General features: G+C 38.2%; 2 protein-coding genes and 1 long non-coding RNA gene across 3 annotated transcripts; 1 reads left to right on the forward strand and 2 right to left on the reverse strand.

Moving 5' to 3' along the window:
* The first annotated feature begins 11,156 nt into the window (after nucleotides 1-11,156).
* LOC142177588 (uncharacterized) lies at nucleotides 11,157-12,831 on the forward strand. Its single transcript, XR_012706128.1, has 3 exons — nucleotides 11,157-11,284; nucleotides 11,789-11,915; nucleotides 12,620-12,831. It is a non-coding gene; the product is annotated as an uncharacterized LOC142177588 (long non-coding RNA).
* Nucleotides 12,832-28,102: 15,271 nt separating this feature from the next.
* LOC142177323 (putative mitochondrial protein AtMg00300) lies at nucleotides 28,103-28,681 on the reverse strand. Its single transcript, XM_075245797.1, has one exon. It carries the CDS (start codon nucleotides 28,679-28,681, stop codon nucleotides 28,103-28,105), a length of 579 nt encoding a protein of 192 aa, XP_075101898.1.
* Nucleotides 28,682-38,600: 9,919 nt separating this feature from the next.
* LOC107807399 (EG45-like domain containing protein) lies at nucleotides 38,601-40,169 on the reverse strand. Its single transcript, XM_016631755.2, has 3 exons — nucleotides 40,033-40,169; nucleotides 39,105-39,387; nucleotides 38,601-39,008 (listed from the first exon to the last, which is right to left on the reverse strand). The coding sequence occupies exons 1-3, from the start codon at nucleotides 40,145-40,147 to the stop codon at nucleotides 39,002-39,004; spliced, it is 405 nt and encodes a 134-aa protein (XP_016487241.1). The 5' UTR covers nucleotides 40,148-40,169; the 3' UTR covers nucleotides 38,601-39,001.
* Nucleotides 40,170-72,089: the final 31,920 nt, after the last annotated feature.

The raw sequence follows: 72,089 nt of genomic DNA on the forward strand, positions 1-72,089 counted from the left end.
CGACTCAATGTCACAATGCACTCATGGCTTGAACAACCAACATCATAGAGAAGTCTAATAACGTTACCTATCCCTCGTGAAACCATGTGCCCTCACAACAAAAGCAGAGAGAGTAAAATCAATCCACACATTCGAATCTCATGCTCACAAAGAAAATCGCTCACTCTCACAAAAGAAGTCACATGCATGTAGTTGGTACCATAGGCTTGCCCTTAATGTAAATCTCTACTAATGTAAGCTCGCTCGATCTAAAATCAATTAGGACTTTTTCATGGTTGTAATGTGGGCTAAGGGACGGGTAGGATATATTTAAGGAATAGTGACTCACCCTCCTAAGCACTTTAACACATCATCAAATAACTTAAGCGCGAATTCTTCAACACCCTTTCAATTTCACCAATAATATCACTCCAAACAATATTTCCTCTTTCTTTAAGCACTACTTTAATTCATACCCACTAGCAAGAACAAGACAACAATTTATTCATTTATATTTTTCTTTCTTTTTTTTCCAGATTTTTCTCTTTTTTTTTTCTTTCAATTTCCGCTAGTGGTGTATTATTTTACAAAATAAGTGCACCCTTCTTTCTTTCATTGGTTCCACTCAAAAGTCACCCCACACTTAGTCCCTTCTTACTTCTTTTAGCGCTCATCTAACAATTAAAGTGCTTTAAGAGGTAAAAGAATCAAAACAATGTCAATTAAGAATAAAAAGGGTATAGGCTTGTAATGTGGGTACCAAATAAAAGGTCTACAGGCTCAAAAGGGTTAACTAGGGATAGATTTTATTTGTGATAAGCAATAAGCTCAAAAAGATCAAAGAAAGCCTAAAATTATTTTTCAAACCGAGCATCACCTAAAATTTCGCTTCAACTCACATACTGGGCAAGTTCTAGACACAAGTACACTACATGGACTACACAAAAACCTTACCACACATGGCACATGACTCATTAAGGACGGTCACATTCCGACTCTCAAACAATGCAAGTATTCACGGAGCAACGAGATATTAAGCATTAAGCGCAAAGTGAACACAAGTCAAGAAAATGAGAAATAGGCGCCACAAAACATGCTATCCATTTTAACAAGGCATCATCAATAATTTCAGAGTGAGAAGGGAAGATATTACATATGTAAAAGCCTAAATATGCCATTATCAACCAAGTCAAGGTCACCTAGGTTCATCATTCTTCCTCCTTTTATTCCCTACATTCCTACTCTACTCTAAAAAGAAAACAAAATTACCCGGTTCAAACTACATCCCATGGAAAAGAACCGAGGCACAAAGAAAAACCACAGGGGATTATTACTATCTACAAAGATACTATATATATATATATATATATATATATATATATATATATATATATATTTTAATGATAAACTGATAGTTACTCCATATAGATGAATTTACTGCTATTTTATGCCATTAATCCAGTGAATATTTTAGTACATTCATCCATACATCAAAACATGAATCACCCCCACCCCACACTTAGGACTGTGCGTTGTCCCCAACGCACACAAACAAGGTAAAGTAGGGTGAGAAGAACTCCCTCAAGTCAAGGTGGAGGGCTCATCCGCAGTCTGTGGAGGAGCATCTGCATCCATAGCATTCCTATCATCAACAACTGGTGCTGATTCTGTATCAGGTGTTACAGCGACCTCAGTAGGCCTGTTGAGTGGAGCCTCAGTGACTATGGGAGGAACAAGAGTGGATGGTCCGGCAGTGGATGATGCAATCAGCTGGGAGATGTCTGTACCTGCACATTGAACCAGAGCTCTGAGGAGTAATGATATCTCCTTCATCATCGTGGCCTGCTCGGTCTGAACTCGGCTTAGATCCGCACGAGTCTGTCTCAACTCATCCCTGATGGCACTCAACTCGACACGAGTCGCTATCAGCTCAGCCCTGTTCTCTTGCATATCTGCTTGCATTTGCTCAAACAATTGTTGAATGGTGAGCTTAGAAGACCTTCCCTTGTTCGGCTCTAGAACATGAGTGACATCATATGGTCCTGGAGCTTTAGCCTCAATGTCGTCATTCTCCTTGTCCCATAGTACTCCCATCTCTGTTAAAAAAGCCGTTAGGGTATTAGCAAAGAACAGCCTCCACTTGTAATTCATCCTGGTTCGCTGCATTTGATCATGCATGATGGCTCCGAAGTTGAGTGGTATCCCCTCTAATAAAGCATATAATACGAGTGCGCGGTAACGAGGGACATCAGTTTTATGTTGGCATGGCAGCAGGCGGTTACAAATGAAATTTAGAGCCACACGTGCTAACGCACTCATGAATTCCTTGGCTATAGAGTGGTACTCCATACTCCCATGCTTCCATTCTGCATCCTTCCTGGTAGGGCATAGGACAGACTTAATGTGTGCATAATCTGGTGTTTTGCATATGGAGTCAAACCTGTCTGTAAGTGTGTGTGGCACCCTTAAGAAGTTATTCAGAGCTTCAGCTGACACATTAATATCTACCCCTCTTACTCGCACAATGTTTCCCCTTGCGTGACGCCAATTGGCGTAGAGCTCTCTAACAATGGTGAGGTTGGCTTTGCCGTGACCTTTCAAGATGGGTCCCCATTTTTGCACCTCTCGAATTGACTTTAGAAACTCTGAGTACTTTGTCTTAAGTGGTCCGATGTTTATCGGCTTTTCCGGAATATACTTCTTTGAAACCAGTATCTTCTTATAGGCTCGGAATGCCTTCTCATTAACAAAGTATTTCTCCCAATCAACTCGGTCTATGGGTTCACCCTCGTCTTCATCACTCATGTTGACATGTAGGTGGTCATTGTCCGAATCGGAATCGGATTCAGATTCTGTAGTAATCTTCTCCTTCCCTTTATCAGTCGGATCACTCATTTTCGAAGCTTTTCTTTGGTATGTCACAGGCTCTCTTATCTCTATTCCTTTGCTTGGTGTAATACCCTTCTTCACTGTCCTCCTGACTAATGTTTCCTCCTCCTCTTGCTCTGAATCATCACTTAACTGCCTAGGCAGCAGTTCCATTTCCTTCTCCGTCCGCTTCCTTTTTTCTGTGGATTTGGACCGCCCGCTGCCCTTCCGGTAGGCTTTTTGGGCGGTTGCTTGTTACCATCTTTGTCTTGTTGCTTGGATGGTTTACTCACTGCTGTCATTTTATGAATCTAAGTACCTGCAATGCAAAGAATTCAACAATTAGCAGATGAAACAGCGAAGTTCAGCTTGAAAGCAATTGCAACAGCTTGCAGACTTCAATTTATTCGTAAAGTCATGCCATTCACTACTTCATGGAATTGTAGCTCATGACTTTCAGCAAGTATGTGATAACTCTCTTCAAAAATTCAATTTCACATAGCCCCTCACTCGACCCCACACTTATTCTCAAGCATACACCAATGTTGCTCGGTTACTCAGACTTCACCGACGCCTAAATTTTCCTCAGGGACAATTCGTCGAATATGTGGTATGCAAAAAGTGTGCCTAGTTCATTCTATCAGTTGAGCAATGCAACTACCCTCCCAAAGTTTGACGAGATGAAGGGAATTATAGTTTATCATCTCGCAACCATTACAACGACCAAGAACGACAGCCTAAAAAATTTTGAAATTGCAAAACCTACTTGTTGCTACCATTGAGGGAGGGAAGAGAGAAGAATTAGGAGAGAAGCCAACGGAAGAACGAAGAGGATGATGCGTACCTGTCGCGTTTGTATGCGTTACAATTTCGATTAAAGAAATCTGTTCTGCGTTCGTAGGCGTCGCAAAAAGAGACGAGTGGATGCGTCGCAAGAAGAGTTTTTAACGAATTCGTTATCTTAAGATGTGTTAAAATATATAGTACTTACCTGTGCGTGCGAGCTTTGACGCGACGCATCCCCTTGTCTTCCTTCAAAAAATTTTCGGACGCGACACGGACGCGATAGGCAGACTTCACTGCCTTGAGCAATTGGCCCGTCAAAAATTTTTTTGCTGAGGGGGATGCGACGCATCCGCCTCGTTTTCTCATATCTGGGGAACTTTTTTTTTTTTTTTTTTTAAGATCTATGTCCTACAAAAAAAATAAAAATAAAAATAAAAATAAACTAACTAACTTGGGTGGCCTCCCAAGAAGCGCCTGATTTAACGTCGCGGCACGACGCAACATGTTCTTCATGCCTCCACTAAATCCATTGTGGTCTTGTGACGTGCAATGTCACCACCCCAATAGTGTTTTACTCTTTGGCCATTTACCAAGAATGTCGTATTGGACCCCTTATCACACAATTCTATCGCACCATGAGGTTTCACACTAACCACTTCAAACGGACCCGACCATCGAGATTTAAGCTTTCCTGGAAAAAGCTTTAGCCTTGAATTAAACAGTAGGATTTCTTGACCTGGTTCAAACTCACGATGTTGGATATGCTTATCATGCCATCTTTTGGTCTTCTCTTTATACAATTTGGCATTTTCATACGCATGCAATCGAAACTCATCAAGCTCGTTGAGTTGTAGCAATCTCTTCTCACCGACCAAGTCCATCTCCATATTTAGCTTTTTAATCGCCCAATATGCTTTGTGTTCAAGCTCGACGGGCAGATGGCAGGCCTTCCCATAAACCAACCTGTACGGAGAAGTGCCTATTGGGGTCTTGTACGCAGTGCGATATGCCCATAATGCGTCATCCAGCTTCCCGGCCCAGTCCTTTCTATTCATACTTACTGTCTTTTCCAAAATCTGCTTGACCTCTCTGTTGGAAACTTCTACTTGACCACTCGTTTGGGGATGATAGGCAGTGGAAACTTTGTGCTTGACTCCGTATTTTGCAAGAATATTATTCAGCAGTTTGTTACAAAAGTGAGTTCCCCCGTCACTTATCAACACTCTTGGGGTCCCAAAACGTGTGAAGATGTGCTTCTTTACAAAGCCTACCACAACCTTTGCGTCGTTAGTAGGAAGAGCAATGGCCTCTACCCACTTAGAAACATAGTCGACCGCCACCAAGATGTATCTGTGCCCGTTAGAATATGGGAATGGTCCCATAAAATCAATCCCCCAAACATCAAAAAGTTCTACCGCCAGAATATTTTGCAAGGGCATCTCGTGCTTCCTCGTGATAGTTCCAGTTCTTTGGCATCTATCACAATTTTTAACGAAGGCATGTGCATCCTTAAACAATTTTGGCCAATAAAAACCTGATTGTAGCACTTTTTGGGCGGTTCTATCCCCGCCGTGATGACCTCCATATGGTGACGCATGGCAGTCATGTAGTATAGCCTTCATCTCTTCCTCAGGAACACACCTTCTCACCAACTGATCTGCACACTGCCTATATAGGAATGGCTCATCCCACACGTAGAACCTTACATCATGTAGGAATCTTCTTCTATTGTCAGCTGTCCATTCTAGTGGCGTCACCCCACTTGCGATAAAATTCACATAATCTGCATACCATGGGGCTTCACCTGAGGTGATTGCTAATATTTGCTCATCCGGAAATGTTTCTTTAATTGACCCTCCTTCAGCTACATGGTCCCGACTTTCTAATCTGGACAAATGATCGGCCACTTGATTTTCTGTCCCTTTTCGATCTCGGATCTCTAAGTCAAATTCTTGCAAGAGGAGGACCCAACGAATCAGCCTCGGCTTGGCGTCTTTCTTTTCAAATAGGTATCTGATAGCTGAATGATCTGTGTAGACGATGACTTTGGTTCCCACTAGATAGGATCTGAACTTGTCAAACGCCCACACCACTGCAAGCAACTCCTTTTCAGTCACTGTATAATTCATCTGAGTTGGATTCATAGTTTTGCTTGCATAATAAATGGAGTGAAAGATTTTATCCCTCCTTTGCCCCAACACCGCTCCAATTGCTATGTCACTTGCATCGCACATCAACTCAAATGGTTGTGCCCAATCGGGGCTAATGATAATTGGTGCAGTCACCAATCTTCCCTTCAGCTCCTCAAATGCTTTCAGACATGCATTATCAAACTTGAAGGTAACATCTTTCTCTAGAAGCCTGCACAAAGGGGAAGAAATTTTCGAAAAATCTTTAATGAAACGACGATAAAAACCTGCATGACCCAAGAAACTGCGAATGCCTTTGATGGATGTCGGCGGGGGCAATTTTTCAATCGTCTCCACCTTTGCTTTATCCACCTGTAGACCATCTTTTGAAACCTTGTGCCCCAAAACTATACCTTCACGTACCATGAAATGGCACTTTTCCCAGTTTAGCACCAAGTTCGTCTCTTCACACCTAGCTAGCACTTTATCAAGGTTCATCAAACAACTATCAAAAGAACATCCAAACACAGAAAAATCGTCCATGAATACTTCTACAAATCTTTCAACCATGTCAGTGAAAATAGCCATCATACACCTTTGAAAAGTCGCAGGTGCATTACAAAGACCGAAGGGCATTCTCTTGAACGCATACGTGCCATAAGGACATGTAAATGTAGTTTTCTCTTGGTCTTCTGGGGCTATAGCAATCTGATTATACCCTGAATAACCGTCCAGGAAACAGTAGTATTCCTGGCCAGCTAATCTATCAAGCATTTGGTCAATAAAAGGAACATTATTCTAGACTTCGAGGCTGATGAACAAGTTCCAATCATATTGGGACGACCTCTCTTGGCTACTGGCGATGCAATAATTAAAGTGAGAGAAGGGAAAATGATTATGAGAGTGGATAACGAGGAAGCAGTCTTCAATGTCTACAAAGCAATCCAACTTCCCCGCCACTATGAGGAGCTCTCTATGATATCTGTGGTGGAGGTGGATGAGAAACTTCTTGACACGAGTGTATATCTAGACGACTGTTTAGAAAAAGCAATCATGATGTTTGATAGCTTGGAGATGGATGATGAGGTTGAGGAGATGATGCATATCCTAGATACATCATGGGGTTACATGCAAGGAATAATCCCGTTTGAGCCCCTGAATAGGCCAAGTGGCCCCCCACCAAAGCCGTCAATTGAAAAAGCGCCAAATTTGGAACTTAAACCCCTACCCCCTCACCTTCAATATGCTTATTTGGGAAGTTCTGACACTTTACCTGTTATTATTTCTGCTCACTTGTCTAAATTACAGGAAGAAAAGCTATTAAGGGTGCTACGTGAGCACAAGCGAGCAATTGGGTGGACAATGTCTGACATTAAAGGCATTAGTCCAGCTTTCTGCATGCACAAAATCCTCATGGAGGACGGACACAAGCCAAGTGTAGAACACCAACGCCGACTAAATCCAATCATGAAAGAAGTGGTAAGAAAAGAAGTGATTAAGTGGCTTGATGCAGGTATTGTATTTCCAATCTCTGATAGTAAATGGGTAAGCCCCGTTCAATGTGTGCCGAAGAAAGGGGGATAACCGTAGTAGTTAATGAAAATAATGACTTAATTCCTACAAGAACTGTCACTGGATGGAGAATTTGCATAGATACTTGTTCATCAGCCTCGAAGTCTAGAATAATGAAGTCAGCTAGGAAGATGAATTTTCCAATTTGCAGCAGCACATCTTCAATCACTCCTTCGGGGTAGGCTATGGACCTATCAGCTAATTGCAACATCACGGTGGTTGGTCTCGGAGCTCCCAGACCTAATTGCTTAAACAAGGATAAAGGCATCAGATTTATGCTTGCACCCAAATCACACAGAGCACGTCCCACGTCAATATTACCGATTTGTACTGGAATGGTGAAGTTGCCAGGATCCTTAAGCTTTTGGGGAAGCTTGTTTTGGACCCTTGATGTGCACTCCTCAGTAAGTGCAACCGTCTCGAACTCAGTCAATTTCCTCTTATGAGCCACTATGTCTTTTATGTACTTAGCGTACTTTGGAATTTCACAAAGTACATCCACTAATGGAATATTTAATTGAACCTGACTCAACATGGAGAGAAATTTGTTGAACATGCGATCATCATTCCTTTTCTGCAATCTTTGGGGGAAAGGTGGTGGTGGCCTTGTAACCTCCATTCACTCTGAACTTGCATCATCTTCCTTTGACTCTTGTGTTGCCTTAGGTGTCAACTCCCCCCAGGTATAGGTTTTTCTTTTATCTTCCTTGGCACTTCCTCTAGTTCCCTCCCGTTTCTAAGTGTAACTGCATTAACTTGAGGGTTCTTCTCTGTATCACTGGGAAGTGAGCCTGTAGGTCTAGTATTTTGGTTTGCTGCTAACTGCCCCATTTGCCTCTCAAGATTTCTGAAATCGGTCCTGAGCTGTTGATTGTCTAGCAACAACTTTTTCAGCAAGTCATTCGTACTTTCTTCCATTTGTTGGGGGTGGCTTCTGAGGTTGAGTAAAATTCCCTTGAGGCCTATACTGATTCTGTTGACTTCCGCCCCATGAGAAGTTAGGATGATTCCTCCAGTTTGGGTTGTAAGTGTTCCCATATTGCGCATGTTGATTCATAGGACCTCTGTTTTGTTGCCCCACATAGTATATAGATTCAGGATTCGTGGGGCACATGTCAATCATATGACTGTCTCCGCATAGTTCGCAACAAATAGACATCTGCTGTACATGTTGCATTTGTTGTGTTGTCATTCTATTCATCTGATTTGCCAATTTTGCTATATCGGCTCTCATGGCGGAAAAGTCATCAAGCTCAATCAAACCGGCGGCCTTCTGTTTAATTCCCCTTCGTGAATCCCCCTCTCCTTGCCAATTATGGTCATTAGCAGTGAAATTATTTAGCAAGAGTTGTATTTCACTATACGGTCTTGCCATGCAACTACCCCCACAAGCTGAGTCAAGATTCATCTTTGATGCTTCATCTAACCCATCAACAAAAGTGTGACCCAATACCTCATCAGTTTGACAATGATGCGGGCAGTCTCTGAGTAGCTTCTTGTATCTTTCCCAAGCTTGACGAAGTGTCTCGCCATCCCGTTGTTGGAACCCAAGAATTTGGCTCCTCAGCGACTTTGTCTTCTTAGTTGGGAAAAACTTGATCAGGAATTTCCTTGCTAGATCATCCCAAGTGTGGATAGAGTTCGCGGGCTCCTTTTGCAACCATTCTTTAGCTTCCCCCAACAGTGAAAAAGGGAATAGTGTCAGCCTGACATAGTCCTTGGAGACGTTCGGATAATTGTAAGTATCCGTGATTTCCAAGAAGTTCTGAATATGCCTCTGCGGGTCCTCATGAGATAGACCCACATATTGTCCTGTGGACTGAATCAGCTGTACCATGTACTGTTTGAGTTCAAAATGCCCAGTGATATCAGGCTTCACAATAGCCTGAGTCATATTCGCAAGATTGGGCCTTGCGGCTTCAATTACCGGACGCTCTTCATTGCCTGCCATATCTATTGGCTGTGGTTGGACTGCGATGTCCAACTCTCTTTCTATTCTCGTTCTAGCTTCGTGTTCCCTTCTCACTCTATGTAGTGTTCGTTCGATTTCTGGATCAAGAGGAATGAGGTTGTTTGCACTTCTACTCCTCTGCATTCGAGAGAAGACCCTGCGTTGACACAAACCAGGCAAACTGAAAATTAAAACTTGAAAACAAATATCTAATAAAAGCTTAACTTAGTCACGTAGCTAATCTCTAAGTCCCCGGCAACGGCGCCAAAAACTTGTTGCAGCCAAACGCACACGCAAGTATACGCGGTCGTCAAGTAATAAAGTGACTAAAAGTCGGATGTCGAACCCACGAGGACTTATGATTAACTATTAACTAAATTAGACTATCCTAATTATCTAAACAAGAATTAAACCTAAAAATATTTGATTCTAAACTAATTAAATAAAAAAATATAAATAATGAACTTTGAACAGAGAAAGATCGGATTTTTATGATATCAATGTAATGAAAACGATCTAGGGTTATGGGCTATCTAACAATCCTATTGTATTCTTCAATTGAATTGACAGACTAATTTATCTAGCTTATTGGTTGACAGGGTTAATATTGCTCATAAGAATCTGTCGAGTTCTTACTCGCCTATTCAAGCTAACCTAACGCCTATATGTCTATGGAGTTAGAATCAACAAGAACGCATTTATAAATCCTGTAAATCAACCAAGCAAGACAATTAGGTATATGTCTATCCTAACCACGAATCTGTTCCCCGATGCTCGAGTTCAAGAACTTGCCCTACTCAATCCTGTATGCAATATAGAATTCCCACTTTCGAGTTCAATTCTAGATGCGTAGATAATATTCAATTGGTGATCAAGCAATCAAATAAATAAGCGCAAGATTGAATAAATAAACTAATATGATAATTCAAGAAGTCAAAATCAATATCCGAATAACAATAGTCATGAAAGAACCACAACCCTAGAACGTGAAGTTTAGCTCCATATAGACATGGTAGCCAAACAACAAATCATACAAAGAAACATAAAGATTACTAAGTTTGGTGGGAGAAAGATGAAACTTGATGAATTCTGGCCTCCACAGCTTTGTCGTGGCTTTTTCCCCCTTCCCAATATGTTCGATCACCTCAAAGAGGCGTTTTTAGTTTATATATTGCGTACAAAAGTCGTGGGCCAAAGCTCTCATATTCCTAGTCCAAATCGGCTTCAGGGATTGATGCTAAGGTGGATGCGACGCATCCACCTTGTCCTCCATTTCTCAGCTTTGCATGCGATGGTGGACGCGACGCATCCAGCCTTCTCTTCTACTTCCCAGTTTCGCACGCGATGGCGAACGCTATGGCCCAACTTCACTGCTAAGGTTGCATGCAGGATGATGTTTTCCTAGGTTGGATGCGACGCATCCAACCCTTCTTCCTCTGGCTAAACCACCTTTTCTTCATATTTTGCACTCCGAACACCTTAAATCGTCACACATAACTTAATTAGTCATCAAACCAATAATTACACCATGTTGGGCGTTTTAAAGATTAAATAACATCAAGAAGTGGTTAAAACATGGGTAAAGTAACATCAACACATATCGAAATATGCCAAACATCACTTACTCTAGGTTATGTTAATACTGACAAAGAAGTTCCATGGTGTTGCTATGCGTAACACTTAATATTATTTTGATGAATTGTTGTTAAATACATTATAATTAAGTTTTTGGGTTGTCACTATTTTGTATTTATCTAAGAATATTTAGTAGTTGGGCAGCAATTTTTATTTCATATTTATCCAAAATTCTTAAAGACAACTTTGATTGACTTAGTCTTCCATAAACTTCCCATTTTCATTCTTTCAAGAAAAAGAAAAATATCCCTACCCTCTCTCCTTCTTATCACCTGAAAACTTTATGAAAATAACCATAAATTTCCACTAAACCAACCAGCAAAATTCGTTCTTGGTGAAGCTCAAGTTGCTCCTCTCTTTTGTGGTAAGATACTAAACCCGTTTTTACACTAGACAGCTATTAGTATTTTCTTCATATCTTTTTGTATAGAGCTCTGTTTTAAGTGATCTAAGACTTTCTGGAAAGATATTTTATAGATCTATAACTCTTATGAAGTAATAAAAACCTGGTTTGTCTTTTATTTATCCGAAAATAGGTGATTAAGTATAGGGCGGGTGCAGCCCAGATTTTCTATTTTACAAACTCTCCCTGTACTACTGTTAGTAAGTTTAGCATAACTTTTTGTACAAAATTGATATGAGGGTGATTCAAAATGTTCTGAAACTCTAAGACACATATATACAACTGTAAAGAAGACTACACGGTCTAGTTTGTCCTTTTGTATCTTCAAATCTGAGTCACAACACGAGGCAGTGATACTGTCCAGAATTTCTGTTTCAAACATTTTGGGTAATTTTCACCAATATCATATTTAGTTTGACATGTTAAATTACTGAACTTATATAGATATTTTATTATGTATTTAAGGTATATATATCCTTGTAAAAGCTAAGGGGGAGTGTTTGAGGAAGTGGACGAATTTGGTTTATTTAGGGCGTAGACGATTCGAACGTCCTCAAGTTGTGGTTGAACTATTTTGTGGTAAAACACCAAGGTTTGTGTATAAACTTTGTACTCTTTTTACTTGCTGGAATATTTTAAAATAACCTGATATTTTATTTTTCTTCTCTTCAATTAATAGCATTGTATTAGTGTTATATCAAGTATTGCAAGATATTTGCTAAATCGCCCACTCGTACGGATTGTTTGATCATTTTGCATTCTTGTTGGGACTTTGTCCTTCTTGTGGCAGTGACTTTGTCACTCATCTTGGCATGCCTTTTGATTTGGATCTTTTGCCATCTTGACTTTGAATTTGTAGTTCGTCTTAAATTATGGAACTTGTCCGTGTTAAGTACGAACTAGGAAGCCATTTTTAATATGGTTCTTGATTCTCTTGGCTGTTGGATTTTGACCCTACTTGATTTTGGGTTTCGGTCCATCTTGATATCTGATTTTGCTTAGTGTGATGGCATGACGTACATATTGGGCGAAAAAAATAGATATTTGACAAGCTTTCTTGGATTGATAATATACACTTTCTCAACTCTTGAATCTTGAACATAGTTATTGATAATTGGAAACACTTCAAGGGTTGATATTTGATACTTTTGATATATTTGTTTACTTGTTTTAAATTATATTTCATTTGAGCTACCTATGACTAAAAATAAGAATTGGAGAATTTAATGGCTCCAAGCCCCCAAAGTTTATACGCCACTAAGCTTTATGCTTAGCGATAGTTGTTTTCTATCGTAGGTAATGTACGGGATGAAATTTGAAGACGGCTTTATGAAGTAGTCTTTTTGGGAGCACTTATGGAGATCACATTTGCATATGCACCATGGTTTTGTATAGTTTTGGGACTTGTACATGATATATATATCACACTTATGTATGTTATTTGGAGGCTTGGATATTAAGACAAAGATCTTGTAACTTGAATTTGATAACTTATTTTGTTATTTTAAGGCGTGTTAATAACTCAAGTCTTGTAATATGTTAAATTTAGACTTTGTCTTATATATATGTACAAAGGAGAAAACTAGTTTTCCTTTTTATACCCGATAGTTTAAAATTTATGTACAATACAAACTTGCAGTGATGTCGAAAGAACGTATAATTTTGTTAGAAAGTTGCTTTAACATGTTGATTATTCAAAAAGGGTTATATCACCTTATGTTGAAATTTTGACATTGTATTTTATTTTAAAAAATAAAATAAAATTATGAAGAGTATTTTCGAAAATAAAAATATTGCACTTTGGACCTCATCGCATGGGCCTATTTTCGCTACTAAATTATTCTGAATATTTTTTAATTAATATCTTCTTAATGTTGTAAGTAGTAAATTAAATTTGTTTCGTAAGTAGCACCCTCCCAAAGGGGTTGCTACATTAGTGGTAGATCATGGCATTACTGGTTTCATGAGTTACACCAAAGTAATGACTACTTTCTTGCCAATTTATAACCATTATCTCACGAGAAATAATGCACTTTAACATTAAAATGCACCAACACCAACATTCCCCCCACTTATTTTAATATTAAAATAATAAAGTTTACCAGATGAAGGGAGACTATTATACATAATGAAGGTATGCTCTGCATTGAACCTCCACTTAGTAAAATAGCAATCTCTATTCCAGAGTCAGTAGTGGTCTCAGACTTGAACTATGACTGTTTTAGGGAAATAAAGCATCACTGCTTATACATAATAACCAAGATGTTGACATGAGCTTTATTAGTCAGCACATTACGGGCTTGTGCTATCCCGGTTTTCATGAGCATTTTTTTAGAATAAGCCCAATTCTCATAGGAAGCGGCCTAGTTCCACACTCACATAGGTGAAATCTGTCAAGGGTGCTCCTGTAAGTGCTCCTGTAACTCTAACACCTCACTCATACGAGCTACAAATTTTTATTAAGAGTTAATAAAACTCAACCTCGCAAATCATTATGGCATCATATGATTCGTTCTTCCCATTGAACCTGGTTATAGGATCTCTAGTCCCCAGGTAAGGTTTCCTCATATATAACTTATGAGTTTATGGGCTTCAATCCCATCCCCCTCGATGTACTCCAAACCATCTCTCTTGCCAAGGCCTTGGTTAATGGATCTGTAAAATTATCACATAATCAACATCAATATTATCACTTTTCAAATATCACACATAGGTTTGGATTTACCGTTGTAATAACGGATTTGTACTCTACCAATAGCAGTGGTGCTATCACAATGAATTAAAATAGGAGAAATTGATTTTTCAAAATAAGAAATTTGAAATAATAAATCTCTCAACCAATTCGCTTCCTCGCTAGCTGAAGTTAAAGCAAGTAGCTCAGCCTCCATGGAAGAGTTAGCAATTATTATTATTATTATTATTATTATTATTATTTATTTCCAAAAAATAGCACCACCTCTCAAAGATAAAATATTCCAATCTGCATCAGAAAAGCCTTCGAGTACAACATGATGTTTTTTATAAAACATGGCATAGATTTTGTACCAAGAAAATATCTCATACCTCTTGTTATGGCATGTCAATTTTCATTACCTTGCCTACTTGTAAACCTGCTAAATACTCCTACCGCGTACGCAATATCAGGTCGAGTACAATCAGTCACATATCTCAAGCTTTCAATTAAGCTAGCATATTTTTTACGATCCCAATTTCCCTCCGTAGGATATCATGATAGCACCTAGTCTTTAAAATTAGGTAAGCTCAACAAACATGCGAAAATAATTAAAATAATAATTAAAGCCTCAAAACTCAACAACTAATATAAGAAAAGTCTCCACAATTCAGTATATATACAATAGCCCAAAAACCGACGAAATACAAGTCGCAAGCTCTATGAAGTGATACTGAATATCTCCATACAATAGTGTCTAAATAAGGATAAGAAAATAAAATAATCCAGGTAGAGGAGGACTCCGAAGCCTGCGGACGCCGGCAGATATATCTTGAAGTCTCCGAAAAACTGAACTCCCGCTAGTGCCTGGACTGGTAAGAAGTACCTGGATCTACACAAAAAGATGTGCGAAAGCATATCATGAGTACACCACAACGGTACCGAGTAAGTACCAAGCCTAACCTCGATAGAGTAGTGACGAGGTCAGGTCAAGGCCCTACTAAAATTAAAAAAAAAGATTGAACAAGTGTAAGGCAGTGTAATAATGACAATACTGAAATCGAAACAACAAATAGCATATCAAGGTTAGCTACACGAAACTAAAGCAATTAGTGCAACACGGAGAAAATAATTAATAATATGCTAAGGAAAACAACAACCAAAGACAAGTGCAAAAATGGAGAAATGACAACAAGATCCACTACCGAGGTATTACCTAGTAGTCTCAAATCATAAGAATAAATCACAATCTTTTCTTATATCACCGCGGGAGCCTTTACATTTAGTTTTGAAAATTATTTTCCCGAAATAGCATCCCCGGTTTTAGCCCACCTTATCACACCACATGACTTCTAGTAGTTCCCCTACTAGCCACGCGTATCAAGCCACCTTATCTCACCGCATGCTTTTCAACCCCAAAACCTTATTTTATATGTGGCCATTATTTTAAATAAGCATAATTAGCCATTTTTATATTGGGTTTAACAACCATCATAATTGCCGCAAACAATTGTCGTTAGAGTTAATTATTTTTAGCGGCAATAAATAATATATTTTACCAGTTTTTGTCAGAAAGGCCGCTAAAAGCTTTGCCGACCCCAACATCAGCGGCTAAATGCCAATGTCCAGTAAAGGATATAGCGGCTATTGTTATTGCCGCTAAAGCCGTTTTGTATTGCCGCTAAAGACCCTTTTTGTTGTAGTGACAATATGAAATGACAGCAAAAAATACAACGAGGTACCGCCTCGTGTATAATGAAATCAAGCTGAGGTACCGCCTCGTATAATCAAGAATAACAACAGAGGTACCGCCTCGTATTCACATTTCTCAATTTCAATCACAATCCTTCCTTATACCGCCGCGTGAGCCTTGTATTTGAAAATAAGTTTTGAAAATAGTTTTTCCGAAATAGCTACACGCACTTTAGCCTACCTTATGACGTTGCGTGGCTTCACGTAGTTCCCTACGAGTAACACGCACATAAGTCTCACCTTATACCGCCGCATGCACATCAACCCAAGCCTTATATCGCTGTATGCGCATCAACATCATATCACAATAACAGCTCGCACCATAAGTGCCCACAAATCATAACTGGCCAACAACAACAATGTCAATATTTCCATAACAATAGTCCATGGCTCCAACACAACGTATACGAGAATACCAATAACAATAATGGATGAAAAATGCTCAAAAGGATAGATGTTTCAATAATAACCAACATCGTCTCAACGTATTAACAGCTTCCACAATCTCAACATCAAATAACTCAACAATGGGAAAAATATAACCATAATATTAAATAAGACTAACTCACAATAAAGGAAATAATCTTCAACAATGAGTATCAAGTAACGAAAGTCAACAAATAAAGGGGCAACATGAACAATTAATTCAACAATGATAATTAACAATGAAAAGATAACATGTGATAATAAATGGGATAACAAGTTCAACTAAAGCATAAGAGTATTTTAGCAAGTAGGATGTAGAACAATTACTAAACGAGTCAACTAAGGCATTTAAGGATAGTCTAATACAATTAAGGATGATTTAACTATGAGAATTCAAAACATAATATGGCATTTCAATGAAACCACGTACAACCCGTGTACCCACTTGTCACCTTGCGTACACGAATTTCACTTAGCACAATTGAATCAAATAATACTAATCCTAAGGGGTAGTTCCCCCACACGAAGTTAGGCAAGACATTTACCGATTTTGGTTAGATTTGAGCTGTGGGGGCGGATTTCAAGGAAAAGGCTATTTTCGAGTGTTAAATTGGCCTAACCGACTCAATAACATCAAACAATGCTAGAGAATTCAATTGCAACAGATAAAGTCTCAATCCGGGGCCCACCCAGTCAAAACCCGGGTCCAATGGTAGATTCCATCTATCCATGAACCCACGAGTTCATATATGAGATTAGTTTCAAGATTCGAGTCTAAATCGACTCTCAAAACTCAATTTCTTATTTTTCACAAACTTGACAAAGTTTCATAAATTTCTATTTTGATTCACATGATTTTGATGTTAAAATCTAAGATAAGTTGATGGAATATGATTAGAAATATATTAGGATCACTTACCCAAGGTTTGTAGGTTAAAATCCCCTCTCCAAATTGTCTCCTATCGAGTCTAGGGTTCAAAAATGAGAGAATGAACTCAAAAATTCCGTCCCTCAGCTATTTGTCCAGTCGTAGATGTCGCATTTGCGACCTGGGCCCCGCAAATGCGAACCCCGCAAATGCGAAGAATCTATCATAAATGCGAAGACCTTCCCATCTCTACTATCATCGCAATTGCGATGAATAGTTTGTAATTGCGAACAATGGACCTTCACAATTGCGACCAAAGCAATCGCAAAGCGAACTAGCTCATTCCCAGCATACTTCGCAAATGCGAACACTGGGTTCGCAAATGCGAACCCAACAGTCTTGGCTCAACTTCACAAATACGAACTTAGACCTCACAATTGCGAGATCTGAGGCCTGTACAGAAACCAACAACTCATTGGATTCCAACCACACTCCGCTAAGCGTCCGAAACTCACCCGAGCCTTCGGGGATCCAAACCAAACATCCACACAAGTATAAAAATATCATACAAACTTACTCGCGCGATCAAAACGCATAAATAACATCTAAAACTATGAATTGGACTCTAAAACGCATGATTTTCGAAGAGAATTTCAAGAACTTCTAAAATTACAACTATACGTCCGATTCCTATCAATTCAAATCCGAATGAAGCCAAATTTTATAAACAAGTTCTAAATTTCATAACGGACCTATTCCAATTCCCAAAATCAATTTCCGAGCTCAATAGCTAATAGTCAACCTACGGTCAAAGTTTTAAATTTAAAATTGCCAAATTTTGGCAAAACAACACAAATCAACCTACGGACTTCCCAAATCAATTCTGGGCATACACCCAAGTCCAAAATCACGATACGAAGCTATCAGAGTCATAAAAACATAGTTCCGGGGTCGTTTTCACAAAAGTCAAAGTTTGTTCAACATTTTAAAATATAAACTTCTAAGTCTAGAATTAAGGGTCCAAATCAACCCGAAAGCCTTCCGGAACGAAACTAATCAATCCTGAAAGTTATAAAGACATAAACACACAAGTGTGAAGCAATAAAAGAGATAACGGGGTGCAAATACACAAAATAACCGATCGAGCCGTTACAACTCCCTACTCAAGGGATTTAAAATCACGACCTACCCTAGTAGGATTTCAACTCCACTATACTAAACAAACTTCAGATTATAACCTATTGCAATTTAGAAATTAAACTATTAATCTCTCATCCCTTACAATAACTCTATTGTAAGCCATTTGCAATAACTCTATTACAAAGTAACGCTATTGACTAACTTTAGTCAAACAACCAAAATAATAATGGTTAAATAATGTCCTACAAAATACTTTTAGAAAGCCGTGTAGGTTTACAAGTAAAGAACAAAAGACAAAGACTCAACAAACATAAGGAATCAAGACATCTTCAGTGTTGAGACATGGTCCTTGGTTTGTAGCAACTTTGTTCTTGAGTGCACATGGAGGAAATAGTGGCGGCTGACACTTGAGATGATAGGTTTTTCAGATTATCAAGTGTTTGATCAACCCTTGTATAATGTTATTTATATATGAGAAAGCATGTGTGAAAGGGACATTACACCTTTTGGTTTGGCCTCTAGCATCAGCGGTTGTGCCGTTGTACTGCTATCAGTCGGTACAGTAAAGTAGCTTTTACAATTGTAAAGTTGACTGTACGACATCTGAGGAACTAATCATATTTGTTCCCTTATATGTTTCCCTATCTAGTTTCTCGAGGACATTTGGTCAGTCAACAAATCATATCACAACAGGTGCAAAAGAACTAAATGCATCAGATTCCTATCTGGTTCCTCAACAAAGTTTGACGAATCATCAAAACCATAATCGCGTAACTTATCAATTTCCCCCTTTTTGATGATGACAAACTCAGAATTGATATTCACTATGGGAACAAGATTCCCAGCATGTTCCCCTACGAATCAAGCACCCCCCTCCCCCCCCCCCATGAAAACCAGATTCATGTTACTTCCCTCAATTATCTTTCCCTTTTTGGCATCATTAGAAAGAAAGACACAATTAGCACAAGCAAAAAGAAGTCCAACAATATTAACTCATGCCATTTGTGTGCACACAACATGGACAGACACAGAACACAAGATATTAACATTGCACAAAATAGATAGTAATTGCTCATTAGAAATAAGGAGAAAAATAGAGTAACAATAGTACCAATCACACAAATATTACAAATTTAACCAGCCAATAGGCCATTGTCATTAATAAACAACACACAAAAAGGAACATGACTTTGGATAGGACTGGTAGGGGTTCAAAAGTAGGAGGCACTGGGCAGGAAGCAAGAGAGATTAGAGAGAAAAAGCCTTGAGGAGTTTGTCCAATCTTTCATTTGCAGCTCTTTGTTCAGTGATTAGTTGCTCATTTAGGTTCTCAACCTGTTTCCTCAACTCGGCATTTTTAGCCTTCAACCTAGAAAACTCTTCTCCCTGGAAACTACTGGAACTAGGTTCCTTCTTGTTCTGATTGAGCTTGGATTGCAAGATGGCATTTTGAGCCTGAAGTCACTTAATCTCTGCATTAGCTAATTCCTAAGCATTAATCAGTTGGGAGATGTTTGAGTTGCTCCCTACACCTCCTTCCTTCACCACTCACTTACATTCTTCCAGTGTTTCATGGTAAACATTTGCTTTCTGGTCCACATAAAACCTTTTCCCAATGGGATCTCGAAATGCTCCAAGACCTTTGTAAGGAGGAACCCATAAGAGAGACCATATTTTTTATCATTAAAGTGTAATGACCCGATCGGTCATTTTTAGAAATTATACTTTGCTTGGTAGTTTGGGGGCACGAGTAGCTCCGTATGATGTATTATGGCTTATGTGAATTATTGGTTTTGGTTTTCAAGTATTTCTGAACTTGTTTGGAAGAATGAATTTCATCATTGAAGCTTTAAGTTGGAAGAGTTGACCAAGCTTGACTTTTGTGAATTTGACCTTGGAACAGAGTTTTGATAGTTCCATTAGTTTCGAACGGTGATTTTGGACTCGGGCATATGCCCGGATTTTCATTTGGATACTTATTGAAGGATTCGACACTAATTGGCGAAAGTTGAAAATTTGAAGCTTTGGAAAGTTCATAAGTTTGACCGGAAGTTGACTTTGATGATATCAGATTCAGATTGTGGTTCTGGGAACTGGGATAGCTTTGTTACGTCATTTGGGACTTGTGTGCAAAATTTGAGTTCATTCTGAGTTGATTTGATATGTTTCGGCGCAAGTTTTGAAAGTTGAAAGTTCATTTAAGTTCGAATTGAGGTGCATTCATCGTTTCGATGTTGTTATGTATGATTTGAGGCATAGAGTAGGTCCGTGTTATGTTATAGGACTTGTTGGTATATTATGACATGGTCCCAAGTGGCCCGGGTGAGTTACGGACGTGTCTTAGACCATTTTCCATTCATATGTTATGGCTAGTAGCTGTTGGTACTGATGTTGCGCACCTGCGACTGATTTTGTGTAGGTGCGGTGGTCGCAGAAGCAGAGAGGTGATATTACCTGCGAAAGGAGCTGAGTTTGAGAGTCATCGCAGATGCGGAGCTTGAGGCGCATTTGCAGTCGCACAGAAACGATGTCCATGGGCGCAGAAGCGAGATTGAGCGCAAAAGTGAGATTTTGAACCGCACCTGCGCATGTGCAGAAGCGGGGAAAGTCACGCAGGTGCGGAAGACTGGTTTTCAGAGAGGCTTCACAAAATCAAAATTGTTCCGCAGAAGCGGAGGTTGTAGATGCGACAATGTGACCGCATATGTGGGATTTGCTGGGCATAAGCTACAAAATCGAGGTTTTTGGTTCTTTTATCATATTTTTAGATTTTGGGCTCAAATTGAGGCGAGGTTTGAAGAAATTTTCATCACGTAGATTGGGTATGTATTTTACACTCGGTTTTGATTATATTTCGCGAATCTATCTTCATTTTTGGCAATTGATTGATGATTTCAAAAGAGAAATTGAGGGTTTTGTCTAAAATTTTATAAAGTGAAATTTTGAGTTTTGAACATTGATTCGGAGTCGGATTTGAGTGAAACTAGTACGGTTCGACTCGTAATTGAATGGGTTATCAGATTATTTTGAGTTTTATCGGGTTTTGAGGTGCGGACCCGAGTTTGACTTTTTGGTTGACTTTGGACTTTTGATTAAAGATTTGACCTTTATCATTTGGAATTGTTTCCTTAGGCTTCATTTGATGCATTTGAGTTGCTTTTGGCTGGTTTTGAGTCGTGCGGAGGTCGGTACGCGCAATATGGCATTTTTGGAGCATTGTTTGTCTTGCTCGATATTGGATTTGGCTTGTTCGAAGTAAGTAACACTTCTAAACTTGGTGCTGAGGGTATGAAATACCGAATTACGTGTTATGTAATTGATGTTGAGGTGATACGCATGCTAGGTGATGGGCGTGTGGGCGTGCACCGTGTGAATTGTGATTTACTCGATTCTATGGAACTGTGTAGCCATCTTTCTGAACATTTTTATTGTACACTATGTGTTAGAGCACTTGAGCTGTAATTTATGCTAGAAATCATGTTTAGACTATATGTTGGCACTATTAGGACCCACAACGGTCGTTCTTCGTTGTTGAGTTATTTGCTTAATTTTAGTTATGTACTCAGTCGCATTCATCATTTCACATCATATCTCAGTCTCTGTTATTGTATATTGTCACATCTCGTATCATTGATTAGGGCTGCTTAGTATGAGCGTTGTAAGCCCGAGAGACTGGAGAGATTGGTGAGTGAGTTAAGGCATGAGTGAATTGTGTATATATATATATATATATATATATATATATATATATATATATATATATATATATATATATATATATATGTGTGTGTGTGTGTGTGTGTGTGTGTGTGTGTGTGTGTGTGTGTGTGTGTGTGTGTGTGTGTGTGTGTGTGTGTGTGTGTGTGTGTGTGTGTGTGTGTGTGTGTGAGTGGCAACAAGCCTTATGGCTATATATATGTGGATTGGGTTGCACGCCGCAACAGGCCCTATGGCTATTTGTGGATCGGGTTGCACACCACAATAGGCCTATGGCTATTTGTGGATCGGGTTGCATGCCGTAGCAGGTATTGTACAATGCTAAGTGACTGGGTGTGGTGAGTATTGGGCATGGTGAGAGAAAATACGAGATAGTGAGATTGAGTACTCTGAGAGTGTGAGCACATGAGTTCATCACTAAGATACATTGCATTTGACATGCTTACTTGAGACACATGCATAGAGATGCATTCCCTTCTGTTACCCGGCTTTGGTGACGTTCATGATTTCACTTGTATATTGACATGTAAGCATAAATATGTATTTTCCTTATGCTATCTGAAAATGAAACATCTTATTTATTGTTGAAAGGTTTTTGGAGAAATCACAGTTTTCAAACTTACTCATATGCTTTTGGGGTTTTAGGTGAAAGATTTGGGATTTACTGTTATACTTGAAAAACATGTCTATTTTTCCATAACTGTGGACGAGTTGGGCATCTTACCTCTGAGTTATTTTTATGTACCCTTTTATTATATTGTTATGAACTGTTGCTGGTTATTGGAGTTGGACTCTGACCCTTGTCCCATCTCGTCACTACTTTTCACCTAAGGTTAGGTTTGTTACTTATTGAGTTCATGGGGTCGGTTGTACTCATACTACACTTCTGCACCTTGCGTGTAGATATTGGATGTTGATGTTGCTGTTTACAACGGGAGCTGGAGTTGAAGATGTACATGCGTTCTAGTTATGGCTATCACTTGTCCTTGGTAGCATTATATTCAAAATTTTGTTCATTTACATTTTAAACAGATGTTGTACTTATTTCGATTAAGTTTTTTTTTTGTAAAAATCTAACTCTTAGAAGCTCATGATTTGTACTATCAGTCCTTGGGAAATTCTTGTATAAAAGCAGTTGTATTATCATTTCATTTCTTAATAAATCTCATTAAATTGGATATTTGTTAATTGGCTTACCTGATGGTTTGGATTAGGTGCCATCACGACTAGTTGGATTTTGGGTCGTGACATAATGTCTGATACCTTCAGTATGTGTTCAATCATGATTCCAGGAAGGCTTATAGAAGTGAAGGATTCCAATGCTTCGAGAAGAACCATGTCCGCAATGAAGGTGATGGATTTCCTCTCAGCCTGAGGGAATAGCACTTCGTTCACCAGCTCAAACAACAACTGATACTTTGGCTTGAGAGCTTTCTTGTGCACCTTTTCCCCGGACAAAATCACTTCCTTCTTGATAATCAGCTTCTTAAAATTAGGGGAACCAGTTCCCTCCACTGGTCTCATCCCATATGTGGGCACTTCAAGAATCTCTCCAAGTGTGTTCTCATCTAAGACAAAATCCTTCACATTAATCTTCAGACATAATGTGGCCCCATCCACCATAAACGGCCCAACATAGAAATTTTGCACTTCTTCTTCATACACTTTTGGACTTTGGGTTTCAAAAAGATGGCTCCACTTTTGGAACTCCACAATTTCCACAAGCTGTCTCATTCCTGCATGTTCAATAATCTCAGGGTCAAAAGCGACCCCACAACACTTTTTGATTTTTGAGGTTGGCTTTTCTTTCAAATTTAGACAACTCCGCCCTTGCCCTTTTGGAGGAACCATGTTTCTCGCCAGTACTCTTCCTCTTTCTCAGAGGCTTCTTCTCCTTTTTTTCTTGCTCTACTTCTTCTTCCTTCTCATCTTCATCAGCCACTTCACTAAAAATTTCTTTCTCATACACTAGTTTCTTTCCCATAGTAAAAACTTTTTTCTTTGCATTTTTCCTAACAAAAGGAGGTGTTTCCTTCACAGGCTCCTCATCATCAACCTCCACCACATCTGTTGGTGGCACTTCCTCTTTATCGACTAACCTGTTTTTCACTAGTCTTATTTTTTTTCTTTTCCTTATTTGCCTTCGGAGCATTATCGAAATCAGCCATGCTCTGCTCCCTAGTAGTAGGGCGCTTGGATATAATATCTTTCTTTTTCTTGAGACCACCCCTTGAATCTATGAAACTTATCACAGCTTAGTTATCTGAATCATCATCACCACTCTCATGAGAATGACTGTCAGAATCATATTTTATCTTAGGGTACACAATTTCTAGAGGTACAGTAATGAGGGGATCAAACTGGGGTGTGTCAGTATTGTCCAGGTTAGGCCTTGTGGAACCTGGTGTCTCATCCCAAGTAGGAGCAGTAGACTTCCCTTGGGCAGAGGGACGAGGTCCCTCAGTAGGTTCCCCTATAGTACACACAAGCACCTGTTCCCCGTGACTTATATGTTCCCCCTGACTTAGTAGTTTCCCCTTCACTACTACCACTAGCCTATGAGCCCTAAACCAAACACTCCATAAAGACAAGTTCCCCTTCAAGAATAGTAGATCCCTCCTTGTTTAGTTCACTCAGATTTCCTTCAACCTCTGTATATATTACGTCTTTATCAGTGGAGAGAGATGGAGGGTTACCTGATATAATAAAAATACTCAGAATGTTTTCCTCAGCAACGAGTGTCTCAGAAATCTCAGATACACGTGGTTCCTCAGCAACACTAGAACCCATCTGTTTCTCCAACCTTGCTTCATATATCACTGCGTGTTGACTGGACACTTCGATACCTTCATCGGCTTCCACAATTTCTTCTGTAGTTTGGAGAAATTGAGAAGTAGACGTTGTTTGGTCTGAGTCAGCCTTTTCAGTGGGAGCAGAAAGAGAAGGGGATGAGATAAACTTTTGGGGAATTTGACTTTTTCTACTTTATTAGGGACCAGGACATATAATTTGGGAAGAGTGACAGTGGGGTTGGCTTCGTTAAAAATTGGGGCTTTTGGTGGTGAAACATTTGGCTCAGATCCAGATGGAGATATTATTTTAGAAGGAGACGAGATTGTGTTTTCTTCAGGCATTTTTGGAGATTGAGAATATGGTTAAGACATGTTGAATTTTCTTAGCAACAGACAAGAGAAGATGGTTCGATGACAAAGAGAGAGGATGTTCGGGGTTTGATATGAGGAGAGAGAAAAAAGTTAGGTTTATAAAAATAAAGAGGGCAGCGGTTACAAATGGGTGTGAGAGAGAGAAAGGGGTCAATAGGTTGGTTTAGAAATGATGTAACGTTTGTGCTTAAAAGAAATTAGAAGAGGCGGGAACAAACTAATGACATGGCACCTTAGTAGTTTAAAATAGATATAAGTGTAAAAAGAACTATTGACTTGAGTCATAGGAATCAGATTCCTTTACAGTTTTTGAAAATGTGAGCAAAAACTTCTAGATATGTGCAATGTCATTTGTCACTTGTTTTGTCTTGAATCTTCCATGCGTGTCTACCTGTAATAGTATCAAGTTGAGTTAGATGTTACCAGGAAACACTTTTTAGCATTGTACCTTTCCTTCTTCACATAGCCAATCATCGATAGACCAGGTCCTTAGTTGAGCTTGATCAATCCTAGCTCCAGAAGATTTCTCCCAAAGTGTTCTCTGCTTAGTGCCTTAGTGAAGATATCTGCTACATGGTCCTCCGTCTGGCAGAACTTCATACAGATAAGACCAATTTCAACATTGTCCCTTAAGAAGTGATGTCTCACATCAATGTGCTTTGTCCTCGTGTGTTGTACCGGGTTCTTTGCCATGTTGAGAGCACTTGTGTTATCATACAGTAATGGCACACAATCCGTATATACACCAAAGTCTTCAAGTTGTTACTTGATCTACAACAGTTGTGCACAACAAGAGGCATCAGCTATATACTCAGCTTTAGTATTAGAAAGAGCTACAAAGTTTTATTTCTTTGTACCCCATGAGATCAAACATGACCCTAGAAAATGTGTCATTCGAGATGTACTTTTCCTATCCACCAAATTTCTAGCATAATCAGCATATCCAATCAAGTTAAAATTATCTCCTAAGGCATTAAAGAGAACTAGGTCCTGCGTTCTCTTGAGAAACCTCAAAAAAATATTTGGCAGCCTTCAAATGAGATTCTCTTGGGCTTAATTGAAACCTAGCACACAACCCAACAATAAAGACAATATCAGTCCTTCTAGCAGTCAGGTACAAAAGTGATCCAATGATACCCTTATACATAGTTTCATTGACAGGAGAACCAGGTTCGTCCATGTCTAATCAAGTAGAAGTGGCAACAAGAGTATCAATGGCCTTAGAATTTTCATCTCAAATCTTTTCAGCAGCTCGTTGATGTACTTCTGTTGACTTATCATGGTTCCTTTTGATGTTTGTTTCACTTGCAACCTAAGGAAAAAGCTTAGCTCACCCATCATACTCGTCTTGAATTCACTTCCCATGAGCTTTGCAAACTCCTCACAAAGGGAATCATTTGTTGCACCAAAGATGATATCATCTACATAGACTTGCACTATCAACAGATTTCTCCCTCTTTTCTTCCGAAATAGAGTATTATCAATTTTTCCTCTAGTGAAGTCATTCTCAACAAGGAATTTCGACAATCTTTCATACCAAGTTTGAGGAGCTTGCTTCCAACCATATAGAGCCTTCTCAAGCTTGAAGACATGCTTAGGGTGCTCAAGACACTCAAATCCAGGAGGTTGTCCGACAAATGCTTCCTCCTTCAAATATCAATTCAAAAATGCACTTTTAACATCCATTTGGAACATTTTGAATTCCATATGAGATGCAAAAGCTACGAGAATTCGGATGGCTTTCATCCGAGCAGTAGGAGTAACTGTTTCATTATAGTCAATCCTTTCTTCTTGATTATATCCCTGGACCACCAACCTAGCTTTATTTCTTGTTGTATTTCCAAACTCATCAAGCTTATTTCTGAACACCCACCTGGTTCTAATCATTGTTCTGTCTGAAGGTCGAGGAACCAGGTGCTACACTTTGTTTCTTTCAAACTGATGGAGCTCTCTTGCATAGCAACAATCCAGTCAGCATCTTTTAATGCTTCCTTGATGTTTTTAGGCTCAATTTGAGACAAGAATGCTGAGAAAGCAAACATATTTCTTGCCTTAGATCTAGTTTGAATACTAGAATATAAAGGTGTGATCACATTTTGAAGGGGATGTGAACTTCTGTGCTTCCAATTAGATACTTAAACTTCAGAATTTGAGGGACCAGGTTCCTCCATATTTGAACCATCATTAACATCAACCGAAGTATGACTTTCACTCCTTTGTCCTGCATCAGGAGTACCTGATACAACATCAGCAACCCTATGTTCAGCTTCAGTCGAGGTGATAGAGGGACCAGGTTCCTCGGTCTCTGATGGAGGTTCTGCTGCATCTTCTTCATCACTTTGCTTAACTTGACTCATCAAATCAATCTTTCCATTGACAATATATATGGCTTCTCCTGGAACTTTTGAGAAGTCTCCATCTTTATTTTCTTTATTATTTGACCCTTTCCCACTTGATTCGTGGGATTCATCAAAGATCACATACACATTTTCTTCTACATATTTGGTCATTTTATTGTAGACTTTGTATGCCTTACTTTGAGAGGAGTAGCCAAGAAAAATACCCTTATAACTTTTAGCATCAAATTCTCTCAAAGCTTCCTTACCATTGTTGAGAACAAATCATTTGCATCCAAAAGCTCTTAGGTAAGATATCTTGGCTTTTCTCCCATTGAGCAGTTCATCGGGAGTCTTGCCAAGCAGGGACCTGATCATCCACATGTTAATCAGGTAACATGCAATAATGACTGCTTTAGCCCAAAAACGCTTAGGCACGCCACTGTCGATCAACATTGTTCTAGCCATATCATCAAGAGTCTTGTTTTTCCTCTCCACAACACCATTTTGTTGGGGTGTTCTAGGAGCAGAAAAAGTATGACTTATACCATTTTTAGCACAAAGTTCATTAAACTTAGCATTGTCAAATTCAGTGCCATGATCGGATTTGATACTCACAACATGATATCCCATCTTCACTTGAATCTACTCCACAAATGCAACAAATACTAGAAAGGTTTCATTTTTGGTCCTCAGAAACAATGTTCATGTGAATCTAGAATAGTCGTCCACAATCACAAAGATGTACTTCTTTCCTCCTTTGCTAGGTATCCTCATAGATCCACAAAGATCCATATGAATAAAATCTAGTGGTCTTGATGTACTTACTTCCTTCTTTGGTTTAAACGAGGACCTGACCTGCTTCCCTTTTGCACAAGCATCACACACCTTGTGATCCTTGAACTTTGACTTGGGCAGCCCATGAACCACGTCCTTCTTGATCAACTTTTTAAACAAAGTAAAGCTTGCATGCCCCAGTCGTCTGTACCATAACTCAGCATCATCATTAATGACATTTAGGCATGTGAGATCACCACCATTCAGTGAGTTAAAATCTGCAACATAGATGTTCTTGAACCTTTTTGCTATTAATACCAATTCACCAGTTTTGAGATTGGTGACAGTACAAGATTTTGACATGAACTTCACTTCATTTCCTTTGTCACAAATTTGGGACACGCTCAACAGGTTATATTTCAAACCATTCACGTAGTACACATTTTCAATTGCATGGGAGAGTATTTGCAATTTTGCCAACACCACGAATATAGCCCTTCTTGTCATTTCCAAAGGACATATTCCCACCTTGGAAGGCCTTGAGTGAGAGAAAATCATCCATTATTTCAGTCATATATGTCCATTGTCCATGTACCATTTTTGACTATTTTCTCTCACTTCAGCCTGCATACAAGATCACTGACTAGACTTAGGAACCCGCTAACTTGGGTCCCTTATAATGATGGAATGGGTGAATCAAACTCCTTTTTGCCCATGCAGGCAACACATATTTTCCTTTAAGGAAATCAGGTTTCCAGACAGTAGGCCTCTTTTCAACAAAACTTTATTTTTCTACAAAAATTGAATTTTAGCTTTACAAGAATTCTTGTAATGACCAATTTGACCAAAATGAGTACAAAGTCAATTATCAACTACAATTACATACTTACTACGAGGATTGTAGGGAGTTTTAGCCTTTTGGAGCCCGATTCCTTGATTGTTTTCACCATTACTCTTGTACATAGACGTTATTATATCAGAGGACCATGTACATTTAAGTGACTTATCAAGATCATTTTTAACCCTTTTCAGATCCTCCTATAGTTGTCTATTCTTTTCAAGCTCAGCAGCAAGACTTGTTTTAACTTTCTTAAGCTCACTCTCAAGCTCAAGTTGAGTCTTACTAGCCACTTCTTTTTCTTTAGGTGTGTTCATCCATTTTTCCATTTGATTTTTAACAAGGTATTATATCTAGTTATTTATTCCACTTGTTCCTTCATATATGCAATTACAACCACCATATCACCCCTCTCTTGTTCTACATTGCCAATTTCTTCAGTTAAGTAATTTTTCTCACTGACAAGACTGTGATAGGTATAAATCAATACATTTGCTAATGACATCAATTTTTTAAAAGTATGTTTTCAAGTTTCTTTGAACATCAAGAAAATTTACCTCATCTTCCCCCTTGTCCTCATCATCACCAGATTTTGCCATGAGTGCAAATTTAGAATTATATTTTGAGGATTCATTTTCAACAACCATCATGCATATATCTTCTTGGTCATCTTCACCTTCAGATTCACTAGAGAAATCTCCCCAAGCAACCAGTGCTTGCTTCACCATATTGTCAGCAACATCTCTTCTTTTGAACCTTCTGTTAGGGACTAGGTTCCTCTTGACTTTGTCAGTGTTGTTTTTATAATGATCTTACTTTTGGAGTGGATATTCTTTAATGGAGTTTTCGGACTTTCCACACTTATGACAACAATCATTTCCTTTGAAGTTCCTGCTTGAACTTCCTCTCTTGGGAATTATACCATTTCTTCAAACCATCTTTTGAAATCTTCAAGTAAGATAAGCCATGTCAGACTCATCACTGCTTGAGTCACTGTCGGCAGCTTTGAGGATCAAGTTTTTCTCCTTCTTGGGCTTTCTTCTTTAAGATCCTTTTTTCTCTCCATCTCATAAGTTTTGGGATTTCCAATTAGTTCATCAATGGTCAGCTTCTACAGGTCCTTGACTTCAGTGATGACATTCACTTTACTTTCCCAGGAACCTGGTAGAACACCGAGTATCTTCCGGATCAACTTGTTTGTTGGGATGAATTCTCCAAGCGAATGTAGCTCATTGATAATGGAGGTGACGCGTGTGTACGTATCTTGAATGGACTCATCCTCCTTCATTTTGAAAAGCTCATACTCAGTGGTAAGCATATCTATTTTGGACTACTTAACCTGAGTAGTTCCCTCATGGACAGTTTTGAGAGCTTCCCAAACTCATATGTTGAGACGCGATTGTATTCATCTGGTCCAATACCACAAACAAGAATATTCTTTGCCTTGAAGTACTTTTCAACAGCTTTTCTATCAACATCATTATATTTCTTTCTCGTCTTTGGGACAGTCCTTGTTCCCTCTCTAACAACTTTCATGGGAACAAAAGGACCAACACAAATCATATCCCACAACTCATAGTCCTCAGCCATGATGAAGTCATGTATTCTCGTTTTCCACCATGCATAGTACTTGCCATTGAATCTTGGAGGTCTTGTGGTCGATTGTCCTTTCTCGATGGTTGGTGGAACAACCATGATGAAGATCCTTTCTAGGTGTTAAATTTTTAGAAAGAACCCGCTCTTATACCAATTGATAAAAATTAAAGATCCACCAAACAGTATAGAGAACCAAAATCTCTATCAGTTCTCACAGTAAACAAACAGTAAGTAAAGAACACGCAATATTTACATGAAAAACTCCCTGCTCAAAGGATTAAAAATCACGAACTACCCCAATAGGATTTCAACTCCACTAAACTGAGCAAACTTCAGATTATAATTTATTGCAATTTAGGAATTAAACTATTAATCCCTCATCCCTTACAATAACTCTATTGTAAGCCCTTTACAATAACTCTATTACAAAGCAACACTCTTGACTAACTCTACTTAAACAACCAAAATAATAATGGTTAAATTATGTCCTATAAAATACTTCTAAAAAGTCGTGTAGGTTTACAAGTAAAGAACAAAAGATAAAGACTCAACAAACATAAGGACTCAAGACATCTTTACTGTTGGGATCTGGTCCTTGGTTTGTAGCAGCTTTGTTCTTGAGTGCACCTGAAGGAAACAGTGGCAGCTAGCATTTAAGATGATAGGTTTTTCAGATTATCAAGTGTTAGGTCAACCCTTGTATAATATTGCTTATATACGAGAGAGCATGTGTGAAACGATAGGAACATTACATCTTTTGGTTTGGCCTCTACCAGCAGTGGCTGTGCTGCTGCACTGTTGCCAGTCGGTACAGTGAAATAACTTTTACAAATGTTGAGTTGACTGTACGACATCTGAGGAACTGATCATGTCTGTTTCCCTATCTGGTTTCTCGAGGACGTTTGGCCAGTCAACAAATCATATCATAACAGGTGTAAAGGAACTAAATGCATCAGGTTCCTATCTGGTTCCTCAACAAAGCTTGTCAAATCATCAAAACCATAATCCCTTAACTTATCAATTACAAACTTGTTTTGTTGAGTCATCTATACTTCCCATCTGTTTGTTTTGTGTTGGAATGCTTCATAAATTGGTAACTCTCTAAAAGTTGTAGCAACCGATTTTCTCTAGGGCTATAAGTTGCGCACAATGAATCCACAACTTAAAATTCTTGCTGTTTTTTCCATACAGTTGATGTTTTTGCTATTGTGGCCTTATATAGAATTGTCCGCAGATTATTAGGACTAGAACTTTCTCGGTGGCTACCAGTGTAATTGTGCACCAAGGGATATGATCATCAGGGGCATTTCAAGTTATCTCATCTTGATGAGCAGACATTCATATTTCATGCTTAAAGATTAAACCATTTAAGTTTCTCAGTTTCCAAAATGAGCATTCAGTTCACTACATACTCTCTTGCAGATTTAGACTTGCTTGGTTAGTGTACTTGGTCATGTCTAGTTTAAAGTGCTTGAAAGATTATTATACTTTACTATTAGATTTTCCCCACAAATTTCTTCGTTTCTTCAGTTTGTGTTTGCCAGGAGTTTTTTTAGTTTGCTTACAGATGTTTATATAAGTTGAAATAGAGAACTTTTAGTGTTAGAAACCCCAAGTCGTTGAAAAAGGAAAAGCAACGGGTTCAAATTGAACAATTAGGATTAAGATATAGTCGTTGTGGTTGTGTTTTATTGTTTCTTAGGATGGCAGAGGGGATCTTTCAGTGCAACTGTGCAAGCAAATCCCAAATTTACCAGGACCAAAATTTTTATAGATACTTTACTTTGTTGCACGTGGGATTGCAAAGACAGACTGATGTTCTGGCACTTACAATTATATATCTCTGTCCTCCCATTATTGTGTGTCTTAATTAATTGTTTATTTCATATTTTGCGTAGTACTATAATTAGTTACGAACAACAATTTAAAAATTGCTTGAATAAATAATTTGACAACAACAAATGTCTTTAGTAATGATACTTGATAAGTTGATGTTATATACTATCACTTTTGTATCTGGGAGCAACAATATGTTGCTCAAAAAGGTGTTTAAAATACATCAAAGATATCTCAATTATCTCCTTTTAACTGCTAAAAAGAAGTTGGGGGTATTGTTGAACTAGTACTTATATTATATATCATAGCTTCTTTTGCCGGAAGACAATTTCATATTCCTAAGCTTCACTTAATTTGTTTCTCGTCAAATCCTGAAAAGATAAATAACAAAAATTAATAAAATAAAATATAACAAGCTATAGAAAAGATGAAATCGAAATGTTACTATAATATAATGTTAAAATCCAAAAAGAAAAGGAAGGATGAAAGAAGAAGTACTGGACATATTCAATGTTGATTTTGGCATTTTGGGAATGGGAGATTTCAGCAAAGGCATCACTGGACAAAACAATAGTAGAAGGACATGGCCTTTTGGTGCAATGGTCCACAACTCTTACGTCAATAGTTCCTTCTTTGCATGGCCTATTGTTTCCACTCAAGCATCTCAGCCTGTAACGGCGGCCACAGGCGGCTCCGTTGTCCCACAGCCCTTCGCTCACCGCCACGAACAGATTCCCCGACGGGAACTGATCCCCCCGATTGCCGCCGCACTTAGTGGCTACGCCGTTTTAAAAATGGAATAAGAAAAAAATGCTTAGTGCATGTTGCAATTAAATCAACCCCATGCATAATTAATAAGGGAGGGAAAAAGAAGGATTGATTACTCACGAGTATAAGGGGGATTATAAGAAGTAGCAGTGCCAATATCTCCGAGGACGACTAAGCTTACTTCATTAATCCAAAATAAACTTAAGACAATAACACATATGACAAATCGACCCATGTTAATTTGGTTGTCGATAGAGTACAAAAACAACATATGAAGTGTTTAATAATGTGTGTTGTTTGGTCTACTGCAAACTATTTATAGTTGATTGATGAGAACAAAAGAGTCAAAGGCTAGCATATATATTCTCTTATCTTTTCAAGAAAGTGGTACACTAGTTGAGTTGTTTCTTAAAATCTATAATTGTAGTAGTAAACTCTATCACGTTTCTTAATTTAAGGAAATAAATATGACGACTCTCTCTCTGGGAGTAATTTTTTTAAATAGATGAGCACAGCATTCAGTCAATAAGAAGTCGTTTTTGTGATGTCGTCTCATGTACAATTAGTGCACTCTATAAGAACACGTGTTAAATGTAGCAAGACGGACGCTTTGTTTGTGTCACTTTCTTGTTCCATATTCAATCACCCACACAAATGAGGCAATAAATTTGGAGTTAACCTATAAGGTACAATATCTTAATTTAACATATTTTAATAAATTACACGTCTTATTTCAACATTATTAGTTCCACTTATATTTCAGTGTAAAAATTATTTGTATGTATATAAGGTAAACCCATAGAATTTTGGAATAGTTTTAACTTTATGTTCCTAAAAATTGTTGGTTATCTAGTGAGTATAAAAGTGTTAATAGAAATGTACTTGTCATTCATTGGTTGCGTAAGAATTTAGAAAGACGTTTATAATGCCCTAAAGACGTTAATAGAAAAGTGTTAATAAAAATTCTATGGTAAACCCATAGAGTTTTGCTTTGCATCTTTCTTCTAGATTTCACGGTATTCTTATTTTTCTTATGATTGTTGTGGTGATACTAATATTATCTCGTTTGCTTTGCATCTTTCTTCTGGATTTCATAGTGTTCCTATTTTTCCTATGATTGATGTTGTGATACTAATATTGTCTCCTTTTTGTCCTTTTATCTTTTTATTTTTTTGAGCCGAGAGTCTTTCGGAAACAATCTCTCTACTCCTTCGGGTCAGGGGTAAAGTCTGCGTACACACTACCCTCTCCAGACCCCATTAGTGAGATTTTACTGGATTGTTTATTGTTGTTGTTTATAATATCCTAAGGCTACTTTATCCATATTACCTTAAGGTTTTGCGTTGGATACTCAAATTCTTTCGCATGATATTAATACCCAAATTTTAATGAGCCTGTTTGCATAATCAATTTCTCTCCTCATGTTTTATCGCTTTGGGCTTCGCCTCAACTAAGTATCAAGGCGCTCCCGACTCTTCACTTGAGCGTGATCTCGCTTTATTAATGTTCTCAAACGGAGCAAGAATTGAATTATGCAGGATCACTTTACCCTTGCATTGAAGTTTTGAATTGAATATTCAGATTCTTTCGCAAAAGTATTTCATGACAAAAATAGAAAATTTAATAAATTAATCACGTGAAGAAAATTAAGCCAATCCAGTTCTTACTTCGTCTTTGTTAATTGCTTTAGTTTTTATCAAAAAAATAAAGTAAAAATTTTAAGAAACATGACAGACTTAATATGCATGAATTCGTTTAGTAATAGGTAGATATCTGATGTAGGTTATTTGTGTTATCAAACTCGCATGGTGGAGAATTTCTTTGTCCTCATTCTTAATGACCACATTTGAGATCTTCCTTTCTTAATACATTGACTAATGTTTTTCACATTAGAACAGAAAGTGGTAGCTCCTCCTTTTTTTCCCCTCAGTTGTAAATTAATCTATCCAAGCTTTGTTTAAACGTGATAAGCGAACTAAATAAAACTTGATCGTAAAAGAGGCAGAATCTTTTATATTGATCCGATGTGTACATACTGTTATCTTGTTAATTCAAGTTATCCCTGAATGTATTATGAGAAGTATGTCCATATTTTATCTGATTAACTACATAGTATCATTAACAAGCACTTCTAAGTTCTCGAACGTTTGGTCCAAACAAGCTTATACAACTAGTTATTCACAAGGTGAGCAAGTCAAGTAGAAGTAAGAAAATCACATACATGAGTATTTGGAGAAAACAAAGAAAAACTTAGATAATTATGCATTTTGAAAGAGTCTATCTAGTAATAAGACACTAATAAAAAAATAAAAAAGGAGCTAGCAGCGACGGAAAACTTACTTGTATATGATATTTGCACCAAACAAATGAATATAATATATATCTATATATCACGAATAAATTTCTATTATTTAACTATGATAATTCATGATATATATTCTTACTTTAATTTATAACTTTTGTCGTTGAATTATAAAGTTTGGTATATCCATCCAAATAAATATTTAATTTTAATAGTAATACTCTCTTGATATATAACAAGAAAATGATCATTAATTCGTCATAGTAACGCCGCCTTAATTACTGTATAATCATTTTTCATCCGCATGCTTAAACCTCACTAAACTTGCGGAGACTGATTCAGATTTCATAACCTTTTTGCAACTGCAAGAGGGCGGTTCAGCCAATGTCTATCTCTTCAGTAAAACAACATTTAGGTTTCCATCAATCTTTCCTCCTTTAAATCTCAACTTGAGTTAGGGATTGAAGCATAGTTAGGGGCGAAGCTATAGTGTCGGGAGCGAGTTCGGTCGAATCTAGTAATTTTGGTTCGAACTCTATATATTTATTTTAAGAAATTTATTTAATATGTATAAAATATTAATTTAAAACTTAATAACTTAAAATGACTAAAATTCTAAATCATAAATTTTAAATCTTGATTCCACCTCTTAATTTCCCAAAGAAGAAAAAGTAAGATATAAGTCTTTATATAATACTCCTTTGAGGCTTTACATGTGGAGATGATATCATGTGAGTGACATAGATCTTCTATTTATTTCGATGTATCTTTCTTTTGAAATAGAACTACCTTTTAGCATTAGTTGAAACTGATGTAACCACATTTATCCACATAAACAACTACCATCGATCGAGTTTTGGATCCTCAAGGAAAATGATGGAGGCGCTCTAGTGCACCCACTGAAAAAGTGAACTTTTTGATGATATATAAAAGTAATTATAAAATAATGTCCCAAATCTTTTTTCTATAGGTAAATGATGGTTTTTTTTAATTCCTTTTTCGGATGAAGACTACAAGAAGTTGACACATAAAATACTCTCCACTTTAAACAGTAGCTAGCATCAGAGAGGTCAACTCTTTTACATCCTTCTTACCCCTTGGACATGTACCAAAAGAGGATGTAAATAATTAATGGACAGGCCCCGTGATAAGAATGATCATTCAATTGAGCACTAACCTTAAATAGATAAGATTACTTTAATTCTTGTCTTTGATCACGAGTTGGTGACTTTGTATTTTTGTGGCTGCTCGATAAGAATCGAGATTAATGAACATCCATTGTATGTTGATGGCTGCTAAGTGAAGCATATATGCGTGCGTAAATATAATGATAATGATGCTTAGGATAATTTACATATGTTTTATCCTAATTAAAACTCACTTCTTGGACTCCAGCATTAAGCCACACTACTAATGAAACTTTGATTCACGAAAATCATCATTTTTGTCGTTTTGCAAGTCCAGAGGCAAGTCTACAGTACCATCTGGCCTTATTTCAGATTTATGGAGTTCAGTATTGAGTTCAAGATTTAAATTTGAAGAGTTTACTATTTATGTTCTCATCACTTAATTCATCACTTGTGCAATTATGGGTTAAAGATTAGGTACAATAGCTCATTTAAAATTATACTATATTTTTTTTTATATATAATTATGTTCCGTCTAAAATACTAGGTTGAGTTTAACCTATCGAGACTATACCGCATCCGCCTGGAATGGTGCTGATTCTGAAGTGGTCGAACATATATAGCTGGTTTCTTTTATTATTCAATCCATCCACCCATGCTTTCATCTCCTATGGTAGCGGAGGGTTTGGCATAAACTTCTACCTTATTTGTTTATTAAGATTAGTACTATAAGTAATGAGGGGACATAAAACCTTACCTCCCGCAAATCTAGTCTATCCAACTATAGAAAAAACCAAAGCATGGGGAAAACATGCTACCTTCTGATTACTTGAAAGGATTTCTCCTTTCTTACATTTGCTGCAAACCATATTCCAATCTCAATGATTCTCCATTCTGTTGAACTTTTTACCACCAACGGATCGGATATCTTTGTCTGGAAAAAATATCTGTGACAAATTCTAGCAGGCGAAGTATCTTCAAGCACACCTAGCTTTCCATAATTCCAGCATACAATGCTAGGACTAGGAGTGATTTGTAAAAGCAATCTGTGTACAGCATTAAGATCCTGTTTGTTCCAAGTGATAAGCATCAAAGCATGTGTCTCATAGTGTGAGTGTGAGCACTGGATATATATTATCCCTAAAGGACCTGCAATGGTTCTCAAGATTCAGCTCACAATTGGCAAAAACAAGGTCAAAAGTTTCGTCCCTTGCAATCCTGCAGCAGGAGCAATTGGGGTTCATTTGGAGCCCAAACCTGTGAAGTGCTTCATCCAGGGGAAATTCTAAATTACATCATGACTTGCTCTATAGTGCTGACATTTTAATTCAATTTTTTTGGATTAACTTCACACCTACTTTTGCACGTGGACGAGACCACTCCCTCTTACTAGATTTTGGCTCAGTAAAGGGTAATTCAATTTATAAATAGAAAAGAAGAGCTCTTCCTAATCCATATGAGACTTTTGCCTTTCACGTGAAACAAAGAAATAAGAGAAAAAGGGACTTACAACGAATCTGTGACTTTGCATTATAACTTCCAACAAATACTACTTCTCACATAACTGAACACAGTCAAAAATAAAAAATCAACATATTCACTCAAATATTAATACCTTATATTCACAATTTAGGTGACGTAAATAAGTGTGTATGAAGTCGGAATATACCAAAATTGATCCGTCACGTACTTGCGGATCTATATGGAGGAGCATGGTGCGCGTGAACCCATGCTCCTTCCAACCATGTACAGTATTACTACAAATAATCATAAGTTACTGATTTTTATTTATTATATATATATATATATAGAGAACGTTCCAAAATGAAGATAGTATCATGTAAATCGGAATGGGACTAAGTCGTACAAGATATGAACATTTTATGCTTCGGCAAACAGTGGCGGACCCAGAATTTTGTGCAAGCGGGGTTCAATGTTAGAAATACATAACTTTAGTCGTAAAATAGTAATTGTCAAGTGGATTCAAATAAAATATTTATACAAAATTTACGCAACTTTAATCCTAATTTATACATATACACAATATTATTTTTTAACGAAGCGGGTCACTCCGCCACTGTCGACAAAGGACAATGTCCAAAAATACACAAAAGAATCCCACTTCTTTCTATAAAAAAAAAGTATGAAAAAACAAAGGTGAAAATTAATACACAATGGAAGAATTAAGTATCAAATTTCCCACTCCTATCTTCAACCATTACCAACTAGTACACATGACTTTTCCATTACAGCTCCACTTGTCCACCTTTTTAGCCTCTCTTCTATACATCAGTTTGTTGAAAACTAACTGCAAAATCTTGTCAAAGTTTGGGAATAAATAGCCGCTGTAATTCTTCGTACTAAATCCTACAAAGCAACCATGACCATGTTCAGAAAAAAGATCAAAAATTAAACAAAGCACATTAGACAAAATGATTATATAATGAGATACTGAGAACATACTGGATGTATTCTATATTGATTTTAGCATTAGGAGAACGAGAGATTTCAGAGAAAGCATCACTGGACAAGGCAATGGTGGAAGGGCATGGCCTTTTGCGGCAGTAATCCACCACCCTAACGTCAATCGTGCCGCCCTTGCACGGCCAACGGCCACTTCCACTCATGCATCTCAATCTGTAACGCCGCCCGCACGCCGCCCCATTATCCCACAACCCTTCACTTACTGCTACAAACAAATTCCCTGCCGGAAATTGATCTCCTCTATTTCCATTGCATCTTGTTGCTGCAAAGAAGAAAGGGCGTAAGCACGAGCTACAATTTTCACTAAGGAAAGTTAAAATGTAAAGAAGTAAATACACGGACAACTCAAGAGGATTCAACATATAAAATATGTATATATATATATAAAAAAAATATATCTAGCTATATGGTATAATTTTATGGCCCCACTAGTAAGGGCTCTCGAGTTCGAAACTTGATGCATTTTATCCAACGGACTTGGATATGAAGAATAATGAACATAATAGTTTCTGATTGATAATATTAACGAAAGAAGTTACTTTCGAGAACAGAGAAATCGTATGAATATATAAAAACTATTCCATGTATTTCCCCCGGAAGGTTTGAAAAGAGAGGGATTCATCCCACCAATTACTTTAGGGGTCGTTTGTCGCGGATTAAATTAGGGATGATAATCCTGCTATCATAATTCCTGGATTAATGATAATATAATCCCAAGTTTGATGAGATAAAGCGAGATAAGATGGGATATCCTATAATTATGAACTCCGATGCCCATTTATCCCGGTATTTATACCTCAATCAAATATGATATAAATTTAATCTGACACCTTATCTCACCTTATCCTGTGTAGGATAAAAACTTGCACCGGAGTTCATAATTATGTTAGAAGTTAAAAGGACTTACGTGTATAAGGAGGATTGTAAGATGTTGCAGTGCCTATATCCCCAAAAACTATACTAGTTTCAAGTAAAAATAAGCTCACGAGAGCTATTTTTATTCTCATGATATGGACACCCATGTTTGAGAATTTTCAAGACGTCAGCAAGAGATTTTCGTACGTTTGGTCTGCTAATGGTGCCAATTTATAGTAGTTGAGTTAAATGTTCACCTCTCCTTCCTTTCCCACTGAATAGCGCCATAACTACCACAACAAATTAAAAGGGTAAGAATATGATTAAAAAAAATATAATAGTATGAAAGAGAATTCATTCATGTGCACATTTTGACTTAGATTATATTATTTGGATAATCTTTATAATCTTCTATAATTATGTGTATGAAAAAAATCAGACATGTATAAATTATTAAATTCCACCTACTTCAATTATGACCCCTAAAATTAAGTTACTTAATATAATGTAAATACTGGGCGAAAAACCTATTTTGCTCTACTCAAATTTGGACCACATATTAATATTTAGTAGCAGTAGTCAGAACTCCACTAAATTTTTCATATTCAGTTTCATACTGGTTCACTGAGATTTGACTTGTATATGAATATGCCCGTAATATGGCTAAATTTTCATGATATTTGCCATGACATAATATTCATTATAATAAATTTGTGGATCATGACATTTGCCATGACATAATATTCATTATTAGGCCAAGGATTTCTTGCTATAAATAGAGGAGTTTCTCCTCATTTGCAAACACACCAATTCAAGAGCTTTTCACTCTTGTCTTTCTTTCTCCTCCTTTATTTCATTATAGAGTATTTTGTAAGAGAGTGAGTGTTGGGAAACACTTGTGTGGACCCTTTCTTTGGAGTGATCTTATAAGGTTATTCTCTTGGGGTATTTGGGATTAATTAGAGTATTTACTCTAATTTTGTACTCTCTTTTGTACTCTTGTTGGTATAGTAAAATTGCTCATCTCCCCTTGTGGACGTAGGTCACCTTGACCGAACCACGTTAAATTTGTGTCTTCTTTATATTCTTTAATTGCCGTTATTATCAATTTCTATTGTCTTTGTTATTGTCATTATACCGTTGTTTGGCTAAATTCCGTACTATCCGAATTTTCGATCCTAACAAATTGGTATCAGAGCCAGATCTAACCGGGTTATTTTAAATAGCCAAAATGACTCTAACAAAGTCTTATATTGAGAAATTTGACCGAAGTGCAAATTTCGGAATGTGGCAATTAAAGATGGAAGCTATCCTAATTCAGGATGATTTAGATTTGGCAGTGCAAGGAAAGGAGAAGATACCTAATAAAATGACGGACGAGGAGTTTGCCGTCATAGACAAAAAGGCAAAAGCAGGTATTATTTTAAATCTTTCAAATGAGGTTTTGCGTGAAGTTGCAGCAGAAAGCTCATCCAAAGGCATATGAAAAAAGCTTAAAACCCTATATATGAAAAGAACAGTAAAAAACAGGCTTTACCTAAAGCAAAAACTCTACACTTTTCGTATGGCTGAAGGTACCTCTATACTTACTCATCTTGATACTTTTGATTCTCTTCTTATGGATTTAAGTAACATAGATGCTGAAATCAAAGATGAGGATCAAGCTGTGTTATTGCTTGTTTTCTTACCCCAGTCGTTTAAACATATAAGAGATACTATACTTTATGGAAAGGATAATATCTCTTATAAAGATATCAAATCTATTTTGAAATCAAAAGAACAAATAGATAGAGATATTACTGGGGAAACTAGTGGGAACTAAGAGGAAGGCTTATTCATAAGAGTTAGATCCAATAAGAAAGATTCAAATAGTGAGAGACCTAAATCAAGGTCAAAATCCAGATACAGAAATGTCATGTGCAAATATTGTCATAAGAAAGGTCACATTATTTCTGAATGCATTAAATTGAAAAACAAAGAAAAGCATACAGAAAAGAAAAATGAGCATAAAAATACTGACACTGCCGAAGCAAGTGTAGCTGCTGATGAGACTGAGGGAACTATTTTTTTAGCAACTAATAATAGTTTCAAATCTAACAATGAGTGGATTTTAGATTCGAGTTGTTCTTATCATATGTGTCCCAATCAGGATTTATTTACCATATATGAATCTATTGGAGGTGGAGTTGTCTTGATGGGCAACAATGCTGCCTGTAAAATTATTGAAAAAGGTACAGTCCGAATTAAAATGCACGATGGTGTGGTGAGAACTCTCACCGATGTTAGACATGTTCCTGACTTGAAGAAAAATCTCATCTCTTGGGGCACTCTAGAATCTCTTGGGTGTAAGTACACAGGTGAAGGTGGAGTTCTGCAAATTTCTCATGGTGCTCTTATGATCATGAAAGCACGCAGATCTGATACGTTATATACTCTTTTGGGATCTACTGTTACAGATGCTGCTGCAGTTTCAATATCAGATAAATCAGATTCTGACATCATCAAATTGTGGCATATGCGATTGGGACATATGAGTGAAAAAAGTCTTTCCATCCTCAGTAAAAGAGGTCTCTTATATGGCCAAAGTACTAGAAATATGGAGTTCTGTGAACATTGTGTGTTCGGGAAGCAAAAAAGAGTCAGCTTCAAATCTCCAGCGATTCATAGAACAAAAGGTACTTTGGATTACATTCATTCAGATCTTTGGGGTCCTTCACGTACCCCATCAAAAGGTGGTGCCAGGTATATATTAACTTTCATTGATGATTATTCAAGGAAAGTTTGGATTTATTTTCTGAAAAATAAAAGTGATATTTTCTTAAATTTCAAACAATGGAAAGTTTTGATTGAGAAGCAAACAAGAAAACAGGTTAAGCGGCTTAGAACAGATAATGGCTTGGAATTTTGTAATGAAGAATTCAATGAATTTTGCAAGAATGAAGGAATTTCTCGACATCGTACTGTGAGAATAACACCTCAGCAAAATGGTGTGGCAGAAAGGATGAATAGAACTCTTTTGGAAAGGGCTCCTTGCATGATTTCAAATGCTGGGTTGACAAACGCCTTTTGGGCAGAAGCTATCTCTACAGCTTGTTATATTGTCAACTGAGCTCCTTTTGCACCTTTGAACTTTAAGACTCCAGAGAAAATATGGTCAGGTACTCCTGCTAATTATTCTGATTTAAAGATATTTGATTGCCCTGCATACATGCATGTAAATGATGAAAAATTAGAGCCAAGGGCTAAAAAGTGCATTTTCCTTGGGTATGCATCTGGGGTAAAAGGATACCGACTATAGTATCCTGATCCTACGGCACCAAAATTTATAATTAGCAGAGATGTAACCTTTGATGAATCCTCTATGTTACATTCTAGAAAAGAGTCTTCTAGTTCTTGTAATACAAATAAAGGAAAGAGTACACAGAACCAGGTGGAGATTGAGATTGGCATTCCTTCTGAGCCAAGCTCATCAACTTTGGAGCAAAATACATTTGAAACTCCTGAAGTTGAGACAGAAGCTGAAATTCCTGAAGTTGAGACTCCTGAAGTTGAACCAGAAGAAGAGGAGTATTCTATAGCCAAACATAGATCAAGAAGAGAAGGTAAACAACCATTAAAGTTTGGAGATTATGTTGCATTTGCTTTTTCAGTTGCACAGGAAACTGAAGAAATTGGAGAACTATCAAAATATTCAGAAGCAGTTTCTGGTACTGACTCAGCCAAGTGACTGATTGCAATGAATGAAGAAATTGAGTCTCTCCACAAGAATGGTACTTGGTCTCTTGTGAAGCTGCCATTAGGAAAAAGAATTGTTGGTTGCAAATGGGTCTTCAAGAAAAAAGATGGCATTCCAGGGGTTGAAGATGCGGGGTATAAGGCACGATTAGTTGCAAAGGGCTATAGTCAGATACAAGGAGTTGATTTTAATGATATTTTCTCACCTGTTGTTAAACATAGCTCTATTCGTGTCTTGCTTGCCTTCGTTGCCATGTATGATTTGGAATTAGAACAACTTGATGTTAAAATAGCTTTCTTACATGGCAAACTTGAGGAACAAATATACATGCATCAACCCGAAGGATTTGAAATTGAAGGAAAAGAAGATCATGTTTGCTTGTTGAAGAAATCCTTGTACGGATTAAAGCACTCTCCAAGGCAATGGTATAAAAGGTTTGATTCCTTTATGTTGGGTCATGGTTATTCGAGGAGCATGTATGATAGTTGTGTTTACTTCCGGAAGTTAAATGAATGAAGAAATTGAGTCTCTCCACAAGAATGGTACTTGGTCTCTTGTGAAGCTGCCATTAGGAAAAAGAATTGTTGGTTGCAAATGGGTCTTCAAGAAAAAAGGATGGCATTCCAGGGGTTGAAGATGCGGGGTATAAGGCACGATTAGTTGCAAAGGGCTATAGTCAGATACAAGGAGTTGATTTTAATGATATTTTCTCACCTGTTGTTAAACATAGCTCTATTCGTGTCTTGCTTGCCTTCGTTGCCATGTATGATTTGGAATTAGAACAACTTGATGTTAAAATAGCTTTCTTACATGGCAAACTTGAGGAACAAATATACATGCATCAACCCGAAGGATTTGAAATTGAAGGAAAAGAAGATCATGTTTGCTTGTTGAAGAAATCCTTGTACGGATTAAAGCACTCTCCAAGGCAATGGTATAAAAGGTTTGATTCCTTTATGTTGGGTCATGGTTATTCGAGGAGCATGTATGATAGTTGTGTTTACTTCCGGAAGTTAAATGATGGTTCATTTGTGTACCTATTATTATATGTTGATGACATGCTCATTGTTGCTAAGGATATAACAGAAATTCATAATTTGAAAAGTCAGCTGAAAAGTGAATTTGAGATGAAAGATTTGGGAGCAGCTAAGAAAATCCTTGGCATGGAGATCAAAAGAGATCGAAAAGCCAACATGCTATTTCTGACCCAGAAGAAGTACTTGGAGAAAGTCTTGGAAAGGTTTGGCATGAAAGATGCTAAACCAGTTAGTACCCCTCTTGCTGCTCATTTTAAGTTATCAGCTGCTCAGTTCCCGCAGTCAGAGGAAGAAGAGAGGTACATGGCACAGGTTCCTTATTCCAGTGCAGTCGGCAGTATTATGTATGCAATGGTTTGTACACGTCCAGACATTTCACAAGCAGTGAGCGTGGTAAGACGGTATATGGCTTGCTCTGATAAAGCACATTGGCATGCTGTGAAATGGATTCTCGCATATTTGCGAGGTACATCAAACACATGTTTGGAGTTTGGGAGAAATACTAATGCTTTGGTTGGTTTTGTAGACTCAGATTATGTAGGTGATCTTGACAAAAGAAGATCACTGACAAGCTATGTATTTTGCATCGGGGGTTGCGCTATTAGTTGGAAAGCTACATTACAACATGTAGTAGCTTTATCTACTACCGAAGATGAATATATGGCAGTGACCGAGGCGATCAAACAAGCTTTATGGTTGAATGGTCTATTTGCGGAACTCAGTTTACACCAAGGTGGTATTACCATTTTCTGTGATAGTCAAAGTGTCATTCACTTGACTAAAGATCAAATGTATCATGAGAGGACGAAGCACATTGATATAAAGTATCATTTCATCCGAGAAACCATTGCTGAAAGAAAAGTCTCTGTTCAGAAGATCAACACTAGAAACAATCCTGCTGACATGTTCACAAAACCTCTTCCAGTATCTAAGTTCAAGCTTTGCTTGAACTTGATTGGCATTTATGAAGAATGATTTTGCCCATTGGGGTTTTTGCGGAGAAGGTGGAGCAAATTTACTATAAGCCAAAATCAGGCCAAGGTGGAGATTTGTAATATGGCCAAATTTTTATGACATTTGCCATGACATAATATCCATTATAACAAATTTGTGGATCATGACATTTGCCATGACATAATATCCATTATTAGGCCAAGGATTTCTTGCTATAAATAGAAGAGTTTCTCCTCATTTGCAAACACACCAATTCAAGAGCTTTTCACTCTTGTCTTTCTTTCTCCTCCTTTATTTCATTATAGAGTATTTTGTAAGAGAGTGAGTGTTGGGAAACACTTGTGTGAACCCTTTCTTTGGAGTGATCTTGTGAGGTTATTCTCTTGGGTTATTTGAGATTAATTAGAGTATTTACTCTAATTTTGTACTCTCTTTTGTACTCTTGTTGGTATAGTAAAATTGCTCATCTCCGCTTATGGACGTAGGTCACCTTGACAGAACCACGTTAAATTTGTGTCTTCTTTATATTCTTTAATTGCCGTTATTATCAACTTTCATTGTCTTTGTTATTGTCATTATACCGTTGTTTGGCTAAATTCCGCACTACCCGGATTCCCGATCTTAACAGTACTCTTTCGTTGAAAAATGACAATATTTTAGTAAACTAGTCAATTTATTTGAGCTTTCGTTTCTTTCATTGCCATTGTCTCTCAAGGTACATATAGTACATACCTCAGAATATAATCAATTGGTTCAAGGGAGAAATAATGACAAAAGAAAATAAGAAAAAAGAACTACAGTTACAAATTCGTCCACTTTTAATCCCCTTTTTGCTACTTACCAGCAACATAAATACATAATTTCTTTATTTTATTTTATATGAATTTATTTGATTTAACACAAAAAAAATATTAGATTTTAAAATTATAATCTTAAATATATTATGATTATTGTTTTCGGGGAAAAAATAAAAAAAGAATAAGTGACACATAAAATGTAACAAATGGAGTAATTAACGGCATTAGCTCCTTCATGGACACAAAATTCAATATTACCCGATTGATTTAAAAAGTAAATAATGGATACTACGTTTGGTAATTGACTTTTTGTAGAATAGTCAAATGGGATTCGTAGGAATGATATGCTCCCTTCAACATTGCGTTTCCATTTATGTGATCCTTTTATTTTTAGGCATTACAAAAAGATCAAGCTTCTAATTTTTAAATGTTGAAATAATTTGAATTAGATATTTCAGTTTAGATGTAATGAAAAACTTTTATATCCATATATGGCATGTGTTTGAGATCATAAGTTTCAAAGGGCTTATAGGCACTACAAATATTATGATATATTTAAGATCATAAATTTTAAATTTTTTTATCTTTTTCTTAAACTATTGCCAATTAAATCAAATAGATTGACATAAATCGAAACTAGTAAGTAAGCTAACTCAAGTGACATAACATAAACCAAACGAAAAAATTAACTCGCACTTGTATTTGCACAAATGCAATGAATATATAATATGCTTTGTATATAAATATTCTTATCACTAGATCATAGTTAAGTAATACACATTCTTACCTCATGAATTGTTGTAAATTAAAATGATTTGATATAAATATTTAGTACGGATATTATTTCACCAAATTATTTGTAGAGAGTTTTAATATTTAGACAAAAGGTGTCCCTACACTTTACGTCAATGCACCAATCTTGCAGAATCTGAGGACTACCTTTATGTCGGTAAGGCAGGCATTCTTCAATATTACTAAATTGTGCATGTACAATATTACTAATTAGTACTTATATTTTATGATTAGCGGTGAATGTTTGAAGTCCAACTTTTATTGTGAAGTTTCAATAAATAAGGGAACCAAAGATTCAACATATAATTAAGCCCATCACCTCATATAATCATATTCTTTGATTGAACGACTTCATGGAGTAATCTCATATGGAAGAATATTCATTTGATAAATTATTGCTATCAAGAACTTATATATTCACACATTGATATGGATGTTAGGCCCCATGTAGAATAACATCTCCTAATTATAGTTGCAGTTTTCCCATTACTATTCGTGTTCATATCATCATATGCATAGGGATTCGGGGACAAATGTCAACGATTAAGTTCGACGATTCTAAAACATTACCAAAAGAATGGACGAAAAAGTTAATTTTCACTTGCAGTAATGTTCATAGCATGATTTAGATTTCTATAGGCCCGTCTGGATTTGAAAGCTTTTAGAGAAGTTGACTGAAACTAAGAAATGTTTACCCGTAAAATGGTACAGTTGAATTTTATAACGTGGTGAATTTTATAACGTGGTTTATAGATAAGTGAATCGATTTGATTTAAAAATAATAAATAAATAAAAACAAAAATTAGAATAACGAATGAAATTAAAGAAGATAACAAGCCTAACTAAGGGCTTAGCCCTTCCGATGACAAGAGCAAAAATATTTCAAGTATTTGAGTTTCGTGTAATGAGAGAATAGATTACAACTTTTTTGAGTGCAGAATGTTTCATGTCCTACACAGTGGCAGATCCAGCATTTTCATTTAGGGGAGTCAAAATATAAAGAAACAAACTCACCAAAAAGTCAAGGGGTATCATTATATATATATATATATATATATATATATATATATATATATATATATATATATATATTTTATTTTATTTTATTTTTAAAAAAATTACCGAGCTATACAATATAATTTTCCGGCGAAGGAGTGTCGGTTGATACCCCTTTGGTGCATGTGGCTCTGCCACTGGTCCATAATGGTTGTTAATCCTGCTATTTATAGCTCTACTTAGGGAAACAAGATCATAACCTTTTGAATGAAAATAAAAATGTCACTGGTAGGTGCATAACGACTAGCTTTGAATGCAGATATACTCTGTAACGACTTCTCATTAAATATTATCCGATGTCAAACCTTTGAATCTCTATTATCGGCTATGCTTCCTTCGGGATCCATCTAGTACCGGTTACATACTCCGCACCTGGTGCCAGTTATTTGCTGACTCACCTCTTGCCTGTCTTTGGTTCCACGTGTCACCTCACCACTCGACCACCTATTATCAACCAATTTTACCCCATATAGATAGTCCCCTTACTTTCTGGTGACGAAACTCGATGTTACCTGGAAGTAGATGAGGATTATTTTCTTGGCAGAAAAGTTCATGAACGGTCTCTGACACTTGAAGGGACGCACGTCTTCTTGAATTTAATACCCCGAACATGTGTTGCCCTGTGCTTTAACAAATATTTTTGCCGATTTTTGAGGTAATCATGATTACGATTTTTACCGTCTATAACTTTTCTACTACTCATCATTTTTACTTCTTCACTTCACTGTTATCACAACTCTTTCTCCTTCTCTGAATTTCTTTAGAGCTTTTCTACAACATTCAACTTTCTCAATAAGAACTTCTTCACTGATCTTTTACCACCATGCCTTCTTACATTGCTATCTTCTAAAATACTGGTCTTCTCTTTGGTAGAGGCCCAAAGAAAAACAAAAGCAAAGAGGTTGACTTCAAGTCTGAACCTCCAACCGTAAACACCATCATACCTCTTTATCTTAGCACCACATTTGATCTCCTGGAGCAAAAGGCACCTGCAAATTCCACAAGCGGTAGGTTTTGGATTGTTCGTAGGTACCCCTCCTCCATTCGACCTTTTAGCATCCTTGTTGTGAAGGAGGACTACAACTGCTCCAATGTCGAAATCTTCGCCATAGATGGGGTAGAACGAGTTATGTAATGACCCGACCGGTCGTTTTGAGATCTAGCACGTTGTTCGATAGTTTGACGCCTGGAGTAGCTTCACTTCAGGTATTATGACTTGTACGTGTGGTCGGAATCGAATTTCGAGAGGTTTGGAGTTGATTTGGGAAGAAAATTCTAAATTTAGAAGCTTTAAGTTGGAAGAATTGACTAACGTTTGAATTTTTAGTAAACGATATCGGAATCGAGATTTGAAGGTTCCAATAGGTCCGTATGATGATTTCGGACTTGGGCGTATGTTCGGATCGAGTATCGGGTGGCCTGGGAGTATTTCGGCACCTATTACTAAAGGTTGGCATTTTTAAAGTTTAAGAATTTTCTAAGTTTGGGTTGAAGTGGATTTTGATGTTATCGATGTCCGTTTGGGATTTCGAGCCTAGGAATAGCTCTCCATGGAGATTTTGGCCTGAGGGCCGCGTCTGGATGTGGATTTGGAGGTCTGTAGGTCATTTCGGGGTCATTTGGCAAAAGTTGGAAAATTGAAGGTTTTTGGGAAGTTTGACTGGGAGTGAACTTTTTAATATCAGGGTCAGATTCCAATTCCAGAAGTGGGAGTAGGTCCGTAATGTCAATTATGACTTGTGTGCAAAATTCGAGGTCAATCGGATTTGATTTGATTTGATAGGTTTCGGCGTCGAATGTAGAAGTTTGAAGTTCTAAAATTTATAAAGCTTGAATTTGGGTGCAATTCATGGTTTTGATATTGTTTGATGTGATTTGAGGCCCCGAGCAGGCTCGTATTATGTATTGGGACTGGTTGGTACGATTGGACGAGGTCCTGGGGGCCTCGGGTGTGATTCGGGGTGGTTTCAGACCAAGTTTGGGTGTTTTGATGCTGTTGGTTGCTGGTTCTGGTGTTGTTCTTCGCGTTCGCTAGGAGCCTCCCACGTTCGCGAAGAAGGATTTTGCTGCTGGGACTTTGTTCTTCGCGTTAGCGAAGAGGCTCTCGCGTTTGCGAAGAAGGAATTTTTGTTGTCCGTCGTCTGACTTTGGAAGCTTATATCTCATAATCTATAACGAATCTGGGGATGATCCAGAATGAAAATTGTAGCCCTTGGTGTCTAATTTTCAGAAGGGTAAACCATTTATCATTTGGAGTTGTGTGCAAAAAGTTATGGTAGATACACTACAGGCAATCTAGGAAGTGTTGGGAAATCTCTACTGCACAGGTCTGACTTGGGAAGCTTATATCTCGTAATCTATAAGGAATTGGGAATTTCGAGAATTTTGTTTGAGAATTTTGTTCATCGCGAACGCGATGGGAGGCTCGCGAACGCGAAGAAGGAAGTCGGGGCAATGTTATGAGTCCTCTATTTCGAACCTTTGAGCCATTATTTCGTATTTTTAGTTGGGAACCTCGGGATTTAGCGATTTTGGAGAGGAATTTCACCACAAAACTTGGGGTAAGCATTCTTGACTCATTTGTGATTATATTTCATGGATTAATCTTCATTTTCGGCGTTAGATTATTGATTTTTCAAGAAGAAATTGGAAGAAATTTCTGTAATTTCACAAAACAAATTTTCGAGTTTTGAATACTGATTCGGAGTCGGATTTGAATGAAATAAGTATGGTTGAACTCATAATTGAATGGGTTGTCGGATTTTATGAGTTTCGTCGGGTTTGAAGACGTGGGCCCCACTGCCAACTTTTCGAACGGAGTTGAGAATTTTTATAAATTGTTAATTTTCAAGCATTGGAGTATACATTTTGATTGGTCTGCATGGTTTTGCATAGTTTTGGATCGACAAGCATCGATTTGAGGTGTTAGAGTGGCGTTGGAGCCGGCTATGGAACTTCGGACCGAGGTAAGTCTCTTGTCTAATCTTGTAAGAGGGAATTTACCCCATAGGTGATTTAAATTAATAACTGTTGCTAATTGTGGGGGCTACGTACACACAAGGTGATGAGAGTCCGTGCGTAGCTACTAATTATGCTATGTCCAGGTAGTTTAGGACTCAAATCATGAATTACTTATAATAATTGCATCCTTTATTTAATTAAAGTACTGGAATTATATTGAAAATTGTTAGAGAAAATGGTAAAAGACCGAAATTTCATTTACTTGAATTTTTGTGCAAATGACTTGACTGTTAATAGAAATTGTACATCCTTATGTGTTAGCCTTATAATAACTTCTCATTCCGGGGGTTCATAAGAAAATGTCCTCCTTTGTTGTGGAGCGGGCCGAATGCCTCATCATTATAAATGCATCTATGGATCATGCCGCACGTCCCTCAACAATGTACACGACACTCTGGATCGGGCTGTACGACATTAGCAAAAATCGTACTTAATAATAATAACTACACCCTATTGCAGCTTGTGAAGCTAATTGATTAATTAGAAATTATTTAATTTGAAAGAATTATTTATTCCCGTTTGTTAAGAAGATTATTGTTATTCACATAAACCATGTCTATTTAAATATTTCTATTTTAATATTATTGACCCATAGTGAGTGTCAAAGTCGACCTCTCGTCACTACTTCTTCGAGGTTAGACTTGATACTTACTAGGTACATATTGTTTACGTACTCATGCTACCCTTGCTGTACTTTTTGTGCAGGATCTGAGATAGGAACCTTAGGCAGACCTACCGGTGCGCACCCACGCTATCCCGAGGCCTAGTAGTGAGCTGCTTCTCCTAAGTCATTCCGCAGCACCTAGTGTCTCCCTTTGTATTTGTTTTCTATCTATTTTGTGTTCATACAGTATTTTGGATTTCTTTTGTATAATGTACTAGATGCTCATATACTTATGACCCACGGGTTTTGGCACACACACTAGTTTAATTACTCAAAAAATTATTAAAGGAAATAATATATATTTAATTTACTAGTTGGCTTGCCTAGTTGTGAGGTTGGGCGCCATCACGACCTATAGGTGAAATTGGGTCGTGACAACATGGTATCAGAGCTCTAAGTTCACGTAGGTCTCACAAGTTATGAGTAGGCCTAATAGAGTCTTGCGGGTCGGTACAAAAACATTTGTACTTATCTTCGAGGGGTTACAGGGCTGTTAGGTGCATTTACCTTCTTGATTTTCTCATCGTGCGGTTTGATTCCATTGAGGCTTGTGCCTTTATTTCCTTCCTACTCATTATTATATGATGTTGAGCGCTTGTGTCAATTGGGCAACGAGGAGTTTCAGTGGTATTACAGATGTGGAGCAAGATGTTTCTCCCTGCGTATTCAAACAAGTTATTATCATCTTCTTGCGAAAGGCGGTTCTGTCACTTCAGCTTAGTATCGATATTTCCTATGGCTTTGAGGCTATACACAGTGTTGGTGTAATGGTAGGGTACCTGTCTACATGTCAAGCTAGTGAATGACTCGAAAGGAGGATTTCTCAGTGCATGATTTAAAGCTTCAGTATTTAATTCCAGCAAAGGAAACGCGATTGGACTATGAATGTTCAGGTTTGGGTTGATGGAGTAACAAGACTTTGTATTTTCGAGCGTGGTGCAATTTTCATTGTGCTGCGTCATCGTCGTCCTTGTTTGAACGCATTTTCGGTTTGCCGGTGCTAGGGTCTTTTTGATTTCGCCTTTGGGGCGGGGTGTTGTGAAATGGTGCCTAAGCTGCAGTGTTCAGCAGTTCAGGGTCGAATTGGTATTTCTAATGTGACGGCTCGAGGAAAATGATCTTCCAGGAGGCTTAAAACTGGTAGCAATTCATTAACTCAGATTTACAGAGATGGATTTTGATTTGATACAACACTGGGTAACGAAGAATGAGGGAGGACATGGGGAGGTGTCTTGCGATGGTTGATTTACTAGTAGGTCAAGTATGAGAAACGGAAGTCGGGAAGTTGCTTAAAGGATATGGTTTGACCGGAGTGGGAGAGGCAGAGTAATATGTGGATTCTATGGTAGGATAGCCACGTACCTTGAGAAAGTGTTGAATGGTTTGGAAATCACAATGGAAGGTGATTTGGTCTACGTATCTTATTGGGAATGATGGTTACTGTACGGAGAAAGGTTTAATGCGGCCGAAGGGGGTTGCTTGAAATGGAGAGGGGTGTGAAGATATGATTATCATTTCAGATGCGATATGACTTGAGTTTGGATGATATTGTTGAACTCACAGTTGATGTTAATAGGGAATGAATAGATTTGTACAGCTGGTGGACGAGTATGGGCTCAGGGGCATTTACGGATTTCGTGGTAGTTGTACCCCGTATGACATCGTGGGAAGATGTCAGTAAAGAATTTCACAGGTGCTTTATCTCCTATGAGCAAGATATCAGTGTGAGATCATGGCAATTGAGAAGGAGGAATCATTTGGGGGCTCAACATTTTGTGATTATAGCTTAAAGCTAAGTGAGGGAGCCTCATCGTCTATGATTGGATCACGTGGTTGTCTGCTTGTGCGGGTTCTGGCTATTGGTGCATTGGTGAACTATTTATGACTAAGAAAAGAAAAACATCAGGAGTAATTCGAGCAAGGAACTTAATAAATATGTGCAAAACTCCGTCTTATCGATTCAGGTGCAGGTTTTAGGAAGACTTAGAGTCTTTGCTTCTTATGGATGTAATGCGCAAGGAAAAGTATCTATCCAGTTGCTTCTTTGAGAGGGTATTCATGTGCTAGCAGAGCAATGAAGTTTGGTTATATTTGATACCGGGTCAGAGTGGTTGACTTTTAAAAATGGTCCAGTGAGTTATAAATTTAAGTCTAGTACCTAAGGATTTCGGGTCCGTTGTGTGGTTAAGGATCGAGTTTCTGCAGTGGATTATGAACGGGACTTGGAGTGTTCTATGTTATTGTCGGGTATGTGGTGCAGTATTGGAGGAAAGGGAGAAATAACTCGGATTTGCGGGAGGTTAGGTAGAATGAGTATACCAGTTGAAGATGCTAGTGTGTGTGTAAAGAGGTATGAGATAATTCATGGGTATTGAGACAATGTGGTCTCGTGATTTGGGTCACTCAGGATGAGTGCGGATTGAGTTTGTTATGTTGTGAATGGAGCTATTATATTTCTAAGTCAGGTCAAGAGTAAATTGAAAGAAGTTGGGTAGGTTAGTAATGGTTGAATCGGCATGATTGTGTCAATGGTCAGTTCCTTCGGTGTGTGAAGTTATATGGGTGATTTGTGGATGTATGTGCGGGCTTGACAGCCCCATAACCTGATTGATTTGGGAGGTATTTGATCCAAATGGCCTTGTTGTGTAAATAGACTCCGTAAGAGTGATGGCGGTTCAGATCACGACTTGAGGTTGTATTTTCTATGGTTTGGGAATTTAGTTGCATGTTGCATTGGGTCTTTTGAAATGAGCTAAGTGAAAGGCTTTCTAGCCAGTGAAATGTTCATTCTACTAGTAGTTCAAGGGTTATGGTGAATACGTGTATTATTGTGTAGCGGCATGATAAATACGGTGAGCGGTATGGAAATTGGAAGTTGAGGATCAAGGTTGCGATTTGGTTTAGATAAGAATGTCACAAGCTCGGAGGAGCGGGGGAGGATTTTAGATGTCCAGTGTATAGTGGCACTATTGTCGGGCAGTCGGAGAATGGTCTATGTTGGGGTAGTAGTGTTGGGTTATTGAAATATGAATGCTTGGCTAGTACTGTAGAAATAGCATGGTCGGTGGCCATTAATGTTCAGATTTGGCTGCCTGATGCGAAAGGTTGTGGGAGTATATCCCACGGGAAGATCGTATAAGTGTGACGTGTTAGTTATTTGATTTTTGGGGAATCAAAATCGGGTATGGAGATTATGGTACTATCGTTAATGTGAGAGTTTGTGCCCGGAAGGCGCTCCGTTCCTTTGGTTGTGAATTGTGAGAGTTACACCGGATTGAGATAGCTTGATTATTTGCCCATGTGTTGAGGTCCCGTGTAGCTTGCAGTGTTATATGAGCAGGATAGCTCTCGAGATGCAGGTCGTATATCGCACCTTATTTATGCTTGGGTTTTGCAGCGTATGACGCTATCCATCTCCCCAGGATTGTACTTTCGCACTGGGCGTGCTTGTGGTTGATATTCGCTATTTCGTGAGTATAAGCGTTACAGCTTGATGCATGTTCTCTTCTTGATTGTTATGTGTGGATCGGGTTACATGCCGCAACAATGTCACATTGGATCGGGTTGCATGCCGCAACAGTGAGATGTTGAGTACGGTTCTATATATTTGTTTCTATGTATTTTGTTTCTCATTCATTGAGGAGAGTTCATAGCGTCTATTTGACCGTTTTATTTGTTACGCGGGCAGGGAAGTTCCATTCCAGAGTTCTCTTTTTCTTATGTATCACATTTAAGTTTGTAGCCGTTAGCGCATGGTTGGCGTCATACGAGATCTTGGTCAGTGTTTGAGGTGGCTCATTGCCTGGGTAGCTTATACTATGTAAGACAAGACTGTTGGACCTGAAATCAGTGCAATCAGATTTATACAAGGTATATTAAAGAGAGGATATCTTTATTCGGTTCAGGATGAGGTTATGGTCCTTGTAAGGAGAAGCGACTCATGATTTGATTGATTCAGCAGGTTGTTATGAATTTCTACATATCTTCTCTGTCATGGCAGTATGGTAAGGATTGAATCCGGGCTTATTTGTATTACGAGGTGTATTGCGGGCATCAGATTCGTAAATTTTCAGCTATTGTGGTTAAGGAATGTTATTATGGGCAACCGACTTATGTGGTGCGTGGTGTGATTTCAGCATAGATTCACAATTGTGTTTTAGCACAGTGTATAATGATTGATACGGTGTTCGTATGTTAGTATCAGGTATTGCAAAGAAATTCGGAGGTTGGAATTTGGTTCTAAGGTTTATAGATTGAATAAAAGAGAGGACCTTCAATCTGACTCGAGCTGAGGTGCAAAACTGGAATTGTGATGGCACGGGTAAGTACACAAGGTGTTAAACAGTGATTTTGGACAACTTCGGAGCAATTTCTAGCACGTTCGAGGACGAACGTATGTTTAAGTGGCGGAGAATGTAACGACCCGACCGATCGTTTTGAGCTATAGCACGTCGTTCGGCAGTTTGAGGCCTGGAGTAGCTTCACTTCAGGTATTATGACTTGTACGTGTGATTAGAATCGAATTTCGGGAGGTTTGGAGTTGATTTGGGAAGAAAATTCTAAATTCAGAAGCTTTAAATTGGAAGAATTGACTAAGGTTTGGATTTTTAGTAAATGACCTCGGAATCGGGATTTGAAGGTACCAATAGGTCTGTATGATGATTTCGGACTTGGGCGTATGTTCGAGTCGAGTATCGGGTGGCCCGAGAGTATTTCGGCACCTATTACTGAAGGTTGGCATTTTTAAAGTTTAAGAAATTTCTAAGTTTGGGTTGAAGTGAATTTTGATGTTATCGATGTCCGTTTGGGATTCCGAGCGTGGGAATAGCTCCGCATGGTGATTCTGGTCTTAGGGGCGCATTCGGATGTTGATTTGGAGGTCTGTAGGTCATTTCGGGGTCATTTGGCGAAAGTTGGAAAATTAAGATTTTTGGGAAGTTTGACCGAGAGTGGAATTTTGATATCGGGGTCGGATTCCAATTCCGGAAGTGGGAGTAGGTCCGTAATATCAATTATGATTTGTGTGCAAAATTCGAGGTCAATCAGAATTGATTTGATAGGTTTCGGCGTCGAATGTAGAAGTTTGAAGTTCTAAAGTTCATAAAGCTTGAATTGAGATGAGATTCGTGGTTTTGATGTTGTTTAATGTGATTTGAGGCCTCGAGCAGGTTCGTATTATGTATTGGGACTGGTTGGTACGATTGGACGGGGTCCCGGGGGCCTCGAATGTGATTCGGGGTGGTTCCGGACCAAGTTTGGGTGTTTTGATATTACTGGTTGCTGGTTCTTGTGTTGTTCTTTGCCTTCGCGAGGAGCCTCTCGCGTTCGCGAAGAAGGATTTTGCTGCTGGGACTTTGTTCTTCGCGTTCGCAAAGAGGCTCTCGCGTTTGCGAAGAAGGAATTTCTGTTGTGCGTCGTCTGACTTTGGAAGCTTATATCTCACAATCTATAATGAATTTGGGGATGATCCAAAAATACAAATTGTAGCCCTTGGTGTCTAGTTTTCAGAAGTGTAAACCATTTATCATTTAGAGTTGTGTACAAAAAGCTATTGTAGATAAACTATAGGCTGTCTAGTAAGTATTGGGAATTCTCTGCTGCACAGGTCTAAATTGGGATGCTTATATCTCGCAATCTATAAGGAATTGGGAGATGATCAACATATGCAAGTTATAGCCCTTGATTCTAGTTTCCAGAAAGTTAAACCATTTGTGATTTGGAGTTTTGTACAAAAGGTTATGACCATTATACTAGAGGCTGTCTAAGAAGAATTTGAAAATGGCTTTTGAGAATTTTGTTCATCACGAACGCTATGGGAGGCTCGCGAATGCGAAGAAGGAAGTTGGGGCAGTGTTATAGGTCCTCTATTTCGGACATTTGAGCCATTATTTCGTATTTTTAGTTGGAAACCTCGGGATTTAGCGATTTTGGAGAGGAATTTCACAACAAAACTTGGGGTAAGCATTCTTGACTCATTTGTGATTATATTTCATGGATTAATCTTCATTTTCGAAGATTATTGATTTTTCAAGAAGAAATCGGAAGAAATTTCTATAATTTAACAAAACAAATTTTCGAGTTTTGAATATCGATTCAGAGTCGAATTTGAATGAAATTAGTATGGTTGAACTCGTAATTGAATGTGTTGTCGGATTTTGTGATTTTCGTCGGGTTCCGAGACGTGGGCACCACTGCCAACTTTTCGAGTGGTTTGAGAATTTTTATAAATTGTTAAATTTCAAGCATTGGAGAATACATTTTGATTGGTTTTCACATTATTTTGCATAGTTTTGGATCGACAAGCATAGATTTGAGGTGTTAGAGTGCGTTGGAGCCGGCTATGGAACTTCAGACCGAGGAAAGTCTCTTGTCTAATTTTGTAAGAGGGAATTTACCCCATAGGTGATTTAAATTAATAATTGTTGCTAATTGTGGGGGCTACTTATGCACGAGGTGACGAGAGTCCGTGCGTAGCTACTAATTATGCTATGTCCAGGTAGTTTAGGACTCAAATCATGAATTACTTGTAATAATTGCATCCTTTATGTAATTAAAGTACTGGAATTATATTGAAAATTGTTATAGGAAATGGTAAAAGACCGAAATTTCATATACTTGAATTTTTGTGCAAATGACTTGACTGTTAATAGAAATTGTACATCCTTATGTGTTAGCCTTATAATAACTTCTCATTCCGGGGGTTCATAAGAAAATGTCCTCCTTTCTTGTGGAGCGGGCCGAATGCCTCGGCATTATAGATGCATCTATGGATCGTGCCTCACGTCCCTCGGCAGTGTACACGACACTTTGGATCGGGTCGTATGACATCGGCAGAAATCGTGCTTAATAATAATAATTACACGATACCTTGACATCCTATTGCAGCTTGTGAAGCTAATTGATTAATTGAAAATTATTTAATTTGAAAGAATTATTTATTCCCGTTTGTTAAGAAGATTATTGTTATTCACATAAACCATGTCTATTTAAATATTTTTATTTTAATATTATTGACCCATAGTGAGTGTCAAAGTCGATCTCTCGTCACTACTTCTTCGAGATTAGACTTGATACTTACTGGGTACAGTTTACATACTCATGCTATGCTTGCTGCACTTTTTGTGCAGGTGCAGGATCTGAGAGAGGAACCTTAGGCGGACCTACCAGTGCGCACCCACGCTATCCCGAGACCTAGTGGTGAGCTACTTCTCCTGAGTCGTTCCGCAGCACCTAGTGTCTCCCTTTGTATTTATTTTCTGTCTTTTTTGGGTTCAGACAGTATTTTGGATTTCTTTTGTATAATCTACTAGATGCTCATATACTTGTGACCCACAGGTCTTGGCACATACACTAGTAGAATTGTATATTAAGTATTTTTCTTGGTTTTATTTAATTGGAACATTTTATATTTTTCTTAAATCTTGCAAGTAAGAAGAGTTTAATTACTCGAAAAATTATTAAAGGAAATAATATATGTTTAATTTACTAGTTGGCTTGCCTAACTGTCAAGTTGGGCGCCATCATGACCTATAGGTGAAATTGGGTCGTGACAAGTTACCTACTCCAAAGCGGGGTTTATGTATGTCTGTACATATCCCTTTATTTTGGGTCCGTTCTCCTTGTGGTCGAGTGAAGGACTAGACCCAATAATTCTGGAATTTTGTTACCGGTACCAGGTCTGCTTGGCACGAGTAGGCCTATCCATATGGCGTACGGTGTCCTGCCTTCTTCATTTGTGCATCGAGACCGGGGAAACCCTAACTCTTGCACATATGATGAATCTTTACTCCCCAAAACTTTTCTGTAGGGGAGTGTTAAACTTCAGCAAGCATGGCCACCACGCTCTTCTCACTAACGTGGATGATGATGACGATCGTGTATAGATGGAGGGGTTCGTTGTTATTGCTACCAGGGACATCATCCCAATCACAACTCCATATTTCCCCGAATCTTGGAATCTTTTCCTTAAGTCTTCAAGTGTCTATTTCTTTTCTTTGCGAAAAGTTAATTTCTTGCTTTGTTGTTTTAGTACTCCTTTCGTTTTAGCTTCTCATTGAGAACCATCACAGGTTCACGATCTGTACCGATGGGTTCAGAAAATTCTAGATATAACAGCTCTGGAATCCCGTTAATGGAAGGAAATGGCTCCCAAATACGGGTGGAGATCCAAGAACCATAGTGAGAAAAACACCTCTTTCGTTCAATCTTATTTGTGTGAAACAATTTATGAACAATTTACTAACCATCTTTTTGCTTGTACAGGCTTCAACGGGGTTTTGTCGCGTGCCCCGACATCGATGCTCTTGATGACCCCGAGGAAGCCGAGCGGGTACTACATGCCCTTAACCGGAGCAGGGCTCGTGGATCTGCTCGAGACTCCGGTGAGAGTGCCTCCTCTCGGAGTCCCTAGCCCAAAAATAATAAATCGAAGAGGAGACGTTCCTCTTCGGTTGGGACTCAGGAGAAAAGAATAAAGGGAACACCAATCGAGTCGGCCATAGTGGTCCTCGATGATGAAGAGGCTTTCCTTTAAAGAGGAAAAAGGTCCTCATCAACTCAACCGGATGCTCAGCCGGGGAAAGCTCCAAAATCCATCGTCAGAGGAAGTTTAAGAGCTCTGGGGTAGATGTGTTTCGTTGAAATGTTGATTCTCATTTTCCTATCCTTGATGATGCTCCCCGTCTGAGGAGTTTGGCCCCTGACTTTTCTCTGTCACCGACTGCTGATCCGACCATAACTGCTACCGGGCCTACCGGCTACCTCTTCGCCATCTACACTAACAACTTCCTATTCATCGACACCAGTTATTCCTTCTCCGCCAGCACCGACTGCTTCTCCTCTACCTGCTTCAGCCGAACAAACAGGGAATGCCACCCCTCCATGATCTCCCAACCATGGAAACTTAGGAAATAATTACTTGGCACCTTCCCAAGATCCACGTGGAATGCGAAACACAAATCTTTCAGTTTCGAAGAGGTACCATATTCTCTCCAAGCCGGTGGAGCTTGACAATTACCTGAAGTCGCTGGCTTCAGTGAAAGACTGGAAGAAGATGGACTTCCTTTCGAGGGAATGCCTCATAAATAACAACATGCATTGCTCAGTACAAATAACAATCTCACTCTTTTCCTCATTCTTTCAATTTATGTTTTGAAGTAATAACCTAGGTTTTATTCCTTCTTCATACCAACTTTCTTGCCTCCGAGGTCTGTAGAGGTTGATTCTGGACAAGCAAGAGCTTGCTTCATAACGAGAATAACTTTTGGATGAGAGGAATCAGCTTGCTGAGAGCCTCCATGTGCTGGAGGTCAAAGTGGATCAAATGGATGAGCTCGAGTCTCGACTGCAACAGTCCGAGCAAGACAGGACGGTTCATAGTCAAGAAGTCGCCCAGCTACACGTGAACCTCAAGGAAGTGAAGACTAAATGGGCCGAGCTTCACGATGTTGTGACTGCTGCCGCCGAGCGTGAGTCTGTCTTCATGGAAAAAGTTAACAACTTGGAGGCTCGCTTACGTGTCAAAACCGACGAGGTCGCTGCTGCCGAAGAGAGGAGGGCCAAAATGGAAGAGAGGCTTAAGAGAGTCATAGAGAAAAACCGGCTTCACTCAACTACCAATGTTGAGCTTGATTCCAGACTCAGAGCAATGAAAGCTGAAAATGAAGAGCTCCAGGCCAAAGTTGACAATCTCCGAGCAAAACTCCAGAACCAAGAAGACTCCCTTGTCTTCGAGAAAACCTACGCCATGTATCATATGAAGAGGAAGACTCTAGAGGAGGCCAAATAAGGCATTTCCAATATCGATGATTGCCAATATCGATGACCTAAGGGGAGACCGAAGAGGATGAAGGCCCCGAACCGGCAACGGAACAACCTTCTTCCACCAGGGATAATGTATAATTTTTTTCTTTTATTTTTGTAATTATGCCAAAACCTTTTACTAGATTTGGCACTTTAATAAATAAAAGAACTTTTTGCTTAAGTGTATTGCAAAAATATTATTCTTATGTTTAATTGATAAAGCTTCGGGAATATCTTTGCATCTGATAGCTTTTGATTCCGGCATAAACACTTCCAGAATATACCCTTTACTATGGAGTTTCATAAGAGAGGGCCCTTATGTTTACGGTGCTCTTGAAAATGACGTCTCTTGTTCATTACGGCACAAGCATTTGAAGTTTTTGTTAACTCTCAAATGATAAAATAAATTAACTTATCATTTAGACAAGAAATAAGATAAGAATAAAAGGACTTTGATTTATTCTCTCTATCTTTAAAAGTATATTTACATAAACATTCATTTACTTAAGTAAATAAATTTGCCAATACATATGGCTAAATTGTACAACTTATTTCTATGAGACTAATCATGTAGTCCACGGTCCTGATAAGACATTGATCCAGGTTCTAACAGTCCCCAGTCTGTGTAGCACTCTTGGTGCCGTAACATATATTACATCCCCCAGTGTTCGAATGTTATTTATGAGAATTTGAACACTGGAAGTCTTGCATTCATCGAAGGTTTTTTCCTTTGTTTTATACGTTATACTTCTGCTTCATCGGTGGAGACAACTTATGAACGGTTAAATAATATGTTTGAGTTTTGGGAGGCATTCACCATCGAGCCAAATATTATTTAACCATCGACAAGCTATTTACCACACGAGCTCATGGTCGTCGATCCCATCGGTGGAAGAACTTTAGTGATCTTACCTTCGTAGTATGCTTTACGTTCTTGCCTCGTTAAAAACCTTTTCGGAAAAAACCTGATTGGGACAAAAACTGGTCGAAGGAAAAAATAGTGCAACACATACTTTTAATACCAGCAAGGTCGAAGCAATAGTACTTTTTGAGTGATTCATGTTCCAATTGTTCTCCAATTTGCCTTCGTCTTGATTTTTCAATTCGTATGAGCCTTTATCGGTTATAACAGAAACCGGGTAAAGTCCTTCCCATGTTGGACCCAGCTTCCCGGTGTTGAATTCTCGAGTGCTTTGAGTAACTTTTCTTAGAACCAGATCTCCAACTTTGAAATATCGTAGGTTTGCCATGCGATTGTAATACCTTTCCATCATTTACTTTTGTGCTACCATCCTCACATGTGCCAGATCCCGGTATTCTTCAAGCAAGTCTAGCTTCACCATCAATGCTTCATTATTTGCTTCTTCGCTCGCTTAGGAAAACCTCAAGGTCAGCTCTCCCACTTCCACTGGTATCAGAGCCTTCGAGCCGTATACAAGCGAAAATAGTGTTTCACCCGTGCTCGACTTCGTCGTGGTCTGCTATGCCCATAAAATACCTGGTAGCTCATCTGGCCACATTCCCTTATCATCTTCTAACTTTTTCTTAAGGTTTTGAATAATTACCTTGTTAGTTGACTTTGCCTGCTCGTTAGCACTAGGGTGATGCGGTGAAAACATAATTTGTTTGATTTTCAACCCTTCTAAGAACTTTTTGACCCTTGAACCTACAAACTGCGGCCCGTTGTCATAATAAATCTCCTTCGGTATTCCAAATCGGCATATTATGTGGTCCAATATGAAGTCAACCACCTCACGTTCCCCGATCATTTGGTAAGGACCTGCTCCAACCCATTTAGTGAAATAATCAGTTAAAACTAAAAGTAACCTTACCTTCCCCGGGCCCGGTGGTAAAGGACCAACTATGGCCATTCCTCATTTCATGAATGGCCACGGGGACACCACTGAATGCAAATGTACTGCTGATTGATGCACTAACTGTGTATAATGTTGAAATTTGTCGCACTTTTGAACGAATGTGTTTGCGTCATGTTCTATCTGGGGCCAATAATAGCCATCCCTAACTAACTTAAGGACCAACGAGTTCGTACTTGAGTGGTTTCCGCGGACCTCTTCATAGACTTCTCTCATCACGTAGTTCGCCTCCGAGGACCCTAGACACCGAGCTAGTGGTCCTTGAAACGATCTACTATATAACTATCCATCAACAAGATAATATTGAGTTGTTTTTGTCCGCAATGCTCGGGATGCCTTTGGGTCTTCGGGCAATCTACCATGGCTACGATATTCAATGAACTCGTTCCTCTAGTCCCAAATTAAGTTGGTTGAATTTACTTCACAATAACCGTACACATCCAACACTGAATGTAGCAATTGGACGACCGTATCGGAATCAGATCTTTTCATCTCCGTGGATGACTCCAAGTTAGCCAATGCATATTCTTCCACATTTTCCTCCCTCAGAATGTGGACGATTGACCATTCTCTGAATCGTGCAAGTAATGCTTGAACCTTGTTCAAGTACTGTTGCACGCGCTCCTCCTTTGTGTTGAAAATCCCATACACTTGGTTTACCACAATTTAGGAGTCACATTTTATCTCGATGACCTCGAGAACCTAGTCCCCGAGCTAGTTCAAGTCCTGCAACCAAAGCCTCGTACTCGGCTTCATTGTTAGTTAATGGTATAGTTCTAATGGCATGTCTTAGGGTCTCTCCCGAGGGCGTGATTAGAACTACCCCGAGACTGGACCCTTTGTGTTGGAGGCTCCATCCGTAAACAAGGTCCAAACTGCCAGTGTTGTTCCCGACATAAACATTGCTTCCTTAGCAGCTAAAGGCATTAATCCCGGACTGAAATCAGCCACGAAATCGGCTAAAACTTGTGACTTAATTGCAGTTCTCGATTTATATTTAATGTCGAACTCACTAACTTTGACTGCCCATTTATCCAAACGGCTTGATAACTCGGGCTTATGAAGGACATCCCTTAAGGGAAAGGTTGTCACAACAGCTATTGGGTGATACTGAAAGTAAGGCCTACGCTTTGGAGAGGCAACTACCAAAGCTAAGGCCAGCTTATCAAGGTGCGGATAACGTTTCTCTACTCCTGATAATATTTTACTAATGTAATAAACAAGAAATTGCATACATTCTTCTTCTCAAACAAAAACGGCACTTATGCTACTTTCGAGACCACTAAATAGATTAATAATTATTTACCTTCCCCTAGTTTTGATAACAACAGAGGGCTAGACAGGTACCTTTTTAGGTACTTCAGCACATGTTGGAATTCTGAAGTCCATACGAAGTCGTGCTTCTTTTTCAAAAGTGAAAAGAAGTGGTGGCATTTTTCCGAGAACCTTGAGATGAACCTGCTTAGAGCTTCCTACCGATCAACCTATGTATTTACTTTACACTTGTTAGTTGGTCCGGGATGTCCTCGATGGCTTTGAATTTGTTAGGATTTTCCTCGATCCCTTTTTGCGAGACTATAAACCCCAAAAATTTTCCAAAGCCAACCCCGAAGGCACACTTCTTCGGGTTGAGTTTCATATTATACTTCCTCAGAATGTCAAAATTTTCTTGGAGATGTTTCAGATGATCCCCTGCATTTAAAGACTTAACTAACATATCATCAATATATACTTCCATCATTTTACCTATATGTTTTTCGAACATCTTATTAACGAGCCTATGATAAGTGGCTCTGGCATTTTTAAGCCCAAATGGCATCACATTATAATAATATATGCCGAAGTTCGTGATGAAACAAGTTTTTTCTTGATCTTTCGGGTTCATCCTAATCTAATTATACCTCGAACAAACATAAAAAAACTCATCAACTTATGCCCGGTCGTATCATCAATCATTTGATCAATGCTTGGCAATGTGAAAGAGTTTTGGGGCACGCCTTATTCAAATCCTTTATAGTCTACACACATCCTGAATTTGTTATTCTTCTTGCATTACTACTACGTTAGCTAGCCAATCCGAATACTTTATCTCTTGGATTGAACCGATATTGAGTAGTCGGGTTACCCATTCTTTAAAAAACCTATTTTTGACATCTTCTATGGGGCGTTTATTTTTTCTTACTGGTGAGAAGTTTGGATCCAGACTTAGTTTGTGGACGCTACCTCTAATGGAATACCTGTCATATCCGAGTGTGGCCACGCAAAGTAGTCAGTGTTAGTTTTAAGAAAATTTATAAGTTCTAACCTGATTTCAAGACTTAACCCTGTTCCCAAATAAAATTTTCTTTTCAAAAATTCCTCGAACAAAGCCACTTGTACCTGAAAATATCTCGGTACCTAATATAATTTTGATGACTCTCCATCTTTATCATCTTCGATTTGGATGGAAGAAGGCATCAGTTCTTGTAATTACTATTTGCTGGTTTTGCTGCTGGAAATAGTTACAACGTTCATTTCCCATGCTGCCGGTTAGTCTCCTCTTATCTGCTTGATCCCTTCTGGCGTCGAAAATTCAATAATTGTTGATAGGTCGAGGGCACAGCCTTTATATCGTGTATCCACAACCTTTCGAGGATCACGTTATAGCCCATATCGCCATCTACCACTTCGAACCACTTCGAACAAAGTGGTCTTCGTTACTCCTTCGGCGTGCGTGAGCATCAAAATTTCTCCTCGGGTAGTCACGCTCGTTAGATTGAGGCCAGATAGAAACATTTTTGCTGGATTGATGTTCCGGGTTAATTTTGCTTGCTCCTGAACTCTCCATTGTATGATGTTGGCTGAACTTCTTGGATCAATCAAAGCACGCTTAATTTTAAAATATAAAACATCGAATGAGATAACCAAAGCATCATTATGTGATAGAAGAAGTCCGCCACCGTCCTCCTCTATGAAGGTGATGTCATCTTCCATGACTTCCCGGACCCTCATGCTGTGAGTCGCCGATATCTTCATTTTCTTTGCTGCTAAAAAAGTTACCCCATTGACCACGTTTTCTCCGAAGATCATGTTAATAGTCATCCGCGATGACCCTACTGTTGTGATGGCTCCGCATTGTCCTGGCTTCAGCCATAATTATTTTTGGCGCTGTCACTTAGAAACTCTCTAAGATGGCCATTCTTTAACAATGTCGCCTCCTCGCGAAGATATCGACAGTCCTAGTTCTATGGCCGTGAGTCCTATGGAACTCACACCATGTCATGACCTAAAATTTCACTACATGCGTCGTGATGGCACTTAGTCTCTAAGATTAGGTAAGCTGATTATAATAACAATTCAAGCCTTTTTTTTTATTCAATACAAGTGTCAAAACCAACATCGAAAATATTAAAACAACCTCCCAAGACTGGTAATACTGAGTCACGAACTCTAACTGAATACATGAAATGATCTCAAGGATCGAATACTCAATACTGTTTGAAAAATAATTAACAGTACAATAAAATGGAAAAACTCCAAAAGGCTACGGCGACCAAGCAGCTCTACCTTGAATCCTTGCGATCCCACTCTAACTCTGTCTGAGTCCGATATCTCCAAAACCTGGCTCTGCACAAAAATGTGCACAAGTATAGTATGAGTACACCACAGTCGATACCCAGTAAGTATCAAGACTAACCTCGGTGGAGTAGTGACGAGGTACAGTCAAGACACTCACTAGTCTAATAACCTGTGCAATATAGTATACAAAAATAATAGAAAACAAATAGCAGTGATAGCAACAATAATCAACTAGTGATGTAAATAGCAAGGCAGCAAGAACTCCATAAATATTGCTCAAATAGATAATGAACACAAGTACAACCAATAATCAAGTTCTTCAAAATATACATCTTTCATCTATAAGTTTTTCAATAGAAATCTCTAGAATATAATCCTTTTCAATAAATATATTTCGAATATACTTCTTTCAGTTAAATATCCTTCAAATATAATTCTTTTAAATAAATATATTTCGAATATAATTCTTTCAAATAAATAATATCCTTCAAATATAATTCTTTCAAATAAATATCTTTCGAATATAATTCTTTCAAATAATATTTTGAATATAATCCTTTCAAATAAAAGTCACATTGTGACACCTCATCTCATAATCATACAATACATGTCTCAACCCGCTTTCATATTTCCACGGCACCTCGTGCCAATATTTCTATCACAACCGCACGAACAACTCACGTGCCAATATCATCATCATTTACTCACGGCACCTCACACCCACATTTCATATCATAACTGCATGGACAATTCACGTGCCAATAGCATTTTTATTATATAATCATGGCACCTCGTGCCCATATTTCATATCATAGCTGCACGGATAATTCAAAGTGCCAATAATAAATTCATCACATTTTCCTGGCACCCCGTGCCCATATCATAATCTGCCCGACAATATCTAAATGCTCATAATTTCAACATATATCTGACTATTATCATATTTACTGAATTTATAAAATAAATTGCACAATATATAAAAGAAGTCACAAGGAAATCATAACATCACATAAAAATCACCAACACATTAATCCCACATCATCACATATCACCCCTGACAATAGCCACCCTTATCCCTCCGTCCTGATAATATCAATAACCACCCTTATCACTCATATAGCCACCCTTATCACTCCTATAATAGCCTCTCTATCGCTCCGCCCAGACAATATCTCAACACACATAACCACAATGAAATGCCACCCTTATACCCACATAATATCAACTGTGGAATGCCACCCTTATCTGCCGCATAACAGTAACCCAAATCACACAACAATTTACACGGATATTACCACAACAACACAAAATAACAGTTCATATTATAAATTCCCCATAGGCCACAGCCAATTCAAAAAATACAATAAAATCAATTAATTTCACAGTAAATAGCCCAAGGATCCACACAACGTATATAAAATCTCAAAAATAACAAGGGGAAAAATTAACTCATCATAAGACAACACTTTCTTTAGTCTAAGTTTTTGATAAATATATTAATACCTCAATTTAAACTTATTTAATTAATTATTTGCAGATGGAAAATCCATAAGAAATTAAATTCCAAGAAAATATCAAATCAACAAATACACAAAATTCACATGAAAATCCCAGTGACAATCACACCAAATTATCATATAAAATACAAACCCGACAAACAAGGAATGAGGCATGAAAATTTCAAGGATTTACTAAATGCCAACAATTATCCAATTTAATACATAAAAATACCTAAGACTTTAAACCAATAAAATTTGCACATATAAGCCCGAGTACGTACTCGTCACCTCGCGTACACAACTTTCAATCATACAACTTCCACATAAGACTCAATGTCTAAGGGGTAATTTCCCCACTCAAGGTTAGGTAAGATACTTACCTTTTTGAAGTTAGGCTAATATTCCAAAATTGCCTTCTTGCTTGAATTGACTCCTGGACAGCTCAAATCTAACCAAATTAATTGTATAACTTCATCAAAATTTATCGGAAACAATTCCGGATAATAAAATGTCAACTTAAAATTTTACATTAAAAAATCAACCAAAAGTCAACGCGGGACCCGCATATCGGAATCCGGCAGAATTTTTACGAAATCCGAACACCCATTCCGATACGAGTCCAACCATACCAATTTTATCAAATTTCAATAACGAATCGTCCTCCAAATCTATATTTTTTGTTTTTAAAAGGTTTTACAATTTTCCCCAATTTTCAACTCAATTCACTGATTAAATGATAAAAATAACAATGGATTCGTGTAATATAGCCAAAACCGAGTAAGAATCACTTGCCCCGAAGAATACTTTGAAAATCCCATGAAAAATCACCACAAACCGAGCTCCCAAAGTCCAAATGTAAAATAATACCCTAACACTTGTTTATATAATACACAATCTGACCTCTCATTGTGCTAACCGCCCATTTTCTTGGGTGACCGCGATCCAAATTGTGCGGCCGCACTTCAGTAGTGACTGGCTTCAGTAAATTGTCCATAATTTTCTCTACAAATGTCCAAATATGAACCTTTCTGGAAACTAGATTCAAAGGGCTACAACTTTCGTTTTTGAATCATCTCCAAATTCCTTATAGATTAAAAGATATAAGCTTCCGAAGTCGGACCATCGAACCTGAAAATCTCCTTTCTGCGGCCGCGAGAGAAATTCTGAGGACCGCACAATTTCAACTGCGGTCCGCATAATTTCCACTGTCTCTGCACTTTGGGAGTTTGCAGCCGCATATCCACACTCCAAAATGTGCCCTCTGCACTTCAACTGTCCCAAAACATCATCAGAGTGTCGAAATGCCCAAACTCGTTCAAAACTCACCCTGAAACTCACCCGAGCCACTCGAGACCTCAACCAAATATACCAACAAGTCCTAAAATATAACATGGACCTGCTCGAGGCCTCAAACTACATCAAACAACGTCGAAACTACGAATCGCACCACAAATCGAACTCATAAATTTTCAAATCTTCCAACTTCCAAAACTCGTGCCGAAATATATCAAATCAATCCGGAATGACTTCAAATTTTGCACACGAGTCATAAATGATATAATGGACCTGTTACAATTTTTGAAATCGAATTGCGACCCCGATATCAATAAATTTAACTCCCGGTTAAACTTTCTAAAAATCTTTCATTTTCCAACTTTCGCCAAAATGCGTCAAATTGTCCTACGGACTTCCAAATCCAAATTCGGACATACGCCTAAGTCCGAAATCACCATATGAAGCTATTGGAATCATCGAAACTCCATTTCGGAGTCGTTTTCTCAAAAGTTAACTCTTCTATCAACTCTTTTCTTTTAAGCTTCTTAAATAAGATTTGTTCTTCCAATTTAATCCCGAATCATCCGAAAATCAAACTCGACCACACACGCAAGTCATAATACACATCACAAAGCTGCTTAAAACTTTAAGTCGCTGAACGAGACACTAATTCACAAAACGATAAGTTGTGTCGTTACACACCATAAGTTAGGATACCTTTGGCTAGGATCCGATCAGATTAGTTTTGAAAACCGTGCCTCTTTGATACTCCTCATCGCTGCACCATTTCTACTAGGCTTATGTTAAAGTTGTAACCTGACAACCTAGGATATGTGGGATCTCGGGACCCTCGCCCTTCTTTCTCTTGTAACGATCTATTATTCCGGCCGCGATCTGTCCTCCTGTCGGAAGCGAACCTATCCGATGGATAGAACCCTTTACTACTATGCCCTTCGGCCCTCTTGTATGGTAGAAAATGTCCCACAGAAGACCTTCGATCTGCATCAAGGTTCGTAATTTTTAAACTTATCCTAACTTTTATCGTGACCCTGTCCCTTGGATGACATTGAAAAACCAAGTTGATCATCTTATATCCTTATCTTCGGCTCGTAGGGATTATGGATACTTGTCTATGTGATTGCCTGAAATTTGAGCAAGCTCTCCTTCAGTTTTCAGAGGCATCAGAACGTAGTGGATTTAGACCCTTCGTGAATTCCTCTGCTGCCTACTCATTCGGAACCGCTGGTAGCAACATTCTTTCCTTCTGGAACCAAATTACAAATTCCATCAGCAGCTCGAATTCTTCATGCGAAATTCTGAATATATCTGCCTTTCTGGCCTGGATCGTTCTTGTTCGAATATGTGCTTTGATGAACGAATCTGTAAGCATTTCAAAAGAATCGATTGAATGTTCTGGTAAGAGGGAATACCATATCAAGGTCCTCTCCATGAGGGTTATGCCAAACTTCTTCAACAAAACTGACTCGATCCGTGCTAAGCCAAGTAGTTTCCTTTCACTAACGTGGTGTAGGTCGTGATATGTTCTTGTGGATCTGACGTCCCATTATAGTATATATGGCATTTTGAACCTCTCCGGGATCAACTTTGGTGCCGCATTTGGTTTAAACGACAACTATGTATACTTTTCTGAATCTGGACCCTTTTACACTAGTAGCGCACCCGGAATCTGATCCATCCGAGCATGAAACTCTTTCGCATTCTTATCCATTCATTCATTCATCTCTCTCATGAATTTCATGAGTTCGATTTTGAAAGGATCATTCAAGTGATTGCTCCCCGATCCACTATCGGTCCCTTCAGCTTCGTCGAAATCGAATTCGTCCCTTAGGGTGTTGTTATCGGTTATCTGAGCCGTTTGATTTGTGGGAACACTGGGAGGAATCGGGGCCCTTTCGTTTGCATTATTGGAAGCACCTGACTGTGCTTGGTTTAACTCTGTCATCACCCAATCTTGCCTAGAGAGGTGATCCATGATTGCTCTTTGATATTCTCTCAAGAGTTTGACCGTTTCAACAATGTGTTCA

Source organism: Nicotiana tabacum, chromosome 23, assembly GCF_000715075.1.
Source record: "Nicotiana tabacum cultivar K326 chromosome 23, ASM71507v2, whole genome shotgun sequence".
In the NCBI taxonomy this organism is placed as follows: domain Eukaryota; kingdom Viridiplantae; phylum Streptophyta; class Magnoliopsida; order Solanales; family Solanaceae; genus Nicotiana; species Nicotiana tabacum.

Coding starts and splice junctions, on each gene's coding strand:
- LOC107807399 (XM_016631755.2), bottom strand. CDS start 40,147: ATGGGTGTCCATATCATGAGAATAAAAATAGCTCTCGTGAGCTTATTT. Junction 39,388..40,032: donor TTACAATCCTCCTTATACAC/GTAAGTCCTTTT, acceptor TCTTCTTTGCAG/CAACAAGATGCAATGGAAAT.
- LOC142177323 (XM_075245797.1), bottom strand. CDS start 28,681: ATGACAAGAAGGGCTATATTCGTGGTGTTGGCAAAATTGCAAATACTC.